Below are 72089 nucleotides of genomic sequence, written 5' to 3'. Positions count from 1 at the left end.
ACCAACTCCTTATTTCCTTGAGTTGTTTACTTGGTTATTTTACATTATTAATTAGGGAAATTCCTCAATTGGAATTATGCAATCCTCATAGGCCTTCCTCTGACTGGAAGCACCACCTGTATGATTTTGATGATTAGAAAATTGATAGTACATTTCCCTTGAATGCCAATCTCAACCGGTAGCTCTCAAATCTGACATGCATGAGTTATTTATGAGTTAATCATCAATTAACTAGTTCAACACATGAAGCAACACCCCAATGTCTAACCTCCTACTATTTCCTCCATCAGTTGGAACTAGTTTAACTTACTTTAACTCAGTTAAACTGAATTAATTAATTGCAACTCAAAATAAACTCAACCAGGGCTCATATAAATGAGGAGACACTCTACATGACTCTAGTTAGACCCTAAACTCGAATTAACTGAAACAACTATGTCAAATTAACCAATTTAACTCATACAAGTTGTCTTGCGATGTGGAATTACAATTTTATTCCTAATTTAATTCAAGGGAAAATTAAATTGGGATTTTCCTTGTTGCATTTTCAACATTTTATGTGTTTTTGGGTCGTCAAGTGGGTTGAATATTCCGGGTGACATGTGGCAACACATAGAGGACACCATGTGGCACAATGATGTCATAATGATGATAATATGATATTAACAAGATATGGCAGAACAAGTGTGACTTTGATCAAGAGGCAACGTGGATGCCATATAGCAGGTGGAAAGGCATGATTGGCTGATGATGATGCCTTGGGAGCTAAGCTATCCAATTGACATGACAAGATATTAGGCCAATTAATTAAGGATTATGTTACCATAATTAGGTTTTATCTTCAATATCCAGCCTAGCAACCCAAATGTATGTGAACATTTATTATAGAAATGGCCCGGGGACCCCACAACCATGGGGATGTGATGATAAAATGACATGCATATATACAAAGTTCTTACATGGAGATAATGAATGAGGTACTTAGGGTACATGCAACATTACAGGATGCACTGGCATGTTGTTGAATTACTTGTGATTTCTTTAATTGAGGATTATATAACCTAATCAAGGATTAGCCTTATTCCTCATCATCAAGCTCCTAGATGGTTTTAAAGGTTGGTTAAATGAGCCTTATCGGGACGTAGGGCCAAGGATGGGAGAGTTATAAGTAGACGATGGGAAAATCCATAGCAACATGAAAGGGATTTCAACTGCGAAGATGTCTGGATAGCATGGGTTTCAAATATATCTAAGTTTTTAGGAAATATGAGAGAAAGAAATATTGAAACATTTGCTTTGGGATATATTTGGATTTAGACAAGTGTCACAACAAAGTTCCAGTAAGTCATAGTTCTGTATGTTTCTCCATCTAAATATTTGGTGATCCAAGAGTATAGAAGGTTACCAATGGATCCAGATATTTCATACGGTATCGAGGTATTTTAGCCTGTGGTCCTAGATACTAGTTATATGGTGTAAATTATAATGAATTTTGGTGCTAAAGTTTATAATCTAGATTGAAAAGAATCTAGGTGTATTATAATTTGCAATGCTCACAAGTACCTGAATTTAGATTTCTAGAATATGGTTAGATCATATGGTTTTTTATCCCAACCCTAAAGAGTCAAGCAATCAAGTTATATCTTGGTCATCAGGACCATATTTCTAGCAAGAAAAAAATAAAATAATAATAGATTTATATCGACCCTACCATATTTTATTTCTTTGGTAGAGTATAAATAATAAAAATATATTGACAGTTTGATGGATAAGAAATATTTGATCATCTCTGAAATTTGTGAAAATGATTATTTGCAATATTCCATGGCACAAAGGAATAAAATAGAGTGAAATGAAGTCTATTGGAGACATGTGATTTTATAATATTATCAAGAGAGTGTATACAAAGCTAAGTAGAGGACTTTGAATGGGAATTGAATCATAGAAAATGGAAACTATAGAAAACAAAGTTTTACAAAGAATGCCTATGGATATGAGTTTGAAAATTTGATGAAAGAAGGATCTATTGGAGCTTGTAAAACATCATGGGTTGGTGCTTCCTTTAAGTTGGAGTTTGTAAAACATTAGGGAGTCAGTGCTTCCTTCAGGTTGGATCCTATAAATATCAGGGATTTGTTGCTTCCTTTAATTAGGTGTCCATAAATTTAGGGGATGGGTTTCTCCTTCTATTTGGAGCTAGAAAATTTTATGTAACAATAACATTCAAATACATTTTTTGTGTTTTTGTCCCTTTATGGGTTTCCATGTACATATAGTGTCTCTATGAGTTTCTATGCGTTGCTTATATGATTGAATAGATTGAAATACTTGTTATTGTTTATAATTGTTAAAATTGGCTTTAATATTGATTTAATCCCCTCTTAGTATTATATTTTTTTTTCTAATAATTGGTATTAGAACAGGTTCCTTCAGGAATAGTCTAACAACTGGGAGATATAATGAGATAATGGCTAACCAAAATGGGTATTCCATCAACAAGCCCCCATTTTTTCTAGATAGAGTTATGCATTCTGGAAGGTACAAATGAGAACTTAAATAATGTCTCTTGGTTCAGATGTTTAATACATAATAATAAAAAGGATTTTAAAATTGAGATGTATTCACTTGTAAGGATGAGAAGCTTTAATTCACTAATAATTCTAAAGCAATGAATTCAACCCTAAGTGGTTTTATTGAACCCGAGTTGGTTAAAGCCATGCATTGCAAAAAAACTAAGATATATGGATAAGACGATAAGTTTATATGAAGGTGAAAACAAAGTAAATAAATCCAAACTCCAAGTCTTCATAATGCAATTTGAAGCATTACAAATTAAAGAAGACCAAGATATAGACAAATTCTTTCTTTGATTTGATAAGATATTAAGCACCATGAGAGGATTTGATTAAACCATGGATGATTTTTTTATTGCTCAAAAGGTGTTTATATCTATTATAGCCATATTTGATTCAGAATTATTAGCCATTGAGGATTTTCACAATCTCAAAACATTGACATTGGATTGGATGCATGGAATAATAATAGGCTATCAAATGTGAAATTCAAAAGGAAAGTCTACATCAAAAGAGGCTTCCTTCAGATATGACAAAAAGAGAAAATAAGATCTAGAATATTGGAGCTATGAATTTGATAAAGAAGAGGAAAAGTTCATTAGAAGATTAAAAAGAGGATCCAAGAAGTACAAAGGTAAGTTACCTTTCAATTTTTTTAATTATGGAAAAGTAGGTCATTATGCATTTAAATTTCCATATAAGGAAGGAATGAATGGCTATGAACATAAAGAGATGAATAAATATGGGAAGGAAAGAAGGAAAATAAGTTCAAGAAGAGGAGCTTCTATACACTAGAAGAAAATAGTTCCTCAAAAAATGAAGATGAAGAATCCTCTGGCGAAGAAAGAATGAAAGTAAAACAAAGGGCTTTATTCTCATGGAGCTAGAAACTCTAGTTAATGGTCAAAATGAGGATGATGATGAAGAAGAAGATGAAGTTGACTTGGAAGGTGAATTGATGAGTGCCCTAGAAAAATTTCAAAGGCTTAAGAAAAAGAATAAGAAGCTGAAGAAGATGCTAGTTAAATTTGAGAAAGATAAGTCGTAAAATTAATCATTTCTTCCTATGAAGGTTAATATGGAAGAATTAAAATAAATTCAAGACACTTTGTCACAATAGTCGAATAAGAAGGGAAAGGAATGTGAAAATATCGAAGAATAAATAGTCCTCCTTAGAAAATAATTAGAAAAGAAAACTACTTAGTTGAACCAAAACATGAATTTTATTAAAGTATATAAGAAGTTATACGATATTATGATTATTCAAAGATCCCCTCTCATCAAAATTGGAATTGGTTTTTAAGGAGAATCAAGCACCAAGAAAGCTAAATACAAGGAATGAATCAACTATGTTGAAGTAGTTAAAGGATCTAACAACACTACAACCAATGGAAACTAACAAAGCAAGAGAAAGTTCATAACAACCATTCAAATAATGACACTGGCCAAGTGAATAATCCACAACAATAAAGAAAAGAAAAGGAAAACAATCCTACCCAATAAAGAAAAGAGAAGGAAAATAATGATACTCCTTTGAGTGTCATCTCTTTTGATCTTTGGAATTTTCATGAAATTCTAGTTTGAGTTCTCTATTAATGAAATCTCATATTACATTTGATTTCATTTGGGTTGCATAATTTTTGTGAAATTTCCTTTACTTACACTTGATTGGTTCTTACATTTCATTAGTGAAAGAAGGTATTGTTGTGCATAAGTGGTATTTTTATATTGTTCTTTCCTTGATCCAAAATCATCTTATGTTTGTTTTGAAGAATTCTCTTGCATAGATTACATTTGCATGGTCTTGTCCATAGATTACAATTGCATGATTTTGCATTAAATTGTGCATAGTTTACATTGCATGGTTCGGAATATTTTCAGATTTGTATTAAAGGTGTGTTTTTTGAATCATTTTATGTGTTTGGTGAAATGAAACTTAATGAAGATAGGATATTTGTATTTTTCAAAAGTGAATGAAATTTCCTCCTTCTCATAAATAGGAGTTCATCAAATTAAAGAAGTGATAATTTCATATTTGCTACATTAGTTTGAAGTTGAAACCATTATACCATTCGATAATCATATATTTGAAGTCAACTTTAATGAAACGTGAAACAATAAAATCAATTAAGATTTACAAGGAATTAATTAATCACATCATATTCAATGTATCTAAGTTAGAATACGTCTTGCGACATCTATAAACATAGGACCTATCATTAATTTTCTACAATACATTTTGCGGGTAGTCGGTATTCCATATATGTAAGTATATCAGATTGTTCTCCATGTACCCTCGGGTATATTGGATTACACTCCACATATGAAAAGTATATCGAAATGATTCCTATCTGATAGGACACACTTGACAAAGCTAATACAGACTGAGATTCCATGTACTCTCAAGTATATCAGAAGACCCCCTTTAGGTTGCATACCATCCATAGGTAACCGAGTCAACCTCCTTTTTGTTTGTGATATATCGAATGTAGCATTCAGGGAGATTTCCTGCATGTATTAGAAACAATGTTCCATAGTTCACAACGGCTTTCTAACCTTTTATACATAGCATCCCATTTTTACTAATTTTCTTTATTTTGATTGATAACAATTCGAAAATTAACCATCATAAATTGTTAAAATTTTTAACTAAAATTCACTTTTCAATAGACCTACAATAATATGATGGCAACAATTCTAAAATTTACCAACCAAGGCACCCATCTTAATTGGGATTCTAGTCCTTTTCCTTACTTTGGAAATGTTGGCCTTCCCTACATGGCTACATTGTCACTTCCCTCATTCATGACTGGTTTACCAGTATGGTTGTTTTTAACCTTGTTGATTTCAAATACCCAAATTGTTTGACCTCAACTGTATGCTTATCCTCAAACTCAACTAGATTTTTTACCTCATGTTGATACTTTACCTTCTCCAACCATCATGTCCTCTTGCATTTCTTCTTATACACTTGGTGAAAGTTTTGACTCGAGTAACCAGTTGGCTAAGAAGATGGAAAAAAGGGAAGAAGAAGAAGAAGCAAGATAAAAATGGAGTAAATAAACCAGCCATGGTTGTGACGGTTAATAATGTTGAGGAGCCCTCCAACATGCATCGTAAGCCCAAATACCCTTTTAATATTTGTAAGGGTGACCACTTCCTTATCAATTGTCCTCCTACTCTTAAGGTATTGGAAGTCTGGTCTGAAAATTCTAATCAAATTACTGTTGATTCATCAACCAGTGATTCTAAGGTTCCAAGGGAAAATGGTAAAGTTATATTTCCCTGTAGGTTATGTAAAGGGTGTCATGAAGCTCACCTTTTCCCTCATATGGATTAAGCCTCTAAATTGTTGGAAAACCTTACTATTTCTCAACAAAAACTTGCAATTAGTTACTGTAATATTTCCTTCAACCTACCGCTAGTTGATGAAGTGATCGATCCCATTTCAAGTTTTGTAAATCCCATTCTTCCCTTAGAGATTGAAACCCATGCTATTCAGGTTGATGAACCATTAGTTGATGAAGTGGTCGACTCAATTCCACATTCAGACCACCCCACTCTCCCTTTAGAGAGTGAAATTAATACTTCTTATCTTCTTCTTCTTACTTCACATTTTACCACACAAGGGGGCATTTCCCTTGGTTCCACGGAACCCCCTCCAAGTACTAAGATTATTTTCTTGGATTGGAGTAGACTAACATAGCCTCATCTCCCTTCTTTCACCCCTTTCCAAATCATTGTGAAGGAATATGATAAAAATGTGTGTTGTACAAATGTAGTTGAAGGTACTTTTGTTCGTATTTTATCCTCAACCATGTGGAAATCTTTGGTCTCCCCTCAACTTGTATCTATTACACAAAATATTTTGGCTTTAAAAAAATCAGTAAACATTTAGGGATCCATCCTAAGTTACCCATTACTCTCGAAGAAAAAAATATCTGTCTTGAACTTATGGTACTCCAAGGACCCTTGGATTTCAATTTTCACCTTGTGTGACTCTATGTCTATGCCATTAAGGTTGTCATTTCCACACTCTTTCGAGTAATGTCTTTCCCTCACAATGGAAACATTCTGAGTGTTGAATAAATTTCATTCATTGGTCTTGATTCAACTACCAACCATCTGAAATCCATGAATGTTCCTTATATGGAAGTTGTATCTACCCCACCACAGGTCAATTATGTGGCAACTAATCCCATGCATTCACCTACCTATAGAAATTAGCCTCTCATTGTATTATTATCTTCTTTTGATGTAGATTCAGTAGGTTACATGGTGAACCCTTCAATGGGGAAATTTTAACCTTATTTTGTTATCCCTATTGACTACCTTGACAAGTGTTCCTTCCAAAGAACTATTCTTCTTTCTGATGAAGACCTCTTGGAAGCCATGATTAAGGTGTGTCCCTTCACATGTATTCCCTCAAGAGAAATGTCATCTCAGAATCCATGACGAGGCCCTATGAGCATAGTTCATTTTCTTTTGTCAAGATCATTAAAAAACGAAACAAGGTTTGATGAGCATAGTTCCTTTTCTTGTGTCAAGCTTGTTAAAAAATGAAACAAGGTGCCATGAGCATAGTTCATTTTCTTATGTCAAGCTCATTAAAAAAAGAAACAAGGTGCATTGGGCATAATTCCTTTTCTTGCATCAAACTCATTAAAAAATGAAACAAAGGATTTATGAGCATACTTCTCTCATGTGTCAAGCTCGTGAAAAAATAAAATAGTTCCCATGGGCAGAGTTCCTTTTCTGGTGTCAAGCTCATTAAAAAATGAAACAAAGTTCACTGAGGATGGTTATTTTATTGTGTTAAGCTCGTTAAAATATGAAACAACCCTTCCTCCAATTCCAGTAGATCTCCTAAATGAATGTTCGTTCCATCCACCTATTAGTAACTAGTACTCTACTTAGGTGAATGGAATGAAGCTTGGGGGGCATGTGCCAAGAATTATGTTAGGGGCATGAAACCACTCTCAAGCATAGTTTTCCCATGTTTCAATCTTGTGTGAAAATGAAACCACTCTCAAGCATAGTTTATACATGTTTCAATCTTGTGTAAAAATGAAACCATTCTCAAGAATAATTTTCCCATGTTTCGAGCTTTTGTAAAAATGAAAGCAATCTCAAGCATAGATTTCCTCTATTTCAATCTTGTGCAAACGTGAAACCACTCATACTTTATCCCTCATGATTGCCACTTTTTATTAGCCTATTTCTACCAAATTAGCATTGGTTTTTTAATTTCATCTTCACCATCTACTTGGTCGATCATTCGCTTTCACTCTATGTTTTTCCCTTTCTTGAGTAACTAATGTGATAAGTGGTGTTATCAGCTAGCCTATTGACGTTTATGTATTTTGAGCAGTTCCATCTTGACTAGAACTAGTTTCTACCCTTTATAGCACTTGTTCCTCTAGTAGGAGTCTTATTTAAGCTCTTTTCAGACTCTAAAAACTTGAAAATATTGTCGAGCACTTGTCTTTTTGAACTCGTTAAAAGAAATGAAAAGATGTCTTCCTAGTATAAGTTTAACCCTTTTCCATACTGGATAGACTAATTACAAAAATGGTATACTTTAGTTGATCATGGATAAAAGAGTTTTCTCCTACATTATCTTACCCTTTTTCGGGCTTGAGAGACTAAATTTACAGAAAAGGTCATTTTGAAGTTTACTTAAGTATTTCTCTTGACTCCCTAAACATGAAAAACACCGAGCTTTATATTCTCTGAGCTCGTTAAAACCTTACGTTGAAAGAATTGCATGAGATTTCTTGTTGTGTATTTTCAAACTATTTAAATATGAAAATAACATCGAGTTACCCCTTCAATAGACTTGTAAAATGTAAACAGTGTAGCACTTGTTAATCATGATGATACAGAAAACTCCTTCCTAGTATTTGTTAAAATACTCCCCTGGGCTCATCCCAAGGATGAGGTTACAAGACATGAATATGTTATCCTTGTCAAGCTTGCATAAAAATAAAGAGATACTTTCCAATAATGGTGGGGAGAAATGGGAAAGAAACATTTATTTTTGTATAGTGAAAAGGAATTTTGTCACTCTTGAACATGACACTCTGTCACTTTTTGTGTTTTGTTTGGGAAATCCATTTGCCTTTTAGTTGATCATACCTCATTGAAAGTCTTCAAACTAATTTTTGGTCTTATTTTTTTATTCAAATGTCACCAAGTCGAAATTTCGTGTCACCGATATGTTCAAGAGAAGTCCAACCTCAATCAAAATTACCTTGTAAATCATATCATTCAATCGTGTCGGTCATCCCTTAGTCAATCTTGAATCACTCCAAAAAAAAATTTCAAAACTTGAATGAGTTTCATGTCGTAGACCCTCTTGCGACGAATTGCTTCATATCAATTTCAGGTCATCATATAGGAAGTTGATCTAAAAATCTCCTTTAGTACCTTGGAGCCAGCATTCCTCAATGGCAGGGTTCTCCCTTTCAATGACAGATTCTCATCATTGGCCTTCCATCAGATGATATTATGATTTTTTGACTTCAAGATATCTATTCACACTTCATATATTGTACTTGAGTACCTTGAGAACCATTATCATTATTGGTGGTTTCTCTCGTAGCTGTTAAGGTTTCACATCATTTACCAGTAATCAGGTGGTTTCTACAATGTTCGACTTCGACACATTCAATCACATAGTTAGATTCATATTATGGATTGATAGAGAGGAACACCAAGACTCTGGATCTAGTTTCATCCATACAGACTACATGGACTTTCTAAATGTTCATGATTGTAAATAATATTTGTATTTGATGGGTCCATCCATAACGTGTCTATTATTAACATGAATCTTCGTACATTTCCATACTTGTTCTTTAAGACATGTGTACTTTGAGTATGGGAATGACTACCTCAGTGATGATTATATGAAGATATTGTATTTTAATCCTTAACTGTTTTTTCAGTTCTCCAGCCAATTGGTCTCTAATCCAAACTTTTGCATGATAAAGTGCTTCAGTCCTCAAACACCTTTTCTGAATTTGTACTTTAGGGGGCAATTTTTTACATGTCATTTTGTCACAATTATGAAAATTATCTCCAATATGGAACTCACGCTATCCAATGAAGTGTTTCAAAGTATTTGTTGTTATGAAACCAGCTCACAAAAAGATAGAAAAGATATATCAACGCCTTAGAATTCAGCCTCTTTGAGGGGGAACCTCCTTTACATTACACAAATGAATGATTATTTGATGATTCAAATGATAAAACCTACTTTCTATATATAGGAGTCTAAGGAGTCACAATATAACCCAGCCGACCTAACAATAATAATATAAAGGCACAAAAATAACAATAAAGGGATTCTATGGGGCACAGTAATAACAATATAGGGACAATAGGGGCACAACAATATTAATAAGGGATATAACTACAATAGTAATGGGGTAATAACTAGTATTATAGGGACCTAACATGCCCCTCTCCTTCAAAAAAGTGTTGTCCTCAATGCTTGAGTAGTTCTGGATGCTTCTGTATAAAATTCTCATCCTCCCATGTGGAATCTTTAGCAGATAAGTTCTTCCACTTGATGAGATACTCCGAAATTGATCGATTTCGTAGCTATCGAGTTCTTATTTCTGTGACTACTTCCGGTTCCAATATAATTTTTCCTTCCTCATCAAGTTCTAGCAATATTGTTTGAACTGGGAGCTTGTCGCCTATAACCTTCTTTAAACATGAAACATGGAAAACTGGGTGCACTCGAGAAGTCACGGGAAGCTCCAATTTGTATGCCATAGTACCAATCTTTTGCAACACCTTGTATGGACCATAATACTTTGGTGATAATTTATTATCCTTCTTAGCTTGCTTGAGGGACATTTGTTTATATGGTTGTAGCCATAGGAATACCCAATCACCTACATCAAAACTTCTTTCACTGCGATGTTGATCTGCCTGTTGTTTCATTCTATTCTGCACCAACACGAGGTTATCCTTTAAGAGTTGGAGGACTTGTTGTTGATGCTCGATGTGATGTTCCACTACTTGAACCTTAGAATTTTCTCTTAAATATGATGTGATGGATGGTGGCTGATATCCATAAAGTGCCATAAATGGGGTCATTTTTGTTGCTGTATGGAAGGAAGTGTTATACCACCATTTAGCCAGAGGCAACCATTTGACCCATTGTGTCTGTTTATCAGATACAAAGCAACGAAGATATCCTTCCAAACATTTGTTTACTATCTCAGTTTGCCCATCAGATTGAGGATGATAAGATGAGCTATGAGCTAACTGAGTACCAAGACAAGAAAATAATTCTGTCCAAAAATTTCCAGTGAAAATGGGATCTCTGTCACTTACAATAATCTTTGGGTTTCCATGTAGCTTTTGAATTGTTTCCATAAATGCAGTAGAAACTGTACTGGCTTTAAATGGATGTGATAATGCACAAAAGTGTGCATACTTGGTAAGTTTTTCAACTACCACCATGATGACACTCTTTCCCTCAGACTTGGGTAAACCTGTGATAAAATCCATTGAAACCTCCTCCCAACGTTGGCTTGGAATGGATAAAGGTTGTAATAGACTGGGGTCTTAATTGTTTCAACTTTATTTTGTTGGCAAACCAAACATTCTGCCACAAAATTTTGAATATCCGATTTAAGGCCATCCCAAAAAAGTTCCTTCTTAACCCTGTGGTAAGTTTTTAAAAATCCTGAGTGCCCTCCTAAGGGAGAAGTGTGCAATTCCATAAGAATATTTTGTTTGAGTTGGGAATTCTTACAGAGGTATAAGCGATCTTTGTACCATAACGAATCATTTTACCAGCTAAATGTATCAGATGTACTGGAATCTTGTTGTAACTTTTGAATAAGTGCCCAAACTTCTTCATCATTCTTCCATTCCTCCCTTGCTTCATTTATCCAATCTGGTTGGATAATAGAAATGGCGCACAACAATGCTTCCACATCCTCATCCTTTCTTGAGAGTGCATCTGCCACCACATTTTGCTTCCCTTTTTTGTAGATGATTTCAAAGTCATAACCCAACATCTTTGTGACCCACTTTTGTTTCTCTTCAAAGGATAATCTTTGTTCTAAAAAGTATTTAAGGCTATCATGATCCGTTTTTACCTTGAAGTGTCTTCCCATTAGGTAGGGTCGCCATTTCTTAAGTGCATGTAGTATTGCCAACATTTCCTTCTCATAAATAGCTTTGCGTAAAAACTTTCCCTTGATTGGACGACTTTCAAAAGCAATGGGTCTTTCATCTTGCATTAAAACAGCACCAATTCCATTTCCTGAAGCATCACATTCCACAATAAAGGTTTTTGTGAAGTCCGGTGTAGCTAAGACCGGTGCTTGGCACATTGCCTCTTTAAGATGTTTGAAGGCCTTTGTTGCTTCTAGAGTCCATGAAAATGCATCTTTCTTCAATAATGTTGTTAGAGGTGCTTTTATTCTCCCATAATTTTTAACAAACTTGCGATAATACCCTGTCAACCCGAGAAATCCTCGCAGATGCTTTATGGATGTGGGGATTTTCCATTCCTTAATGGCTTTAATTTTGCTAGGGTCTACCTTAACTCCTTCATGAGATACAATATGACCCAGATATTCCACCTCTTGTACTCCAAAGAAACATTTGGATCTTTTTGCATATAATTGTTTCTCCTCCAATAGTTGTAGCACCCTGTCAACATGTTCAACATGATCCTTCCAAGACTTGTTGTAGATTAGTATATCATCAAAAAATACTAACAAAAATTTTCTAAGGAAGGGTTTGAAAATGGAATTCATCAAACCTTGAAATGTAGAAGGTGCATTGGTAAGGCCAAAAGGCATGACCAAAAATTCATAATGACCCTCATGAGTTCTAAATGTTGTTTTCGGAATGTCTTCAGTCTTCATTCTGATTTGATGATATCCTGAATGAAGATCCAACTTGGTGAAGTAAATTGATCCATGCAATTCATCCAATAATTCATCAATGACAGGAATGGGAAACTTATCTTTAATAGTGAGCTTGTTGAGCTCCCTATAATCCGGACACATGCGCCATGATCCATCCTTCTTGTGCACCAATACTACTGGAGCAGAGAAAGAACTTTGACTAGGTTGAATTATACCAGCCTCTAGCATTTCTGCAACCATACGTTCAATTTCACTCTTTTGGGTATAGGGATATCTGTACGACCTGATGTTTGGAGGAACACTTCCTGGAATCAGATGAATAGCATGATCATGATCACGAATAGGTGGGAGACCTTTGGGAGTCTCAAATACCTTGGAATGATTGTCCAAGACTTTTTGGAGATCTGGAGAAATAGATGATTTCCATGTGGAAACATCTAGCGAACATAATTGTGCAATTACACCTCTTTGTTCCTTTTTTAGAAGCTTTGTCATACCGTTAGAGCTTATTATCTTTCCGGTTTCCCTGCAATACCCCTTAATTCAACTTCCTTTCCTTCCATAGAAAATTTCATGAAAAGTTCTTGAAAATTAAAAGCTATTGTACCCAAGGATTGTAGCCATTGGACTCCTAGTACAACATCAGAACCTCCCATTGGAATGGAAAGCATTGGGCTAGTCAATACATATTCTCCAATGGATAGCTTGATATTATGGCACTTTCCAGAGAAATTTATTGTTCCTCCATTTGCAACCATCACTTGACACTTTGGTGCTGGATATAGGAAGCAATTCAATTCTTTTTCTACCTTACAATGAATAAAATTGTGGGTACTTCCTGAATCAATCAACACTATTACCTTTTTCTTTTTGATTTGTCCTTCTATCTTGATGGTTTGAGGAGTGGTAATTCCCGCCAATGCATTACAAGATATGGTCGGATTTATTTCTTCTTTATCTAGGCTTTTTTCCTGGAGTATATCCTCTTCTTTTGACCTTTCTTGCTCCTTTTCTTCTTCCTCTTCACAATCTATGTAGAATAATTTCTTCTCAGCACACTTATGACCTTTAGTGTATTTGCTATCACAACTGTAACAAATCCCTTTTGCTCTTTTTTCTTCCAATTGTTGTGGTGTCAACCTTATAGGTTGTGGAATACTAGGGGCAACAACACTTCCATCTTTATAGTTGTGAGTGGTATGCTTCCTTGTTGCCATAATTTTTCTTTCCATTTTTCTTGCTAACTTGAATGCCTTCTCTAATGAATCAGGTTCCCAAAGGTGAACATCATGTTGGATATTATCCTTTAAAGTCCCTATGAACACATCAATCCTATGCTCCTTTGGAATATTTTTTACCCTTATGTTCAATTTTTGGAACTCTTCAATGTTCTCCATTATTGAACCCTTTTGATTGAGACTTATCAATTGGCTAAAAAAGTTCCGCCTTTTGTATCCTCATAATGTGCCGTCAATTCTTCCATAAATATTGCCCAAATGATAATTTGTTTGCGAGAGCAAAGCCATTGATACGATACAAACTAATTTGGTTCCAAATATAATGTTGCAATATGTACCTTTTGTGTGTTTTGCACATTATTGAGATCAAAAAAATGCTCCATCTGTAATATCCATGTTGCGCGATCCTTGCCATCAAACTTCCTCATATCAATTTTTGGAATATGGTGGGTCTTCAATCCAACATTAGAATCTATGAAATCATGATTAACATTTCTTTTGTTCGCATCATGAGTTTCCTTTACTACCCTTTCACCATTTGTGAGTATTTCTTGTAGAAAATATGTTAAATTTGTCTTCAAATCTGCCATGTCTCTCTTTAAATCTATCTTCAAATATATCTTCAATCATCCATCTTATCTTCCATGCCATTTATCTTAGATTCCATGCCATTTATCTTAGCCTCTGTTAGCTTTTGTGAGAGTGACATTTGTTGCACTTGGTCTTGTAATTTTGATATATCATGTAGCATTTCTTTCTCTTCTTCATGAGTCATGCTAGAGCTTTCAAGTTGCTTACTAGGTGTTTGCATTTTCTTTCCTCGGGGCATCAGTTACCGATAATAATGCTAAACTATGCCCTTTTAATTCCTTCAAAATAATTTTTCAAACCAAGCTTAAGAAAAAATTTAAAAAAATCTAGACACCCTTTTTCACTTTGTAGGAGATCAATATTGCCTCTGATGTATCTCTGTAATTTTGGATCATCCAATTCTGAAATTGCGAACTATAGTAGCCCTCTATGTCCTCTTTCCAATGCCACCAGTCTAATCCAAATTGGATTCTCCAAGGAAGAGTTATGCCAAATCTCCTACAGTGACCTGATTATAGACTAGTTTAGTAGAGCAAACTTGTATGACATGCCACATATCCCTATTTCAACCTTTGGCTCTGAAAAATATATACAAGAAACTATAGTCTGTCCTCTTTTTGTACATTCTTACGAAATTTCAATCCAATGCTCAGAGAGAAGGTTATGACGATTTTCCCCATGTCACCTGTTTGGAATGTAAGTCAGGAGTTTGCAAAAAGACCAACTTCCTCAAATAATATCTTTGTAAATATAGCGCGAAAAGATCTGAAATTTGGACCGAAGGTTCAGTGTGATTGCGTCTTAATTGGGTTTTTTTTTGGCTTCTGAAACATCACAGAAAAAAGTTATAGTGAAAATGCCACGATGACCTATTTGGAGCAATGAAACACTAGAATCCAAAGCTCTGATACCGAATTTTATGAAACCAGCTCACAGAAAGATAGAAAGGATAAATCAAGACCTTAGAATTCAACCTCTTCGAGGGGGCAACCTCCTTTACATTACACAAATGAATGATTCTTTGATGATTCAAATGACAAAACCTCCTTTCTATATATAGGAGTCTAAGGAGTCACAATATAACCCAACTGACCTAACAATAATAATATAAAGGCACACAAATAACAATAGAGGGATTCTATGGGGCATAGTAATAACAATATGGGGACAGTAGGGGCACAACAATATTAATAAGCGATATAACTACAATAGTAATGGGGTAATCACTAGTATTATAGGGACCTAACATTCGCCTACAATGTTGGAAGAAAAACAATAAAAAAGATAATAAGAATCCTGAGTATATTGTTTAAAAACATATTTTCAAGCATTGTCACACTTTTCCTAGCCACTACATGCGCAAACGCAATTATGATCATTATGGCCCATGCAATCCTGCCCTCTGTTGTCCATTAAAATTTGTGACAACCTCTTAACGTAAGTAAAAATAAAAAGAAATTTTTAGAAGCCTTTTTGGGGGAATACTTCACAACTAGAGGGCCTCGAACTTCTACCTACTTGGGCCTCATCCCTTGGTTCATGGATCAAACTCCCTCTCTTTGTGGAACTCTAATCCCTCTCTTTATAAATCTCATCCCTTGAGAATAGGTCCTATAAATTCAACATATACCAAAGGGAGAGGTGAAAATTTTGAATGTAAACTTTAGCTATCAAATTGGGGTTGGAAGCTTGTCACTTAAGGGATTATTGGAGACTATTGGAAGGATGTTTGCAACATCAAGGCTAAGGTTGTATTTCTCCTTTCCATTCAGTTATAATACAAAAGAGTAATTATTTCTCACTATATTGTTCAATGTAATCGATGTATTCTGTATTTAATTCCATTTTTCCATTCATAATGGTATTAGGTACTAGTCTCCTTGATCACTAGTATGGGTTTTATTGAGTCATTTATCCATTATACCTCTTTGATCCTTTGTTGCTATTGTGTTTGCAAGTTTGGATTCTGAGTATTGAGAAGCTGCATCAAACTATAGTAAGGATCTTCATCAAGCATCTCGTTTGAAAGGTATGGATTTCATCTTCCAATACTCTTGCATTATGAAACCAACTCACAAAAAAATAAAAATTAAACATCAACCTCTTCGAGGTGGCAACTCCTTAATTACATTACACGAATGGACAATTTTTGGATGATACAAATGACTAAACCTCCTTTCTATATATAGGATTCTAACGGGTCACTATATAATCAAAGACGACATAATAATAATAATAATAATATCAGGGCACAATAATAACAATAATGTGAATTTATGGGGCACACTAATAACAATATGGGGACAATAGGGGCACAATAATAACAATAAGGGCTACACTGACAATAGTAATAGTGAAATCACTAGTATTATAGGGACCTAACACGCCCCTCTCCTTCAAAAAAGTGTTTCCTCAATGCTTGAGTAGTTTTGGATACTTCTGCGTAAAATTCTCATTCTCCCATGTGGAATCTTTAGCGGGTAAGTTCATCCACTTGATGAGATACTCTGAAATTGATTGATTTTGTAGCTGTCAAGTTCTTGTTTCTGTGACTACTTTAGGTTCCAATATGATTTTTCCTTCCTCGTCAAGTTCTGGCAATATTGTTTGAACTGGGAGATTGTCACCTATAACCTTGTTTAAACATGAAACATGGAAAATGTGGTGCACTCGTGAAGCTACATGAACCTCCAATTTGTATGCCATAGTACTAATATTTTTCAACACCTTTTATGGACCATAATACTTTTGGTGATAATTTATTATCCTTCTTAGCTTGCTTAAGGGACATTTTTTTATATGGTTGTAGTTGTAGGAATACCCGGTCATCTACATCAAAACTTCTTTCACTGCGATGTTGTTCTGCCTAGTGTTTCATTCTATTCTGCACCAAAGTGAGGTTATCATTTAAGAGCTCGAGAACTTGTTGTTGATGCTTGATGTGATCTTCCACTGCTTGAACCTTAGAATTTTCTCTTAAATATGATGTGATGGATGGTGGATGATATCCATAAAGTGCCATAAATGAGGTCATTTTTGCTGCAGTATGGAAGGAAGTGTTATACCACCATTCAACCAGAGGCAACCATTTCACCCATTGTGTCTATTTATCAGAGACCAAGCAACAATGATATCCTTCCAAACATTTATTTAATATCTCAAGCTGCCCATCAAATTGAGGATGATAAGATGAGCTATGAGTTAATTGAGTACCAAGACAAGAAAATAATTATGTCCAAAAATTTCTAGTGAAAATGGGATCTCTGTTGCTTACAATAATTTTTTGTTACCATGTAGCTTTTTAATTGTTTCCATAAATGCATTAGAAACTGTACTGGCTTTAAATGGATGAGATAATGCACAAAAGTGTGCATAATTGGTAAGTCTGTCAGCTACCACCATGATGACACTCTTTCCTTCGGACTTGGGTAAACCTGTGATAAAATCCATTGAAACCTCCTCCCAATGTTGGCTTGGAATGGATAAAGGTTGTAATAGACACGAGGTCTTAATTGTTTCAACTTTATTTTGTTGGAAAATGAAACATTCTGCCACAAACTTTTGAATATCCGATTTAAGGCCATCCCAAAAAAAAACTTTCTTAACCCTCTCATAAGTTTTTGAAAATCCTGAGTGCCCTCCTAAGGGAGAAGTGTGCAACTCCATAACAATCTTTTGTTTGAGTTGGGAATTCTTACCTAGGTATAAGATATCTGTGTACCATAATGAATCATTTTTCCAGCTAAATGTATCAGATGTACAGGGATCTTATTGTATCTTTTGAATGAGTGCCCACACTTCTTCGTCATTCTTATATTCATCCCTTGCGTTTGTTATCCAATCTGGTTGGATAATAGAAATGGCGCAAATAAATGCTTCCACATCCACATCCTTTCTTGAGAGTGCATTAGCCACAACATTTTTCTTCCCTTTTTTGTAGATGATGTCAAAGTCATAACCCAACATCTGTGTGACCCATTTTCACTTCTCCTCTGAAGGTAATCTTTGTTCTAAAAATTATTTAAGACTATCATGATCATTTTTACATTGAAGTGTCTTTCCATTAGGTAGGGTCGCCATTCCTTAAGTGCATGTAGTATTGCCAACTTTTCCTTCTCATAAATAGCTTTGTGTAAATACTTTCCTTTGATTGGATGACTTTTGAAATCAATTGGTCTTTCTTCTTGCATTAAAATAACACCAATTCCATTTGATGAGGCATCAAATTCCACAATAAAGGTTTTTGTGAAGTTCAACGTAGCTAAGACCAGTGCTTGGCACATTTCCTATTTATGATGTTCAAAGGCCTTCGTTGCTTCTGGAGTCCATGAAAATGCATCTTTCTTCAGTAATTTTGTTAGAGGTGTTTCTATTCTCCCATAATTCTTAACAAACTTGCGATAATATCCAGTCAATCCGAGAAATCCTCGAAGATGATTTATGTATGTGGGGATTTTCCATTCCTTAATGGCTTTAATTTTGCTGGGGTCTACCTTAACACCTTCATGAGATACAATATGACCTGAATATTCCACCTCTTGTACTGCAAAGAAATATTTGAGGCTTTTTGCATATAATTTTTTCTCCTCGAATAGTTTGAGCACCCAGTGAACATGTTGAACATGATCCTTCCAAGAGTTGCTATAGATTAGTATATCACCAAAAAATACTAACACAAATTTTCTAAGGAAGGGTTTGAAAATGGAATTCATCAAACCTTGAAATGTAGAAGGTGCATTAGTAAGGCCAAAAGGCATGACCAAAAAATTCATAATGACCCTCATGAGTTCTAAATGTTGTTTTCAGAATGTCTTCAGTCTTCATTTTGATTTTATGATATCTTGAACGAAGATCCAACTTGGTGAAGTAAATTGATCCATGCAATTCATCAATGACACGAATGGGAATGCCATCTTTAATAGTGAGCTTGTCGAGCTCCCTATAATCTGAACACATGTGCCATGACCCATACTTCTTGTTCACCAATACTACTAGAGCAGAGAAAGAACTTTGACTAGGTTGAATTATACTAGCCTTCAACATTTCTGCAACCATACATTCAATTTCACCCTTTTGGGCATAGGGATATCTGTAAGGCCTAATGTTTGGAGGAACACTTCCTAGAATCAAATGAATAGCGTGATCACAATCATGAATAGATGGGAGGTATTTGGGAGTCTCAAATACCTTGGAATGATTATCCAAGACATTTTGGAGATCTGAAAAAATAGATGATTTCGATGTGGGAACCTCTAGTGAACATAATTGTGCAATTACACGTCATTTTCTTTATTTAGAATCTTTTTCATTCCGTTAGAGCTTATTATCTTTCACAGTTTCCTTGTGATTCCCCTTAATTCAACTTCCTTTCCTTCTGAAGAAAATTTCATGAAAAGTTCTTGAAAATTAAAAGCTATTGTACCCAAGGATTGTAGCCATTGGACTCTTAGTACAACATCAACACTACCCATTGGAATGGAAATCATTGGGCTATTCAATACATATTCTCCCATGGATAGCTTTATATTATGGAACTTTCCAGAGCAATTTATGGTTCCTCCACTTGCCACCCTCACTTGACACTCTAGTGCTAGATATAGGAAGCAATTCAATTCCTTAGCTATCTTACAATGAACAAAATCATGTGTACTTCCAAAATAAATCAACACTATTACATTCTTCTTCTTCATATGCCCTTCTATCTTGATACTTTGAGGAGTGGTAATTCTGGCCAATGCATTACAATATATGGTCAGATTCATTTCTTATTTCTCTAGGGTTTGTTCCTAGTGTATATCCTCTTCTTTTGACATCTTTTGTTCACTTTCTTGCTCCTCTTCACAATCTATGTAAAATAATTTATTCTCAGCACATTTATGACCTTTAGTATATTTGCTATCACAATTATAACAAAGCCCTTTTTCTCTTTTTTCTTCTAATTGTCATGGTGTCAACCTTGTAAGTTGTGGTAGGCTAGGGGTAACAACTCTTCCATCTTTATGGTTGTGGTGGTAGGCTTCCTTGTTGCCATAATTTTGCTTTCCATTTTTCTTGCCAACTTGAATGGCTTCTCCAATGAATCAGGTTCCCAAAGGCAAACCTCATGTTGGATATTATCCTTTACAATCCCTATGAACACATCAATCCTATGCTCCTCTGGAATATCTTTTACCCTTATACTAAATTTTTGAAAGAACTCAATGTGCTCCATCATTGAACCCTTTTGTTTGAGATTTATCAATTGGCTAAAAAAAATGTTTCTTTTTGTATCCTCATAATGTGCTATTAATTCTTTTGTAAAATTGTGCAAGTGACAATTTGTTTACTAGAGAAAAGCCATCGATACCATACAAATGGTTTTGGTTCCAAATATAAAGTTGCAATACGTACCATTTTGTATGTTTTGCACATTATGGAGATTGGAATATTGCTCCATTTGTAGTGTCCATGTTATAGAATCCTTGCCATCAAACTTCCTCATATCGATATTTGGAACAGGGTGGGTCTTCAATCCACCATTAGAGTCTATGAGATCATGATTAACATTGATTTTGTTCTCATCATGAGTTTTCTCTATTACCTTTTCGCCATTAGGAAGCCTCTCTTGTAGCAACTTTGTCAAACCTTTCATGTCCTTCTTCAAAGCTTCAATGTTGTCTTTCACGCCATTCATCTTAGCTTCCACGCCATTCATCTTAACTTCCATGCCTTTATTTAAACCATCAATATTAGCTTCTATTACTTTTTGTGAGAGTGAAATTTGTTGCACTTGGTCTCATAATTTCGATATAACATGTTTCATTTCTTCCTCTTCTTCATGAGTCATGATAGAGCTTTTAGGTTTCTTACTAGGTGTTTCCATTTTCCTTCTTTGGGGCATCAATTAATGATAATTATGCTTCACTATTCCCTTTGAACTTCAAACTAATTTTTCAACCCAAAATTATGCAAAATTTTAAAAATACTACACCTTTTTTCGCTTTTTAGATGCTCAATATTGAATATATTGTATCTCGGTAATTGCGGATCTCCAAAGTCTAAAATCGCTTCCTGTGGTATGCCTCTGAGTCCTCTTTCCAATGCCACCAGTCTGATCAAAATGGGATTCTCCAAAAAAGCGTTATGCCCAATCTCCCAAGATGGCCTAATTATATAATTTTTTAGTAGCCCAAACTTGTACGACGTGCCACGTGTCACTGTTTTGAACTTCGAGTCTGAAAACGATACACAAAAAACTATAATATGTCCTATTTCCATAACTTCTTACGAAATTTCAATCTAATGCTCAGAGATAAAGTTATGACGATTTTCCCAAGGTCACCTATTTGGAATGTAATTTGGGAGTCTGCAAAAACCCTAACTTCCTTAGATCATATATCCGCAAATTTAGCGATACAAGATCTGAAATTCGGACCCGAGGTTCAGAGTGATCTCAACTCAAATGGATTTTTTTTTAAACTTCTGAAACATCGCGGAAAAAAAGTTCTAGCAAAACCCTAGAATCCAATGCTCTTATACCAAATGTTATCAAACCAACTCACAAAAAGATAGAAAAGAAAGATCAACTCCTTAGAAATCAGCCTCTTTAAGGGGGCAACCTCCTTTACATTAAACAAATGAAAAATTCTTGGATGATACAAATGACTAAACCTCCTCTTTATATATAGGAGTCTAAGGGGTTACAATATAATCAAAGTCGACATAACAATAATATTATAACGGCGCAACAATAACAATAGTGGGCTTCTATGGGGCACACTAATAACAATATGGGGACAATAATAACAATAAAGGCTACACTGACAATAGTAATGGGGGAATCACTAGTATTATAGGGACCTAACATCTTGCTTATGATTCAATAGAAATAAACCTCGAGAAAGATTTACCAGTTTGTTTGCTTGTTACTAGATTCAGTCATTGGGAGATCCATGGTTAAGAAACTTGTTATATAGTAATTTTATTATAAGCATTAAGTTTTATGTGGCTATTAATTAAATTTAAATATAGTTATGGAAATTTAACAATCGATTTGTTTGTCGATAACTATTAGTTTAGCATTGGCCAATACAAATTATAATGCTTCACTTTGAAAATAATATTTATTTTTCAATATTATACCATAATTGTGTTATTGGAGTCTTTCCACATATTTGCACCCCACAAAATTACAATATAACAAATTGAATTTTGTTCTTTTTATTACTTTTAACATTTTGTTCTTAACTAAACCATGATTTAACTACAACAACTTCTCATGCCAAGATATAACTACAACAACTCCTCATATTTAATTCTATAGTACCTTTAACCTTTTATTATTTTCCAATCTAACCCGCATATAAATTTTATAAATTTTAAATCTTTAAGTTAAATATTAAACATTTACACATACCATCTACTCTATTAATGTTAATACACTATATTCATGATTTTTTTTTAAATAAATGTATATATTCTTTGTTATTTTATATTCTAGGTCAATAATATATATCTATTATTTTAAATTTCAATTTGATGTTTATTATTATAATGATTAAGAAATCAATACATGGAAAATTAACTAACACTTTCTTATGTTATTTTTATTTTATAAATGATTAAATATACTCTTCCTATTATGATAATAATACACAAATTTTAATTAAAGATAAAAATAAAAATAAAAGTAATCGAAGCTTGACGCTCGACAAATATTCAAATTAGCATGGGCGGAGAACCCGCTCCGGTCATCTTGGAATGTTCCGTACGTTATCATGCAGGCTTGACCACCCTTGTTCCAAGGAAGAAAATCGAGCAAACCCATGTTTTGCGAGTTCCAAAAACCTTGTGGAACCTGTAATTTAAATTTGGAACTCAACTTTAAAAAAAGTCAAAGTCAAAATCTATAACTATATTGTCACGGTTCCCACCAGGAATCATGAACAACTTCAATTTTGTCCATAATTCTTCCTAAATTCTTCTATAATTTAGGCTGTAAAGTTTTGATTCATTTTACAAAACATTGGAATGAGTGAAGGGATCCCTATAAGACAACTCGCTTAATTCAAAAAGGCTGAATCTCACTCCTTTAAATAACAGCCGTCCGAGATCGTCCGTTCCATCTCCACTTCACTCCAAATTATATCTCAATTCTGCCATCGAGCCCTCTGTCTCCAGGCCTTGCTTTGCTTGCTGACAGTAAGCGAGAAAGGAAAAACAAAATATGGGCAATTGTGCGTGCTGCATACCGGTGGGCATGAAGGAGGACGAGGAAACCATCGAGCTTGTTAGCGCAGGCGGCACTGTCCGAATAATTGAGAAGCCTCTCACCGCCGGCGAAATAATGCAGGAATCCCCTCACCATTTAGTCTGCCACTCCCGCTCCTTGTACATCGGGAAGAAGACACCCGCGCTTTCTCCAGATGAGAACTTGGAGGTGGGAAACATGTATTTCCTTCTGCCACAACAATTTTTCCAGTCTAAGTTAACGCTCGTATTACTGGCTTCCTTAATATCGCCTGCATTGTCCCTAAAACATCCAACTACTCCCGCTGCTCGCATGTCAGCTTCTCTTCGCTCTATCGAACGCGCGTCTGCTGTGTGCCAACCATTTGAGTTAGAGAAGAGCCACGCGAGCGGAGGCCTTGGGATCAGAGTGTCGGAGGAGTTTATTACAAAGCTTTTGGGAGATGGGACCCCTAGCGTTGATAAACGCACGGATGCAGTGGGCAGCGATTCCGCAGATGAGAAGCCTAGACTGTGCAATACTCCGCAATTGCAGAGAGATTATGACCGGTTGGTCACGCCCAGAAGCAAACGGTGGAGACCTAAGCTTGACAGTATAAAGGAAAAAGAGGAGGAGGGCAATTACCAGAAGCTGATCTTGAAGATTAAGGAATTATGTCATAAAATATCCTGAGTCATTGTGTTGGCGAGTTGGCCTGCTATAATGATGATGATATTTGAACACGACAGGGGAGGCGGCATTCATTATGTGAAATTTTGGTTACAAGGTAGTTGTACATAATCACATATTTATTTCCACTGCGGTGAATTTAGGTTTATCTTAGATTTTCAGAATATCTCAGAATTTGATGGTGGGATATATTTGAATTAACTTTGTTATGTTTTATTTTCCACTGACAGTTCTTCTGATTAGCTTCACCATTGGTCGGCCAAGATCTGCGGGGCAAGTTCATATCGAATTCAACTGGATACAAGTTCCGGGCAAACTGCAGTTGCCGCAACAGTAAATGGATAATTCAATTACCAGGCTAACCGTCCACTATGTACCCTATTATATAAGGGAACGAAGTATGAAAATGTAGTTAGAAAATAGATAACGTCTAATTGAATTTTGCTTCATTTTATTCAGTGTAAGAGTTATTATTCAAAAAAAATAGTACGTTAGTTTTAGTGAATAGAAATTTTAGAATTGATAAATTAATTCAGTTTTCCTTTGATTTCGGTAATTAAGTCATTCTGAATATCTAAGAAGAAAAATAAGCTGTCTTTTATATTATATGTTAAAATAGTTCTTTGTCCTTTTTCCTCATCCTGAATTTGATAAAAAATAGATAGGTATTTCAACATATTTCTTACGTTAATCAAAATAAACTACAGCTCTACTTACATTAACATATGATTCGAATTCAAAAACAAACTACAGCTATACTTATATTAACATATGATTCGAATTAAAAAAAAATAGATTGAGTTATTATTAATTTTTCAATTGAGGTTATTATTAATTCTTCATGACAACCAATTTATTGTATTTTATATTTTTAAAGTTAAAAGCATACACTACTTTCTTCTGGTTTTGAATTTGTGATTTTTTAGAAAGAAAGAGATGCTCTTAACTATTAGGTATTAGGTCTATTTAAGTTGTATATACTTTTAAGAATTTAAAATAGAAAAATTTGTGAAAAAATGAGGATTATGCTTTGTCTTTTCTTTTAGGGTTATAAAATATAAATAAAAAGGAATGTCAATTTACTATCTAAAGAGAGTTAAAACATTAGTATATACTTTTAAGAATTTAAAATAGAAAAGTTTGTGAGAAGGTGAGGATTATGCTTTGTCTTTTCTTTTAGGGATATAAAATATAAATAGAAAGAAATGTGACTTTACCATGTAATAGTTATTGATAATATGGTCTTATGGATATTATAGAGTCTTATAAGGTCTACTACATTCTCTATGTTGTTTTAATACCTTATTTGTTTGCTTTGCTCAAACATGGAACAATAAATCAACATAATAAGTATGGAACACTTTCCTTTCGTAGTGACCTAGTATTTATTATTTTGAGTAGGTGTCTAAGGTTAATATTATGGTTTTCACATTCATTCACTCTTGAGTGGGGTTAGGGTTTTCGATCCCTCGAATGTCCACATATGTGATTGATAATAGATGAGATGGCATCTACTTCATACCTTTGTGGTCCGTAACAAAGGTCAACTTGTGAGAGGCATAATGTGTAATAACGCTACCCTATGTTGGAAATATTAGTATCTTTTATTGTCTGTTAAAATGAAACTATAATGACATAAAAGTCATGAAGGATGATGACATAGTTTTGTATATAAATGTTTTATAACTAAATAACTAATAAATTAGAAAGACTTGGAAATTGAACACTTGTAGATGAGACTATATACATGATAACTTTTCCATGATAAAAATTCTGGAAAAACTTAATGGATGAGATAGAAAGACTCATTACATGCTTAGTTGGAGATAAATACTAAGATGGGATTTGTATAAAGCATCACTGAGGATAAAAGAGAACTTTTGGATTGGAAAAATCCCACGTGGAAAACGCATAAAATGCCTATTGCAAGGATCAACAGGTTGTTGATATCTTGGCAAAGGAAATCTCTTCTCGGGGGTGTGCTCGGGGGTGAACTTAGGAGAAGCAGTTCTACGGTTGGGAGGAGAACAATGTTCTATTTTCAAGTGAATCCTATCGGAATATTTCTGGTTAGATTGTGATGCTTTGATTTAACATTTAAGGTTGGTACATATTACTTTGTATTGTGAATCTAGAGTTGAGATGGCATGTAGGATAGGATGTAGTAACATAATGGGTAATTTTAATCTGATTTGTACTAGAAGAAGAAAATAAAAGGTTTGGAATTACTTGCAATTCTAAATGAAGAAGATATCATTGTAACTTTAATGATAGGATATTTTTAATGTTATGAGTACTCTAGATTTATAGAACAAAACATCATGGTATTATTATAATAGGCTCTGTTTTACTGCTAATGATTTGAGATCTTAGAGTAACACTCTTTTATTATGAGAGATGATATAAATTCATTATTCAGAACTGTTAGTAGATTAGGTGCTAAAAGCTTAAGAAATAGAAGACTAACTTAAGTAAATATACGACATAGGGAGCTGATATACATATATAATACAATTATTGGTAAACTAAGCTTTATCAACATAAAACAAAATACACAAGCTATTTCTCTGCAACATATCTGCATAGAGAGAATTACACCTATGTAACAAAGTATATCTAGACTGCTAAACACTAGTAGAAACTCTGCATTCGTTTATAGATAAATAATATTTTATGTTCATTGTGATCACATCTTAAATAGAAAAGAGAAATACATATGTAGCAAGCATATACATCTGTAGCAAACAAATATGTGAAATCTTAAACTGTGGATTTTGACTATTGATGGGGCCAGCCCACGTGGTCCCGTCGTTCCAAAACTGATGTGTAATGCACTTATGATCTGGACAGTAATGTAATTGATTTGGTAATAAATGTTGTTTGATTTTCAATCTCCTTGGGTTTCGGCATGGGTACCTTGATGGTCTGCTGGGTGGACAACTGTCCCTCCTCGGGATTTTGGAAACCCGCCTTGGTTTGGGTTTTACTCCGTTCGCGCTCCTTTGGTGGTCATTGTTACGCTGGTATTTAGCTCTACGAGCTCCCGACGATTCTTTGTAACTATTGTAATTTCTATGGTGAAATGTATGAACTCTGCCTGCCCGGTCGACGGTGTGGTGTGCGTTTGGTTGCGGTCGTGGTCTCTATTGTTCCAAATCTTGGCCTCTGTGCTATCGATTGTTTGGTGAAGCATTGGTAAGGTTTGAACTACGGTTCCGTTTGCATGTGTTTTTGCTGTCGTTGTAGTGTATCTCTGGCTTTGATATTCACCTCTGTGTATTCTAGTCACTCTCTGCTCGTATCTCACAAGGGTTTATATCTATGCGAGAGCTGTAAGGTTAATGAGGACATCCACTTCAGTGCGGGTTCGTCGGCTTCCAATTTCAACACGTCATGTGGCATGCTCTGCTCATCCCTCTGCCAACTTAACTGGTAAGCTTCCGTTCCTTGCTAGATTTTATTTCTGCTATTTGTTTTGAGACTAATGGCCCGACTCCTCTGTGAGCAGGGGCTCGTCCGGGTGCGGAATTTACAGCTACGGCTCGCCTATCAGGTAATGGCCCTTATTAAACTTCCTCAATAGCTTCTTCCCAATTCTCCGTTCTTGTTTTCGTTTGCTGTGGTTGGTGACTGACCCTTCCTCCATTTGCCCTTATGCAGGTGGAGTTGTTCGTTGGTCCGAACACTTCGACTCTCTGTCGCCCTCGACAGTATACGGGTAGATTCGCATTGTTGTTTTAACTGTGCTTTTTTGGGTTCTTGTATGGTCTGCTTGGTTTTCGTTGGCTCCGTGCCGCTATCTGCTGTTGGTTTCTTAGGTGCTAGGTTTTGTGGTAACCTCAGGAGATGGGCTCGAACTCTTTATTGAGGGCTTTTGTTTGCAACCATGTCAGTTCCCATGTCTGCGAACTCGGTTGGTTTTGTAGTTATTTTGAACAGAGAATGTGAATGCTGATACAAACTTTTAATGACTATGTTCTATCCTGTGAATTTTATATGGAAATAAATCTGGAACCGCTCGTATGGTTTTGTTTGCATACCTGTTAAATGTGTATATGCCTGAACGCTATGTCCGCGTGACCTGTGCTGGTCGTTGTGGCTCTTCGTTTGATTATTGGGCTTCTGTTCTGGTTCGGAGTCTGTAGTGAAACTTTTAACAATGTTTTTATACCATAAAGGAAAACAAAAGAACGCACAACATTGAATTTTTTTTACAATATTTGAGGACACTCGTGGAATTGTATGTGCACTAAAATAATGAATGTATTTCCTTCTGCTAATTCCCTTCTTCACTGGCCAACCCCTATTGGGCTTATTTTCCCTCCTTTTGTATCACTGTTCTCGAACAGTTGGATAACTGTTGTTAGTTGTTTTTGTTGTCAGTTACAATAGTTATTTCGTATTTGAAACTTATCCTTAACTAGCATGTTTTCCTTTGCTTGTACTTACAATAATAATATAATTGTTCGGTAACGAATGATTCTAACTAATTACTACTGTTCCTAATTAGAGCTCATTACATTATTCTTGGCATTTTAACAGAAAAGTAAAATAAAAACAATAAATAAAAATAAAGACAGACACGCTGTCCATTCAGTGAGCCGTGTTCTCTGTCCTTCTCAGAAACCACATCAACCTTCTTTCCGTCTTCGCCCTGTTAACCAGATGCTCCTGCATCAGGCTCCCGGGGTAAAAGAAATTCATGGCTCCGTTCCATGAGTTCCTCCACCGAATAACCAGCCTTCTGTATCTGCGCCGCGTTGAGCCATGAGCTGTCCTCCATTGGACGGTCTCTCCACTTGACGAGGTAATGCAGATATTCCTTCCTGCGTGTCTTCTTGGCTACCTGGGTGCTGAGGATCCCTTCAATCTCATGGGACTTTACTGAAGGCAATTGTTTCTTCCAAGAACTGTCTTCAAATTGGGTGTCCCGTTTTGGCTGTACCACACTATCATCCTCTGCTTGGGCATTATATGAGAACAGATCCGCCACATTAAAAATAGGTGATATTCCTATGTCAAGTGGCAGCTGAATCTCGTAAGCATTGGCTGAAAATTTATGTAGGATTTTGCAGGGACCAATTTTCTTATATTTTAGCTTATTATATGTGCCCTTAGGAAACCGTTCCTGGCGCAAATGCGCAAGGACCTCATCCCCAACTTTAAAATGCACCTCTCGTCGCTTTGAGTCTGCTAGCTGCTTGTATTTTTGTACGCTGTCCTGCAACCTTAGTTTGACTTTTTCATGTAGTTCGCTCATTGCTTCTGCAAAGTCTTCCCCATCCGCGCTTCGCCGTTCCAGCTTTCCCAAATCTCGTAGTTCATGTATTCCCCGAGGATGCATGCCATACAAAATCTGAAATGGGCTAAGTCCGGTGCTACGATTGGGCGAATCGTTATAAGCGAATTCTGCCTGGGCGAGAGCTCGATCCCATAATCGTGAATTTTCTCCAGTCAAACTCCGTAATAAATTTCCCAAGCTCCTGTTCACCACTTCCGTTTGTCCATCAGTCTGCGGATGATACGCAGAGCTGAAGTTTAGTTGCGTGCCCAACTTTTTCCACAGGGTGCGCCAAAAGTGCCCTGTGAACTTTACATCCCTATCTGAAATGATAGTTCTGGGTAGGCCATGTAATCTAACAACCTCCGTGAAAAACAGGTGTGCCACGTACGTGGCGTCACTAGTTTTCCAGCAAGGGATAAAATGAGCCATTTTTAAAAATCTATCTACCACCACCATTACTGAATCATAGCCCCGCTGTGTCCTAGGCAGTCCAAGAACAAAGTCAATGCTGACCGAGTCCCATGGCCTGCTTGGAACAGGTAGTGGTGTGTAAAGTCCAGTATTCTGACTGTGTCCTTTTGATAGTTGGCAGACTTTACACCTGTTTACATATCTCTATAGATCCCTACTCATTTTAGGCCAATAATAGAAATTTCCGAGTTGCTCCAAAGTTTTGTTAATGCCAAAATGTCCCGCTAATCCGCCGCTATGCTTTTCCCGTACAATATTCTCCCTCATTGAACAGTCCGGGATACATAACTGCCCACCTCTGAATAATAATCCTTCCTGTAAATTATAGTCTAACCACGGGCTTGCATTCCTTAATACGGGATTTTGGCAGGCTTCAAAAGCTTCCTTAAAATCCATGTCGGTTTGGTACAAGTCTTTCAAATGTTCGAATCCCAATACCTGTATGCTACTCTCCTGTAAGAGCAAGGCTCTTCTGCTCAAAGCATCTGCCACTTTGTTGGCTTGCCCACTTATGTTTTTTAACACGAAAGTGAAACTCTGCAAGTACTCTACCCAATTGGCGTGCTTATAGTTTAACTTGTGCTGCTGCATTACATATTGCAATGTCGAATTATCAGAAAACAGAATGAATTCATTGCCCAGTAGGTAGTGCCTCCAATGCTTTAAAGCTTGGACCACTGCATAAAATTCCTTGTCGTATGAGGAATATTTCTGCCGGCTTTCATTCAGTTTTTCACTGAAAAATGCCACTGGTCTGTCGCCCTGACTGAGCACAGCACCAATAGCTGTTCCACTTGCGTCACACCGAACTTGAAAAAGTTTATTGAAATTGGGCAGCCTCAAGATTGACCTCTCCGTGATCTTCCGCTTTAAAAGCTGAAAACTGTCTTCTGCCCTCTTGGTCCAACAAAAAGGCTGACTGGCCTTTTTTATGGTCTCTAACATTGGTGCGCAGATTTCACTGAAATTTCTAATAAACTTCCGATAAAAACTTGCCAATCCGTGGAAACTACGTACCTCAAATAAGCTCTTCGGTGACGACCAATTTATAATTGCTGCAATCTTCTCGGGGTCCATTTTCAATTCATTTTCTACAACTACAAACCCCAAATAGACCAGCTCCTTCTGCAGGAAAGTGCATTTCTTTAAGTTTATCAACAGTTTGTTCTGCTGTAATTTCTCTAACACTTTTCGAACATGTTGAAGATGCTCTCTTTTTGTTCTGCTGAAAATTAAAATGTCATCAAGGTAAACTATCATGAACTTGCCAATAAATTCCTTTAGAATCTCATTCATTAGTCTCATAAAGGTACTAGGAGGGTTGCTCAATCCAAATGGCATGACCAGCCATTCGTACAACCCTTCATTAGTTTTGAAAGCTGTTTTCCACTCATCTCCTTCCCTAATTCTCATCTGATGATAACCACTCTTCAGGTCAATCTTTGTAAAATAAGCTGCTCCACTAAGACAGTCCATCATGTCGTCCATCATGGGTAAGGGAAATCTATATCGAATCGTAATTTTATTAATGGCCCACGAATCTGTACACATTCGCCATTCTCCACCCTTCTTAGGTGCAAGTACTGTTGGTACTAAACAAGGGCTCAAACTTTCTCTGATCAGTCCCTTATCCAACATCTCCTGCACTTGTTTACGAATTTCTTCATTGTCTTTCGGACTCATCCTATACGCTGCCTTGTTTGGCAAGCTTACTTCCGGTATAAAGTCAATGTGATGGCTAATACTCCTCTTGGGAGGCAACTTATCTGGTAAATCATCAACCACAATGTCTTGAAACTCTTTCAACAACTCCTGAATTTCTACAGGCAGTTCTGCTTTTTCTGTGTTCAGCAGCATCGGTCTTGTCCTTCTTACAATTGCGTAATTAACCTCATTTTCCTCAATCTGCTTCACAAACTGTTTCCCTCCAATTAACAATGTTTTTGTTCCACTTGGTTCTGCTGCATCCTCTTCCTTGATGGGTACAAGCGTATGTTTGATCCCATCTTTCACAAATTTATAACAATTTGTCTTTCCATCGTGTGTCACCCTCCGGTCATACTGCCACGGTCTCCCAAGCAGTATATGGCACACGTCCATTGGCATAATATCGCAGACCACCGTGTCGTGATATTTGCCAATGTGAAATTCTACCTCGCACTGTTCATCAACTAATAACTGGTGGCCTTTCTGTAGCCACGACACCTTGTAAGGCGTGGGGTGTTTAAGCCGCTTCAAGCCCAGCTTCTCCACCATTTCGGTGGCAACCAAATTGTCTGTACTTCTGCTGTCTATAATCAATTTACAACACTTCCCCTGTGATTTGCAAACTGTTCGAAACAACACTTTTCGTTGGGTCTGTCCAGCCATCTCTTTGGCTAGTTTCAACAACACCTTGTTCAAAATTAGAGCTTCCCCCGTTTCTGCCACGTTTTCTATCTCCCGGGGTTGTGCTTCAGCTTCCTCAGGCTACGCAACAAATGCTCCCCTCTGGCCAACGTGTTCAGCTTCCGGGCATTCGAAGGATCTGTGCCCCCACTTGTGGCACCTGTAGCACTGGACATTAGCCCCTCTCCTGCGACCATTTCCTCTTCCGCGCTGATATGGCCGACCTCCTCTGGTGCTTTCTCCCTTCTCTGTTGTCCCTGAAGCTCTGGAACTGCTACCTTCTTCGTTGTTTGTGGCAGCTCTCCCTCTGCCATAGGACTGTCCTCGTCCTCTGCCATTCCCTCTCCCTCTCCTGTTGTTCTACTTCCTGTTGATTTTCTCCTCAGCCTTTACAGCACTCTGAAAGGCTTCTTCAATATTTCGGGGAGAGAGAATACTGATCTCATCCAATATTTCCAATCTCAAGCCATTTACATACCTTGTTGTTTTCTCTGGAGTATCGTCCATATAACCAGCACGTAAATTTACACGGTAAAACTCTTCCGTATACTCCTTTACAGTCATACCCTTCTGCCTTAAATTTTGCACTCGTCGGTAAAGCTCAACCTGGTAGTCCTTCGGTAAAAATCTGCCCTTCAGTTTTGCCACCATCCGTGGCCACCTTCTTATTGGCAACTTGTTCATTCGTCTCCTGTCCGCTTGGACACTATCCCACCATAAGGCGGCGTGCCCTTTTAGTTTAGTTGCAGCAAATCTAACTCTTTTATCCTCACTGATCTCCTCATTTTCAAAATACTTATCTAATTCGCTTATCCAATCCAACAAGACATCTGCGGACAGACTGCCATCATAGTTAGGGATCTCTGGTTTGGGTTTGCTGCTGGCTAACAGGACTGATCGCAACAGCCTTAACTCTGGGGCTTCTTCCTCTGACCCATCTGTAACAGTTGCTACCTCATCTTCACTGTCATCCCCAAGTTCTCAGTCTCTTCGCCTACCTCCCTCTACTGCTTCCAAGCGAGCTGTAAGGATTCTCAACTATTCTCTCAATCCTTCGTCTGCTACTCTGCGTGCACCTCTCCCACGTCCTCATCTTTGTACTTCCATCGTCCTCTACTCTCCTCAAAATGCTGCTCTGATACCACTTGATGGGGCCAGCCCACGTGGTCCCGCCGTTCGAAAACTGATGTGTAATGCACTTACGATCTGGATAGTAATGTAATTGATTTGGTAATAAATGTTGTTTGATTTTCAATCTCCTTGGGTTACGGCATGGGTACCTTGATGGTCTGCTGGGCGGACAACTGTCCCTCCTCGGGATTTTGGAAACCTGCCTCGGTTTGGGTTTTACTTCGTTCGCGCTCCTTTGGTGGTCATTGTTACGCTGGTCTTTAGCTCTACGAGCTCCTGGCGATTCTTTGTAACTACTGTAATTTTTATGGTGAAATGTATGAACTCTGCCTGCCCAGTCGATGGTGTGGTGTGCGTTTGGTTGCGGTCATGGTCTCTGTTGTTCCAAATCTTGGCCTGTGTGCTATCGATTGTTTGGTGAAGCACTGGTAAGGTTTGAACTACAGTTCCATTTGCATGTGTTTTCACTGTCGTTGTAGTGTATCTTCGGCTTTGGTATTCGCCTCTGTGTATTTTGGTCATTGCCTGCTCGTATCTCACAAGGGTTTATATCTATTCGAGAGCTGTAAGGTTAATGAGGACATCCACTTCAGCGCGGGTTCATCAGCTTCCAATTTCGACAGGTCATGTGGCATGCTCTGCTCATCCCTCTGCCAACTTAATCGGTAAGCTTCCGTTCCTTGCTAGATTTTATTTCTGCTACTTGTTTTGAGACTAATGGCCTGGCTCCTCTCTGAGCAGGGGCTTGTCCGGGTGTGGAATTTACAGCTACGGCTCGCCTATCAGGTAATGGCCCTTATTAAACTTCCTCAATAGCTTCTTCCCAATTCTTCGTTCTTGTTTTCGTTTGCTGTGGTTGGTGACTGACCCTTCCTCCGTTTGCCCTTATGCAGGTGGAGCTGTTCGTTGGTCCGAACACTTGGACTCCCGGCCGCCCTGGACAGTATACGGGTAGATTCGCCTTGTTGTTTTAACTGTGCTTGTTTGGGTTCTTATATGGTCTGCTTGGTTTTCGTTGGCTCTGTGCCACTATCTGCTGTTGGTTTCTTAGGTGCTAGGTTTTGTGGTAACCTCAGGAGATGGGCTCAAACTCTTTATTGAGGGCTTTTGTTTGCAACCGTGTCAGTTCCCATGTCTACAAACTCGGTTGGTTTTGTAGTTATTTTGAACAGAGAATGTGAATGCTGATACAGACTTTTAATGACTATGTTCTATCCTGTGAATTTTATATGGAAATAAATCTGGAACTGCTCGTATGGTTTTGTTTGCATACTTGCTAAATGTGTATACGCCTGAACGCTATGTCCGCGCGACTTGTGCTGGTCGTTGTGGCTCTTCGTTTGATTATTGGGCTTCTGTTCTGGTTCGGCGTCTGTAGTGAAACTTTTAACAATGTTTTTATACCTTAAAGGAAAACAAAAGAACGCATAGCATTGAATTTTTTTTACAATATTTGAGGACACTCGTGGAATTGTATGTGCACTAAAATAATGAATGTATTTCCTTCTGCCAATTCCCTTCTTCACTGGCCAACCCCTATTGGGCTTATTTTCCCTCCTTTTGTATCACTGTTCTCGAACAGTTGGATAACTGCTGTTAGTTGTTTTTGTTATCAGTTACAATAGTTATTTCGTATTTGAAACTTATCCTTAACTAGCATGTTTTCCTTTGCTTGTACTTACAATAATAATATAACTATTCGGTAACGAATGATTCTAACCAATTACTACTGTTCCTAATTAGAGCTCATTACATTATTCTTGGAATTTTAACAGAAAAGTAAAATAAAAACAATAAATAATAATAAAGACAGACACGCTATCCGTTCAATGAGCCGTGTTCTCTGTCCTTCTCAGAAACCACATCAACCTTCTTTCCGTCTTCGCCTTGTTAACCAGATGCTCCTGCATCAACTATGGAGATCACTTTCTTTATGAAAACACTTATAACATAGAGTTAGGAAAGATGCGAAGTGCATTACTCATGGTTGTGTTTAGGGACCACGTGTTGGCATTAGCTATGAGATAGAGGAATGACTTAGGAAAGAAATATTAGAACGGCTATAGATGACTAACAATAAGAATTTGAGGAAACTTTTCATCCTCCACATCTATATACATTTTATCATGGACATTAGGAAGAGTAAGAACATGCATAGGAAACAACAATAAAGTATTAACTAAAGAACCCATAAATACATAGTGTTAAACAAATAAACACAGAAAATTCCTAACTTTCAAGTAATAGAAAATCATGGGAATTTTAGCTTGTTCAATAACGTTAGAGAGAGTCTCATTTGCTTAACAATCACAATAAAGAAACCGAAACCAGTCATTCATACATGGTCACTAGGAACTAGAAATATATAAAAATATAGAAAAATAAGTCCAACAAAACTTAGAGAGGACCTATATCAAAATAGAAAAACAAAGAACCATGTATATAATTGTTCATAATTTGCATATAACACCTACGAAGGCCCCGTACATGCACTTCAAAATAACTATTCATCACTATTTAATAAATTACAGAGTAGGCATCAAAGTTAAAAATTATAGTGCCATTAGTATAAAAGGTTGGCTATAATCCACCAGCTATATGCAAGATGAAGAGAAACAAGGTGTGGGGTATTTCTGTGAAGAAAGAGATGGATTGCACCTGGTCACAATGGATATCAATAAGAAAATCAAGCACAGGTATAGGTAGATAACATCAAGAAATACATATTCATAACATGCCTAGCATCGAGGTCCCTGCAAGATGAAGATATAACTCACCTAGCAAAAGACAAAAGGAAAACCAATTAATGAAATGAAACACAAACCCTGTGAGTAGTCACACGAACCATAAAGTAATGGAATTTTGGGGTACCTATGAACAACACCAAAAGGGAGACGAAGTAAGAAACAATTCCAACAATTAGAAATAATAACCTACATTGGATAGACAATTTCCAAAGCAAATATCTAGAACATGGCAATTCAGTACCTATTGAGATAAGGAGGTTCTTCTTGGGGCTGGTGGGAGGCACAAAGAAAGCAAGGAAATAAGAAGAAGGTCAGTGTAAACCCTTGCACCAAAAAGAAATAAATTAACTTAATAAATCCTTAGGGTTTTAGAAAAGGAAGCAAAACCATTACCTGTTGACACCTTATGACAGAGCCCTACCTTAAGTCGAGAAGCCTGTGAACTGACCATAAGGGGGGTGTCTTGAATCAACACACCAGTCAAATCACTGCCATGGCTGATTACATGATTTCAAAAGTCTTTTTTATGTAACAAGAAAATTAGAAAAGTATTGTTACACAAGAACCAATACTAATAAAATTTGGTTGCCATACAAGAACCAACCAAAGAAATATGTTGTAATCAAATTTTTTCAAAAGAACACTTTGCAAAAGGAACAAAGTTATCAAAATATTATGCAAAGTAGAAAGAAGAATCAATGTCCGCCAAATTTCATATCAAAGGAAGATAATTCAAAAGATCAAATCATGATCAATGCAATAGTCCGCATGAGGACATGCAATAACTTCAGTTGGGGGGTATGTTGGGGCTCCAAAACGTCTTCACAATGTCATACACTTTCACCTTAATTCCCACTTTATTGCCTCATTTCAACACCTTGTCATTACATTAGCCTCCATTTTCATTACCATATGGGTTCATATTTTATTTTCCAAAGTTATTAGTTTCAAGTTTTAAACTGAATTTATGATTAAAAGTTGGAAGAAAGAGATGCATTTACTTATACGTAAAGGTGGAATGAGTTTGGTGACATGTGTAGGTGATTTAGAATCTTCCAAGACACTCTTATGTGGCCTCCAAGGTTCAATTTAGAATTCTCTTCAAGGTTGGAAGGAAGGCTGGAATAGGAGTAAAACATATCTCATCGAGAAAAATCATGGATATGTGTCTAATTGGTTGATACTTTTATGGATTTAAGGAGAGAATGGTGGATCACCATTAATGAGGTAGTTGTTTAATTTTTGTATAAATAGGAGATCATTCTCCTTTCACCAGGGGGGAAAAAGGAGGAATAATTTGTAATGTGAAACTTGTAATATTGGAGAGGCTTGGAATCATGGAAGGAGATGTAAAATAAGGATGTAATAAGACAAGTTAATAGTAAGTTTGTAGCATAGATTTTGAATTTATAATTGTAGATCCATTTTTATGTAATTTGTGAATTTATCATGTTCCTTTCATTTTCAATAGAGTCTAATTTTCCATTTTGCAAGTTTGTTTTACCATAGCATTTTAATTCATGCAAATACGTGCTTTCAATTCTCACAAAATGATTTTTAGTTTCGGAAGTATGTGGTGTGATATATTTATCTCTAGAATAGATTTATTTTTATGTCAATTGTCATTTTTCATTTAGTAGATTAATATTTCTCTTTTGAAATTGGAAACCGATCTCTAGCACATATGGTGCATGTGTGCCTCGCAAGTCCACGGATGCTCAGATTCATAATTTATGTTAAGGAATTTAAGCAATTAAATTACCTCTGCAAGGTGTTTATATCTCTTCTAGCCATATTTAATGCAAAATTATTAGCCATTGAGGAGTTGCACAATCTCAGCACATTGACATTGGATTGGCTACATGGAATAATAATAGGATATGAAATATGAACTTCAAAAGGAAATTATACATCAAAGGAGGCTTCCTTCAGATATGAAAAAAAGAAACATAAGATCTAGAATATTGGAGTTGTGAATTTGATAAAGAAGAGGAAAATTTCATTAGAATACTGAAAAGAGGATCCAAGCAGAACAAAGGTAAGTTATCTTTCAAATGTTTTAATTATGGAAAAGTAGGCCATTATGCATTTAAATGCCCATATAAGGAAGAAATGAATGACTATGGCCATAAATAGATGAATAAATAAGGGAAGGAAAGAAGGAAAATAAGTTTAAGAAGATGAGCTTCTATACACCAGAAGACAATAGTTCCTCGAAAGATGAAGATGAAGAGTCCTCTAATGAAGAAAGAATGAAAGTAAAAACAAAGGGATTTATTCTCATGGATATAGAAACTCTAGATAAGGTTCAAAATGAGGATGATGATGAAGAAGAAGATAGAGTAGACCTGGAAGGTGAATTGATCATTGCCCTACAAAAATTTCAAAGGCTTACGAAAAATAATAAGAAGCTAAAGGAGATGCTAGTTAAATTTGAGAAAGACATGTCTAAAAAATTCATCATTTCTTCCTTTGAAGGTTAAGATGGAAGAATCAAAAGAGATTAGAGGCACCTTGTCACAATAGTTGAATACGAATGGAAAGGAATGTGAAAATATCGAAGAAGAAATAGTCCTCCTTAGAAACAAAATTAGAAAAGGAAAAGACTTAGTTGAACCAAAACATGAATTTTGTTAAAGGATGTAAGAAGTTATATGAGATTATGAGTATTCAAATATCCCCTCTCATCAAAATTGGAATCGGTTGTTAAGGAGAATCAATCACGAAGAAAGATAAATACAAGGAATGAATCAACTATGTTGAAGTAGTTAAAGGATCTAACAACACTACAACCAATGGAAATTAGTAGAGCAAGAGAAAGTTCATAACAACCATTTGAATAATGACACTGATCAAGTGAACAATAGACAACAATAAAGAAAATAAAATTACAACAATGCTACACAATAAAGAAAAGATAAGGATAATAATGCTACTCCTTTGAGTGTCATGTCTTTTGATATTTTGAATTTTCATGAAATTTTAGTTTGATTTCTCTGTTAATGTAATCTCATATTACATTTGATTTCATTTGGGTTGCATATTTTTTGTGAAATTCCCTTTACTTACACTTGATGTTGAAAAGTGTGCAACAAGAAATGCCTGTTGAGAATGCAACAAGATGATGGAGCTTAGTGAAAAGAGTCGCCTTCACTAAGTGGGCCCGCAGGCAAATTATGGCGCAAGTTCTATTTTTGATCCCAACAGGGATGATCACAGTGTGGGTGACCACAGTGTGGGTGACCATAGTATGAGTGATCACAGTGTGAGTGATCACAGTGTGGGTGACCACAGTGTGAGTGATCACAGTGTGAGTGATCAAAGTCTATTTTTAGATTGGCTGTCAAAAATAGAAACATCAAATATTATTGTCTCATAATAATATTTGGACTATAAACTTGATCTTATTCTCTTGGAGCACTTGAGGATGAGCTATAGATGTGGCACATGCAGATCCCAGAGGGAAATACGTGGTTACCTATGGGATGACTAATATTTGCATGCAGGACTTCAGTTAGAACTCAAGTGAGTTGAGTTTAGTGGACTGGAGGTGCAGTTGATGGAGTTGTGTTCAGTTTAACTTTGTTAAACTAGTTGTATTTAGTCTAACTGATCAATAGACTAGAGATGAGTTGGGTGAATTAGTTATTAATTAATTCACAAGTTATTAACTCATAATGCAACTATAGAATACATCAGTTAACTAAGTTGCATGTCAATGCATGTTCAGTTCAGCAAGGACAGGTGTTAGAGGATCAGATTGCTATCAGTTGTGACTATAGTTGTGCATGATGATTTGCACAATCAGAGGGATTGAGTATGCCAATGAATTGGCCAATATCAAGAATTGTAGCCTATGCTCACGTCCAACAGAGTGTGAGTGATTATTTGCAGGTCAAATACGGGTTTGGTAAGCCATTCTCATCATTTCTTGAGCAGGTATTGAGCTGTGGAGGCAGGCAAGCACTGGAATAGATTTGGAGATTAGATCTGAGTTGTATTGTGTGTAACAGGTGGAGCTGGTAATGGATTGCTTGTGAAAAGAATTTTACTTTGTAATGTTACATGATTCAATCAATATAATATACAAATAGTGTGGGGTTTTTAGCGAGATGCTTTCCCCGAGATACATACTGTGTTAATGAGTGTGATTGATGCTTCTATGTACGCCTGTGAATGTTTCTGCTTTTGTAAATTGATTATCAACGTAGAGGAGGTTATGTATTATGCATGTTCCGCTTATAAGTGTATAATCAGGATAATCTCTGTGAATATGTGTCATATTATTCAAAATTTCTACATGGTATCGGAGCTAGATAATTGTAGAAAAAGTTTCTACATGGTATCGGAGCTAGATAATTGTAGAAAAAGTTTCTACATGGTATCGGCTGCTTGATTTGTAGAAGAGATTTTTACAGGATATCAAGCGAGGATTGATCATCAGATCTATTATTCATAAAGTGTTTACATTTTATTTCTTCAGGCAGAGTCTGTAATCGGGCGAGGTAGCCTCTGGATTCATCCTTCTTTTGGAAGGTGAGATATCTGGTAAAATCCTATACAGTCGATCTCTGTATGAGAAATACTTTGTTCTCACGAATTTTAGATCAAAAGTGGTTGAGTTTTTCTGCTGGTGGAATTCGAATATAATTCCAAAGCAAGAGCGAAACTCAGAAACATTCAGTGTGAGAATGGAGACAGTATTCCCAGGTATCTCACGAAGTTCACCCAATGCTGGGATGAGCTTGGAAGTGTGGGGGTGACTGTCGGATGAGGATGGTGAGTCTAGGACTCCTTGACCTTCCTAAGAGTTGGCTTAGCTACCAGGACTCGATGAATGGAAGGGAGAAACTGCCAAGATGAGAGAGACTTTGGTCGGATCTTGTGCAGGAGGAGATTAGACGGAGCACCAGAGACAGTTCTTCATCCATGCAAGATGAGGAGAACTGTGCATTAGCGAGTAAGGCAAAGAAGGGGAAGGAGAAGGTTTCTCTTTCCGAATCCATTTCTTCTAGTGATGGGAAGAAGGTTGACAAGTCAAAGGTGAGATGCTTTCGTTGTCATGAGACTGGTTCACGGGTCAGGAACCTGTATGCTATTGAGGTTCAAGATGCATGCAAAGCCTTGAGCAGTGAGGCAACTGATGGAGACTTGGTGGTTGAGAGGGAGCGTATATTACCTCTCAACATGCAGAGCCAGAAGAAGTCTCAGACGATTGTGGAGGAGCCACAATTGGTGCAGCAGCTTCAGGAGGTTGTGGAGGAGCCACAACAAGGCAAGCTGAGAGGAGATCGAGTAGAGACATCTACTCATCCAAAGACCTCCAGTAGGGGGAAATTTCAAGCCAGGTGGGCTAAGGGACCGCATGCAGCCATACCTCTAGGTAGGAGGTGGGGTGATGTGGATTGATTGTCCCAAGGAGGAGGGGCAGGATCTTTGAGGTACCCAACCTCTTGGATGAGACCTTGCTACGGGAGCCCCAGATGTGTAGTAGAAAGAACTGACTGATTGGGTAGAGACAGATGCGGATGGAGCAGCATAAAGAGCGACAGTGCAGGGAATCCCAGGTTAGCGCATAGCTAGCAGGCTACAGCAATGCGAGAGGCACAAGTGTTTTTCATAGTGCTAGGTGACACAGAGAGGTGTGCAATCGTGGAAGATGCATGGAGATGTTGCAGTAGCGTAGATGTCAGAGAGGGAGCACTTGTCAGCAGCAGGTAGAGCTTCAACATCAGAGGATGTTTCTAGCCCAACAGGGAGGTCAGTTGGGAGGTGCAGTGCGGATGCAATGCTGGGAGATAGAACCAGCAGCAGCACAGATCCAATCAGAGATCAAAGTGACAGAGCCTAGAGTAGTCAGATATTGAAGAGCACAGAGATGCAGAGTTTTCAGTCGATAGAGGCAATAGCAGTCAGAGACTTTGATGACAGAGCAAGTGGACCAGCCAAATGTGTTGCATGGAGAACATTCCGGAGTTTCAGGATCGGGTTTGAGAGGAAGCCTTTCTTGTTGAGAGGGAGTGTTGAAAAGTGTGCAACAAGAAATGCTTGTTGAGAATGCAACAAGATGATGGAGCTTAGTGAAAAGATTCGCCTTCACTAAGTGGGCCCGCAGGCAAATTATGGCGCAAGTTCTATTTTTGATCCCAACAGGGATGATCACAGTGTGGGTGACGGTGTGACCAAAGTGTGAGTGATCAAAGTCTATTTTTAGACTGGCTGTCAAAAATAGAAACGTCAAATATTATTGTCTCATAATAATATTTGGACTATAAACTTGATCTTATTCTCTTGGAGCACTTGAGGATGAGCTACAGATGTGGCACATGCAGATCCCAGAGGGAAATACGTGGTTACCTATGGGATGACTAATATTTGCATGCAGGACTTCAGTTAGAACTCAAGTGAGTTGAGTTTAGTGGACTGGAGGTGCAGTTGATGGAGTTGTGTTCAGTTTAACTTTGTTAAACTAGCTGTATTTAGTCTAACTGATCAATAGACTAGAGATGAGTTGGGTGAATTAGTTATTAATTAATTCACAAGTTATTAACCCATAATGCAACTATAGAATACATCAGTTAACTCAGTTGCATGTCAGTGCATGTTTAGTTCAGCAGGGACAGGTGTTAGAGGATCAGATTGCTATCAGTTGTGACTATAGTTGTGCATGATGATTTGCACAATCAGAGGGATTGAGTATGCCAATGAATTGGCCAATATCAAGAATTGTAGCCTGTGATCACATCCAACAAAGTGTGAGTGATTATTTGCAGGTCAAATACGAGTTTGGTAAGCCATTCTCGTCAGTCCTTGAGCAGGTATTGAGCTGTGGAGGCAGGAAAGCAGTGGAATAGATTTGGAGATCAGATCTGAGCTGTATTGTGTGTAATAGGTGGAGATGGTACTGGATTGCTTGTGATAAGCATTGTACTTTGTAATGTTACATGATTCAATCAATATAATATACAGATAGTGTGGGGTTTTTAGCGAGATGCTTTCCCCGGGATACATACTGTGTTAATGAGCGTGATTGATGCTTCTATGTACGCCTGTGAATGTTTCTGCTTCTGTAAATTGATTATCAACGTAGAGGAGGTTATGTATTATGCATGTTCCGCTTATAAGTGTATAATCAAGATAATCTCTGTGAATATGTGTCATATTATTCAAAATTTCTACATGGTATCGGAGCTAGATAATTGTAGAAAAAGTTTCTACATGGTATCAGAGCTAGATAATTGTTTCTACACTTGATTGGTTCTTTCATTGCATTAGCAAAAGAAGGTATTGTCATGCATAAGTGGTCTTGTTATATTGTTCTTTCCCTAGTATGGAATAATCTTGTGTTTGTTTTGAAGAATTATCTTGCATTGATTATGTTTGCATGGTCTTTTCCATAGATTACAATTGCATGATTTTGAATTAAATTGTGCATAGTTTACATTACATGGTTCAAAATATTTTCAGATTTGTGTTGAAGGTGTGTTTTCTAAATCATTTTGTGTGTTTCGTGAAATGAAACTTCATGAAGATAGGATATTTGTATTTTTTCAAAAGTGAATGAAATTTCCTCCTCATAAATAAGATTTCATTGAATTAAAGAAGTGATAGTTCCATATTTGCTACATTAGTTTGAGGTTGAAACCATTATACCATTTGATCATCATATATTTCAAGTCAACTTTAATGAAAAATGAAACAATAAAATCAATAAATATTTACCAAGGAATTAATTAATCACATCATATTCAGTGTATCTAGGTTAGAATACATCTTTCGATGTCTATGAGCATAGGACCTACCATTAATTGTTTGTGTTAGATTTTGCGGGTAGTCAGTATTCCATATACGTAAGTATATTAGATCGTTCTCCATGTACCCTCGGGTATTTAGAATGGTGCTCCATGTATCAAAAGTATATCAAAATGATTCCTATCTTATAGGACACACTTGAAAACATTAATACGGACTGAGCTTCCATGTACTCTCAAGTATACTGGAAGACCCCCTTTAGGTTGCATACCATCCATAGGTGACTAAGTCATCCTCCTTGTTGTTTATGATATACCGAACATATCATTTAGAGAGATCACCTACATTTATTGGAAACGATGTTCCATAGTGCACAACAAATTGGTAATGTTTTATACCTACTATCCCATTTTTACTACTTTTGTTTATTTTGATTGATACCAATTGTAAAATTAACCACCATTTATTGTTAAAACCTTTAACTAAAATTCACTTTTCAGTAGACATACAAGAATCTAATGGAAACAATTCCAAAATTTACCAACCAAGGAACCCATATTAATTGGGATCCTAGTATTTTTCTTTACATTAGAAATATTGGGCCTTCCTACATGGCTACATTATCACTTCCTTGATTCATGATAGGTTTACTAGTATGGTTGTTTTCAACCTCGTTGGTTTCAAATACCTAAGTTATTTCACCTCAACCGGATACTTATCCTCAACCTCAACCATATATTTTACCTCATGTTAATCCTTTACCTTTTCCGACTGTCATTTCCTCTTCCATTTCTTCTTATACACTTGGTGAAAGTTTTGATAATAGTAATCAGTTGGCTAAGAAGAAGAAGAAATGGAAGAAGAAGAAGAAGCAAGATAAAAAGGGAGTAAATCAACCAACCATGGTTTTGACAATTATAATGTTGAGAAACCCTCCAACATGCATCGTAATCCGAAATACCCTTGAAATATTTGTAAGGGTGACCAATTCCTTATCAATTTTCCTCATACTCTTAATTTCATGGAAGTATGGTCTGAAAATTGTTATCAACTTACCATTGATTCATCAAGTAGTGATTCTAAGGTTCCAGCGGAAAATAGTAAAGTTATATTTCCATGTAGGTTAAGTAAAGGGAGTCATGAAACTCACCTTTACCCTAATATGGGTGAAGCCTCTAAATTGTTTCAAAACCTTACTATTTCTCAGCAACAAATTGCAATTGGTTACTGTAATATTTCCTTCAACTGACCGCTAGTTGACGAAGTGATTGATCCCATTTCAAGTTTTGCCAATCCCACTCTTCCCATGAAGATTGAAACCCATACCACTCAAGTTGATCAACCATTGGTTGATGAAGTGGTCGACTCGATTCCACATTTAGTCAGTCCCACTCTCCCTTTAGAGAGTGAAATTCATACTTCTTAGGTTCTTCTTGTTACTTCACATTTTACCACACAAGGGGGCATTTCAATTGTTTCCACGGAACCCCCTCCAAGTTCTAAGATTATTTATTTTTATTGGAGTAGACTAATAGAGCCTCATCTCCCTTCTTTTTCCCCTTTCCAAATCATTGTGAAGGCATATGATAAAAATGTACGTCGTACAAATGTAGATGAAGCTACTTCTATTAGTATTTTATCCTCAACCATGTGGCAATGGGTTCCCTTAACTTGTATCTGTTACAAAAAATATTTTGGGTTTAAATAGAAAAATCAACAAACATGTAGGGATCCTTCCTAAGTTACCCATTACTCTGGAAGAAAAAAATATCTGTATTGATCTTATGGTAGTCCAAGGACCCTTAGATTTCAATTTTCACCTTGGGTGAGACTATGTCTATGCCATGAAAGTTGTCGTCCACATGATTTCATGTAATGTCTTTCCCTCAAAATGGAAACATTATGACTACTGAATAAATTTCATTCATTAGTCTTGATTCAACTACCAACCATCTAACATCCATGAGTGTTCCTTATATGGAAGTGGTATCTACCCCACCATGGGTTAATTATGTGGCAACTAGTCCCATGCATTCACTTACCTATAGAAATGAGCCTCTCATTGTATTATTATCTTATTTTGACTTAGATCCAATAGGTTACATGGTGAAACCTTCAATGGACATTTGAACCTAATTTTGTTATCCCTATTGAGTAACTTAACATGCATTCCTTCTAGAGAACTATTCTTCTTTTTGATGAAGAACTCTTGGAAGCCATGATTGAGTTGTGTACCTTGGCATGTATTCCCTCTAGAGAAATGTCCTCTTTGAATCCATGACAAGGCCTTATGAGCATAGTTTGTTTTCTTGTGTAAAGCTAGTTAGAAAAAGAAACAAGGTGCCATGAACATAGTTCATTTTCTTGTGTCAACTTTGTAAAAATTGAAAAAAAGTTCCATGAGCATAGTTCATTTTCTTGTGTCAAATTAAAAATTGAAACAAGGTGCATTGGGGATAGTTACTTTTCTTGTGTTAAACTCATTAAAAAATGAAACAAAGGTGCTATGTGCATAGTTCCCTATTGTGTCAAGCTCGTTAAAAAATAAAGTAGTTCCCATTGGCAGAGTTCATTTTCTTGTGTCAATCTCATTAAAAAATGAAACAAGGTTCCTTGAGGATAGTTCTTTTATTATGTCAAGCTTGTTAAAAAATGAAACAACCCCCTTCCAATTTGAGTAGATCTCGTAAATGAACCTTCGTTCCATCCACCTATTAGTAACTAGTAGTCTACTTAGGTGAATGGAATGAAGCTTGGTGGCATGTACCAATAATTATGTTAGGGGCATGAAAACCACTCTCAAGCATAGTTTTCCCATGTTTTGACCTTGTGTGAAAATGAAACCACTCTCAAGCATAGTTTTCGTATGTTTCAATCTTGTGTAAAAGTGAAACCATTCTCAAGAATATTTTTCCCATGTTTTGAGCTTGTGTAAAAATGAAACCACTCTCAAGCATACCTTTCCTCTGTTTCAATCTTGCACAAAAAAGAAACCACTCATACTTTGTCCCTCCTGATTTCCACTTTTTTATTAGCCTATTTCTACCAAATGAGCCTTGGTTTCTCATTCCATCTTCACCATCTACTTTGCCAATCATTCACTTTCACTGTGTTTTTTTCCCTTTCCTGAGGAACTAATGTGATGAGTGGTCTTATGAGCTATCCTATTGACTTTTATGTGTTTTGAGCAATTCCATCTTGACCAGAACTAGTTGCTACCCTTTATACCACTCGTTCCTTTAGGAGGAGTCCTATTTAAGATCTTTTTAGACTCCACAAACTTGAAAAGATTGTAGAGCACTTGTCTTTTTGAACTCGTTAAAAGAAATGAAAAAAGTCTTCCTAGTATAAGTTTAACACTTTTCAAGACTGGATAGACTAATTACAAAAATGGCATACTTTAGTTGATCATGGCTAAAAGAGTTTTCTCCTACATTAGCTTACCCTTTTCTATGCTTGACACGCTAAATTTATGGAAAAGGACATTTTGAAGTTTACTTGAGTTTTTCACTTGATTCCCTAAACATGAAAAACATCGAGGTTTACCTTCTTTGGGCTCGTTAAAGCTTTATGTTCAAAGAATTGCACGAGTTTTCTCTTGTGTATTTTCAAACCATTTAAATATGAAAATGACATTGAGTTACCCCTTCAATAGACTTGTAAAATGTAATCAATGTAGCACTCACCAATCATGATGATAAAAAACCACTCCATCCTAGTGTTTGTTAAAATACTCTGCCAGACTCGTCCAAAGGATGAGCTTACCAGAAAAGCATATGCTATCCTCTTCAAGCTTGCATAAAAATAAAGAGGTACTTGCCAGTAATGGTGGGGGAAAATGGGAAAGAAACATTTATTTTTGTATAGTGAAAAGGAAGTCTGTCATTCTTGAACATGACACTACGTCACTTTTTGTGTTTGGGTTGGGAAATCAATTTGCCTCTTAGTTGATCATACCTCATTGAAAGTCGTCAAACTAATTTTTGGTCTTATTTTTTAGTCAAATGTTGCCAAGTCAAAATGTCGTATCATTGATATGTTCAACAGAAGTCGAACATCAATCAAAATTACCTTGAAAATCATAGCCTTCAATGGCACCAACCATCCCTAAGTCAATATTGAATCACTCCAAATTTGTTTTTCAAAACGTGACATGAGTTTTGTGTCATAGGCCCTCTTGCAATGAATCGCTTCATATCAATTTCAGGTCATCATGTAGGATGTTTATATAGAAATCTCCTTTAGTAACTTGGATCCAACATTCCTCAATAGAAGGTTTCTCTCTTTCAGCAACAAGTTCTCATCATTGACCTTAGATCAAATGATTCTATGTTTTCCAACTTCAATACATCTAAATAGACTTCATAGATTGTACTCGAGTACCTTGAGAACCATTGTGATTCTTCGTGGTTTCTCTCGTACCTGTTTTGACATCATTGACGAATAATTAGGTGGTTTCTACCATGTTCGACTTCGAGACATTCACTCACAGGGTTCGATTTGTATTATGGATTGATAGAGATGAAGACCAAGAAACTGGATCTAGTTTCATCCATCGAGGCTATATGGATTTTTTTAAATTTTCATGATTGTAAATAAGATTTGTATTTGATGGTTGCATCCATACTTTGTCTATTATTGACATGGATCTTCGTACATTTCCATACATGTTCTTTAAGATAGTTTTACTCTGAGTAGGAGAATGGCTACCTCAGTGATGATTATATGAAGATATTGTATTTTAATCCTTAATTTTTTGTTTCAGTTCTCCAACTAATTGGTCTATAATCCACACTTTTTCATGATAAAGTGCTTTAGTCCTCAAACACCTTTTTTGAATTTGCACTTTAGTGGGCAATCTGTTACATGTCATCTTCTCACCATTAGGAAAATTATCGCTAATACGGAACTCACATTATCCAATGAAGTGTTCCAAATTAATCCCCTACAATGTTGGAAGCAAAACAATAAAAAAGGTAATAAGAATCTTGAGTATATTGCTTAAAAACTCATTTTCAATCATTGTCACACTTTTCCTAATTACTACATGTGCAAGCATAATTATGATCATTATGGCCCATGCAATCATGCCCCTTGTTCTCCATTAAAAGGTGTGATAACCTCTTAATGTAAGTAAAAATAAAAAGAAATTTTTAGAAGCCTTTTTTGGGGAATATTTCCCAACTAGAGGGCCTCGAACCTCTACCTACTTGGGCCTCATCCCTTGGTTCATGGAGCAAACTACCTCTCTTTGTGGAACTCTAATCCCTTTCTTTATAGATCTCATCATTTGAGAATAGGATCTCAAACCTCCTCCTCTTGTCCTATAAAGGTGAAACTTTTGAATGTAAACATTAGCTGTCAAATTGAGGTTGGAAGCTTGTCACTTAAGGGATGATTGGAGACTATTGGAAGGAGGTTCACAACATCAAGGCTAAGGTTGTATTTCTCCTTTTCATTAAGTTATAATACATAAGAGTGATTCTTTCTCACTATATTGTTCAATGTAATTGATGTATTGTGTATTTACTTCCATCTTTCCATTGATAATGATATTAGTTACTAGTCTCCTTGATCACTAGTATGGGTTTTATTGAGTCATTTATTTATCATACTTCTTTGATCCTTTGTTGTTATTGTGTTTGCAAGTTTGGATTCTAAGTATTGAGACGTTGCATCAAACTATAGCAAGGATCTTCATTAAGCATTTCATTTTAAAGGTATGGATTTCATCTTCAAGTACTCTTGCTTATGATTCAATAGAAATAAACCTCGTGAAATATTTACTAGTTTGTTTGATTGTTACTAGATTTAGTCATTCGGAGATCCGTGGTTAAGAAACTTGTTATATTGTAATTTTATTATAAGTATTAAGTTTTTATGTGGCTATTAATTAAATTTAAATATAGTTATGGAACTTTAACAATCAATTTGTTTGTTGATCACTATTAGTCTAGCAATGGCCAATGCAAATTATAATGTTTCACTTTGAAAAATAAATATTTATTTTTCAATATTATCAAAAAAAAATTCAAACATTTGATTGGACCATAAAGGTCTTATTCGAGTCTTTCCACATACTTTACGCCATAATTTATGGATATGGTGGCAATATACAATACTGACAAGAGTAACTTCCCACCATTATTATGTTTTATTTAGCACTTATGGAGTAAAACTATAAATGTGTAGACATACTAGTGTTTCTAATAGTGTTTCCACCATTATTATGTTTTATTTATCACTTATGGAGTAAAACTATAAATGTGTAGACATACTAGTGTTTTCTAATCGTTAGTTGGAAGTGCAGCCCTACAAAACAAAATTACAATATAACAAATTGAATTTTTTTCTTTTTATTACTTTTAACATTTGTTATTAATTGAGCCAAGATTCAACTACAACAACTCCCCATATTTAGCTCTATAAACAAGGGTGAGGCTACTGCAAATGATTCCAAAGCCGGAATTCGTGATGAGACTTACATTTATTTTGCTTGTATCCTCCTAACCTTTTATTAATTTTCAATCTAATGGGCATATAAATATTAAATCCTAAACATTTACCTTACCAATTTAACTGTTGATACACTATATTCACTTAAAAATAAAGTTATAATCTTCTATTCATTTAATAATAAAGTTGATTTTGATAAATTCTTTCGGATTAATCACATCATGAGTTTTTGGTCGACCTTTCAAACCATCTAATGTGGTTCATCATCACCTTTGTCTTCATAATGAACCGGATTAGATGGTTCGAAACATCCACCAAAAACTCCTGATGTGATTAATCCGAAAGAATTTATCAAAATCTGTATGGATCATAAAAATCTAAAGTCAAGAAATAAAATTGTTATCTTCTTTCATAGAATTTATTTAAAATAAATTTATATATTCTTTGTTATTTTAAGTGAACATAAATTCTATAGCAATGATAAGTATCTCTTAATTTAAATTGATATTTATTTAAATGATTAAGAAATAAATACACGGAAAATTAATTAACACTTTCTTATATTATTTTATATTTATAAATGATTAAATATACTCTTCATATTATACACAAATTTCAATTAAAAATAAAAATAAAAATAAAAGTAATCGAAGCTTAACGCTTCATAGGACAATGAAACGACAAATATTCAAACGATCATCTTGGAATGTTCTGTACGTTATCATGCCAGGCAGGGTTGACCACCGTTGTTCTAAGGAAGAAAATCGAGCCAACCCACGTTCTGCGAGTTCCTAAAACCTTGTGGAACCTGTAATTTAATTTTATCATGGTTTTTCTTGCTGAGTGACGTGTCACGGTTCCCACGAGGAATTAATTCTTCCTAAATTCTTCATATAATCTAGGCTGTAAAGTTTTGTTACAAAACATTGGAATGAGTGAATGGATCCCTATAAGACAACTCGCTCAATAAAAAAAAGGCTGAATCTCACTCCTTTCGATAACAGCCGTCCGAGATCGTCCGCTCCATCTCCACTTCACTCCAAATTATATCTCAATTCTGCCATCGAGCCCTCTGTCTCCAGGCCTTGCTTTCCTTGCTGACAGTAAGCGAGAAAGGAAAAACAAAATATGGGCAATTGTGTGTGCTGCATACCTGTGGGCATGAAGGAGGAGGAGGAAACCATCGAGCTCGTTAGCGCAGGCGGCACTGTCCGAATAATTGAGAAGCCTCTCACCGCCGGCGAAATAATGCAGGAATTCCCTCACCATTTAGTCTGCCACTCCCAGTCCTTGTACATCGGGAAGAAGACACCCGCGCTTTCTCCAGATGAGCACTTGGAGGTGGGAAACATGTATTTCCTTCTGCCACAACAATTTTTCCAGTCTAAGTTAACGCTCGTATTACTGGCTTCCTTAATATCGCCTGCATTGTCCCTAAAACATCCAACTACTCCCGCTGCTCGCATGTCAGCTTCTCTTCGCTGTATCGAACGCGCGTCTGCTGTGTGCCAACCATTTGAGTTAGAGAAGAGCGACGCGGGCGGAGGCCTTGGGATCAGAGTGTCGGAGGAGTTTATTACAAAGCTTTTGGAAGATGGGACGCCTAGCGTTGATAAACGCACGGATGCAGTGGGCAGCGATTCCGCAGATGTGAAGCCTAGACTGTGCAATACTCTGCAATTGCAGAGAGATTATGAGCGGTTGGTCACGCCCAGAAGCAAACGGTGGAGACCTAAGCTTGAGAGTATAAAGGAAAAAGAGGAGGAGGGCAATTACCAGAAGCTGATCTTGAAGATTAAGGAATTATGTCAAACATATCCTGAGTCATTGCGTTGGCGAGTTGGCGTGCTATAATGATGATGATATTTGAACACGACACGGGAGGCGGCTACTTCATACCTTTGTGGTCCATACTTCATGATGGCACCTACTTCATACCTTTGTGGTCCATAACAAAGGTCAACTTGTGAGAGGCATAATGTGTAATAACGGCTTCCCTATATTGGAAATATTAGTATTTTTTATTGTCTGCTAAAATGAAACTATAATGACATAAAAGTCATGAAGGATGATAACATAGTTTTGTATATAAAAGTTTTATAAATAAATAAGTAATAAATTGGAAACACTTGGAAATGAACACTTGCAGATGAGACTATATACATGATAACCTTTCCATGATCTAAGTTCTGGAAAAACTTAATGGATGAAAGAGAAAGACTCATTACATGCTTAGTTGGAGATAAATACTAAGATGGGATTTGTATAAAGCATCACTGAGGATAAGAGAGAGCTTTTGGATTGGAAAAATCCCATGTGGAAAAGGCATAAAATGCCTATTGGAAGGATCAACAGGTTGTTGATATCTTGGCAAAGGAAATCTCTGCTTGGGGGTGTGCTTGGAGGTGAACTTAGGGGAAGCAGTTCTAGAGTTGGGAGGAGAACAATGTTCTATTTTCAAGTGAATCCTATCGGAATATTTTTGGTTAGATTGTGATGCTTTGCTTTAACATTTAAGGTTGGTACATATTACTTTGTATTGTGAATCTAGACTTGAGATGGCATGTAGGATAGGATGTAGTAACATAATGGGTAATTTTAATCTGATTTGTACTAAAAGAAGAAAATAAAAGGTTTGGAATTACTTGCAATTCTAAATGAAGAAGATATCGTTGTAACTTTAATGATAGGATATTTTTAATGTTATGAGTACTCTAGATTTATAGAACAAAACATCGAGGTATTATTATAATAGGCTATGTTTTACTGCTAATGATTCGAGATCTTAGAGTAACACTCTTTTATTATGAGAGATGATATAAATTCATTTAGTAGATTAGGTGCTAAAAGCTTAAGAAATAGAAGACTAACTTAAGTAAATATATGACATAGGGAACGGATATACATCTATAATAAAATTATTGGTAAACTAAGCTTTATCAACATAAAATAAAATATCACAAGCTATTTCTCTACAACAGATCTCCATAGAGAGAATTACACCTATGTAATAGAGTATATCCAGGCCGCTAAACAATAGTAGAAACTCTGCATTTGTTTATAGACAAAGAATATTTTATGTTCACTGTGATCACATTTGAAATAGAAAAGAGAAATACATATGTAGCAAGCATATACATCTGTAGCAAACAAATATGTGAAATCTTAAACTGTGGATTTTGACTATGGAGATCACTTTATTTAGGACAACGCTTATAACATAGAGGTAGGAAAGGTGTGAAGTGCCTTACTCATGGTTGTGTTTAGGGACCACGTGTTGGCATTAGCTATGAGATAGAGGAACGACTTAGGAAAGAAATATTAGAATGGCTATAGATCACTAACAATAAGAATTTGAGGAACTTTTCATCCTCCACATCTATATATATTCTATCATGGACATTAGGAAGAGTAAGAACATGCATAGGAAACAACAATAACGTATTAACTAAAGAACCCATAAATACTTAGTGTTAAACAAATAAACACAGAAAATTCCTAACTTTCAAGTAATAGAAAATCATGGCAATTTTAGCTTGTTCAATAACGTTAGACAGAGTCTCATTTCCTTAACAATTGCAATAAAGAAACCGAAACTAGTCATTCATACATGGTCACTAGGAACTAGAAATATAGAAAAATATAGAAAAATAAGTCCAACAAAACTTAGAGAGGACCTATATCAAAATAGATAGAGTAACATACAAGTCCCCTATCACTGGAAAACTAGAGATGGAAAACGAGAGATGGAGATGTTATGCATTGTAAAATGACAAAAACATACGAAAACAAAGAACCATGTATATAATTGTTCATAAATTTCATATAACACCTACGAAGGGCCTGTACATGCACTTGAAAATAAATGTTCATCACTATTTAATAAATTACAGAGTAGGCATCAAAGTTAAAAATTACAGTGCCACTAGTATAAAAGGTTGGCTATAATCCACCAGTTATATGCAAGATGAACAGAAACAAGGTGTGGGGTATTTCTGCCAAGAAAGAGATGGATTGCACCCGGTCACAAGGGATATCAATAAGAAAATCAAGCACAGGTATAGGTAGATAACATCAAGAAATACATATTCATAACATTCCTAGCATCGAGGTCCCCACAAGATGAAGATATAACTCACCTAGTGAAAGACAAAAAGAAAACCAATTAATGAAATGAAACACAAACCCTGTGAGTAGTCGCACAAACCATAAAGTAATGGAATTTTGGGGTACCTGTGAACAACACCAAAAGGGAGATGAAGTAAGAAACAATTCCAATAGTTAGAAATAATAACCTGCATTGGATAGACAATTTCCAAAGCAAATATCTAGAACATGGAAATTCAGTACCTATTGAGATAAGGAGGTTGTTCTTCGGGCTGGTGGCAGGCACAAACAAAACAAGGAAATAAGAAGAAGGTCAGTGTAAACCCTTGCACCAAAAAGAAATAAATTATCTTAATAAATCCTTAGGGTTTTAGAAAAGGAAGCAAAACTATTACCTATTGACACCTTATGACAGAGCCCTATCTTAAGTCGAGAAGCCTGTGAACTGACCATAAGGGGGGTGTCATGAATCAACACACCAGTTGAATCACTGCCATGGCTGATTAAATGATTTCAAAAGTCTTTTTTATGCAACAGGAAAATGAGAAAAGTATTGTTTCACAAGAACCAATACTAATAAAATTTGGTTGCCATACAAGAACCAACCAAAGAAATATGTTGTAATCAAATGTTTTTCAAAAGAACACTTTGCAAAAGGAACAAAGTTATCAAAATATTATGCAAAGTAGAAAGAAGAATCAATGTCCACCAAATTTCATAGCAAAGCAAGATAATTCAAAAGATCAAATCATGATCAATGCAATAGTTTGCATGAGGACATGCAATAACTTCAGTTGGGGGCTATGTTGGGCCTCCAAAATGTCTTCACAATGTCATACACTTTCACCATAATTCCCACTTTATTGCGTCATTTCATCACCTTGTCATTACATTAACCTCCATTTTCATTACCATATGGTTTCATATTTTTGTTTTCCAAAGTTATTAGTTTCAAGTTTTAAATTGAATTTATGATTAAAAGTTAGAAGAAAAACATGCATTTAGTTATACGTAAAGGTGGAATGAGTTTGGTGACATGTGTAGGTGATTTAGAATCTTCCAAGACACTCTTATGTGGCCTCCAAGGTCCAATTTAGAATTCTCTTCAAGGTTGGAAGGAAGGCTGGAATAGGAGTAAAACATATCTCATGGAGAAAAATCATGGATATGTGTCTAATTGGTTGATACTTTTATGGATTTAAGGAGAGAATGGTGGATCACCATTAATGAGGTAGTTGTTTAATTTTTGTATAAATAGGAGAACATTCTCCTTTCACCAGGGAAAAAGGAGGAATAATTTGTAATGTGAAACTTGTAATATTGGAGAGGTTTGGAATCATGGAAGGAGATGTAAAATAAGGATGTAATAAGACAAGTTAATGGTAAGTTTGTAGCATAGATTTTGAATTTATAATTGTAGATCCTTTTTTATGTAATTTGTGAATTTATCATGTTCCTTTCATTTTCAATCGAGTCTACTTTTCCATTTTGAAAGTTTGTTTTACCATAACATTTTAATTCATGCAAATATGTGCTTTCATTTCTCACAAAATGATTTTTAGTTTTGGAAGTATGTGGTGTGATATATTTCTCTCTAGAATAGATTTATTTTTATGTCAATTGTCATTTTTCATTTAGTAGATTAATATTTCTCTTTCAAAATTGGAAACCGATCTCTAGCACATATGGTGCACATGTGCCTCGCATGTCCACAGATGCCCGGATTGATAATTTATGTTAAGGAATTTAAGCAATTAAATTACCTCTACAAGGTGTTTATATCTCTTCTAGCCATATTTAATGCAAAATTATTAGCCATTGAGGAGTTGCACAATCTCAGCACATTGACATTGGATTGGCTACATGGAATAAAAATAGGATATGAAATGTGAACTTCAAAAGGAAAGTATACATCAAAGGAGGCTTCCTTCAGATATGACAAAAAGAAAAATAAGATCTAGAATATTGGAGCTATGAATTTGATAAAGAAGAAGAAAAGTTCATTAGAATATTAAAAAGAGGATCCAAGCAGAACAAAGGTAAGTTATCTTTCAAATGTTTTAATTATGGAAAAGTAGGTCATTATGCATTTAAATGCCCATATAAGGAAGAAATGAATGACTATGGCCATAAAGAGATGAATAAATATGGGAAGGAGATAAGGAAAATAAGTTTAAGAAGATGAGCTTCTATACACCAGAAGACAATAGTTCCTCAAAGATGAAGATGAAGAGTCCTCTGATGAAGAAAGAATGAAAGTAAAAACAAAGGGATTTATTCTCATAGATATAGAAACTCTAGATAAGGGTCAAAATGAGGATGATGATGATGATGAAGATGGAGTAGACCTGGAAGGTGAATTGATCATTTCCCTAGAAAGATTTCAAAGGCTTAAGAAAAATAATAAGAAGCAAAAGGAGATGCTAGTTAAATTTGAGAAATACATGTCTAAAAAATTCATCATTTCTTCCTTTGAAGGTTAAGCTGGAAGAATCAAAAGAGATTAAAGACACCTTGTCACAATAGTTGAATAAGAATGGAAAGGAATGTGAAAATATCGAAGAAGAAATAGTCCTCCTTAGAAAAAAAAGTAGAAAAGGAAAAGACTTAGTTGAACCAAAACATGAATTTTATTAAAGGATCTAAGAAGTTATACGAGATTATGAGTATTCAAATATCCCCTCTCATCAAAATTGGAATCGGTTGTTAAGGAGAATCAATCACCAAGAAACCTAAATACAAGGAATGAGTCAACTATGTTGAAGTACTTAAAGGATCTAACAACACTATAACCAATGCAAATTAGCAGAGCAAGAGAAAGTTCATCACAACCATTCAAATAATGACACTAATCAAGTGAACAATAAACAACGATAAAGAAAATAAAATTACAACAATGCTACAAAATAAAGAAAAGATAAGGACAATAATGTTACTCCTTTGAGTGTCATCTCTTTTGATATTTTGAATTTTCATGAAATTTTAGTTTGATTTCTCTGTTAATGTAATCTCATATTACATTTGATTTCATTTGGGTTGCATATTTTTTGTGAAATTTCCTTACACTTGATTGGTTCTTTCATTGCATTAGTGAAAGAAGGTATTGTCATGCATAAGTGGTCTTGTTATATTGTTCTTTCCCTGGTATGGAATAATCTTGTGTTTGTTTTGAAGAATTATCTTGCATTGATTACATTTGCATGGTCTTTTCCATAGATTACAATTGCATGAATTTGCATTAAATTGTGCATAGTTTACATTGCATGGTTCAAAATATTTTCAGAATTGTGTTGAAGGTGTGTTTTCAAAATCATTTTGTGTGTTTGGTGAAATGAAACTTAATGAAGATAGGATATTTGTATTTTTTCAAAAGTGAATGAAATTTCCTCCTCATAAACAAGATTTCATTGAATTAAAGAAGTGATAGTTCCATATTTGCTACATTAGTTTGAAGTTGAAACCATTATACCATTTGATCATCATATATTTCAAGTCAACTTTAATGAAAAGTGAAACAATAAAATCAATAAACATTTACCAAGGAATTAATTAATCACATCATATTTAGTGTATCTAGGTTAGAATACATCTTTCGATGTCTATAAACATAGGACTTACCATTAATTTTTTGCATTAGATTTTGCAGGTAGTCAGTATTCCATATACATAAGTATATTACATCATTCTCCATGTACCCTTGGGTATATCAAATGGCGCTCCCTGTATCAAAAGTATATTGAAATGATTCCTATCTTATAGGACACACTTGAAAACACTAATACAGACTGAGCTTCCATGTACTCTCAAGTATACTGGAAGACCCCCTTTAGGTTGCATACCATCCATAGGTGACTAAGTCAGCCTCCTTGTTGGTTGTGATATATCGAACATATCATTTAGAGATATCACCTACATTTATTGGAAACGATGTTCCATAGTGCACAACAAATTGGTAACCTTTTATACCTGTTATCCCATTTTTACTACTTTTGTTTATTTTGATTGATACCAATTGTAAAATTAACCACCATACATTGTTAAAACCTTTAACTAAAATTCACTTTTCAGTAGACATACAAGAATCTAATGGAAACAATTCCAAAATTTACCAACCAAGGAACCCATATTAATTGGGATCCTAGTATTTTTCTTTACATTGGAAATATTGGGCCTTCCTACATGGCTACATTATCACTTCCTTGATTCATGATAGGTTTACTAGTATGGTTGTTTTCAACCTCGTTGGTTTCAAATACCTAAGTTGTTTCACCTCAACCGGATACTTATCCTCAACCTCAACCATATATTTTACCTCATGTTAATCCTTTACCTTTTCTGACTGTCATTTCCTCTTCCATTTCTTCTTATACACTTCGTGAAAGTTTTGATGCTAGTAATTAGTTGGCTAAGAAGAAGAATAAATGGAAGAAGAAGAAGAAGCAAGAAAAAAAGGGAGTAAATCAACCAACCATGGTTGTGACAATTAATAATGTTGAGGAAGCCTCCAACATGCATCGTAATCCAAAACACCCTTGAAATATTTGTAAGGGTGACCAATTCCTTATCAATTTTCCTCACACTCTTAATGTCTTGGAAGTATGGTCTGAAAATTGTTATCAACTTACCATTGATTCATCAAGTAGTGATTCTAAGGTTCCAGCGGAAAACGGTAAAGTTATATTTCCATGTAGGTTATGTAAAGGGAGTCATGAAACTCACCTTTGCCCTAATATGGGTGAAGCCTCTAAATTGTTTCAAAACCTTTGTTGAGGTTGCAACAAGATGATGGAGCTTAGTGAAAAGAGTCGCCTTCACTAAGTGGGCCCGCAGGCTATTTTTGGCGCAAGTCTATTTTTAGACTATGTCTATTTTTAGACATATGGATCATGTCTATGGATTGCAGGTTGCTGTTTATGGATGATTGGTCAAGTTGGGAAAAATAGATAGACTTCTATTTTTGATCAAAGTGTGAGTGATCAAAGTCTATTTTTAGACTGGCTGTCAAAAAATAGAAAAGTCAAATATTATTGTCTCATAATAATATTTGGACTATAAACTTGATCTTATTCTCTTGGAGCACTTCAGTTTGAGCTACAGAGGTGGCACATGCAGCTGTTAGAAGGAAATACGCTTTTCTTATGAGTCAGTTGAGTTGTTGCATGCATGACTTCAGTTAGAACTCAATCAGTTGAGTTTGGTGGAGTTGATTGTGGAGTTGATGGAGTTGTGTTCAGTTTGACTTAGTTAAACTAGTTGTAATTAGTCTAACTGCAAATAGACTAATGATGAGTTGTTAAACTAATTATTAACTCATGATGCAACTAATGAATACATCAGTTAACTCAGTTGCATGTCAGTGCATGTTCAGTTCAACAGGGACAGGTGGTAGAGAATCAGATTGTTATCAGTTGTGACTATAGTTGTGCACCAGATCTTGCACAATCAAGGGATTGAGTGTGCCAATGAGTTTGCTCACGTATTTGCCCAGTATTGTAGCCTTTTCTCACGTCCAACAAAGTGTGAGTGATTATTTTGAGGTGAAATACGAGTTTGGTAAGCCATTCTCATCAGTTCTTGAGCAGGTATTGAGCAGTGGAGGCAGGCAAGTAGTGGAACAGATTTGTAGATCAGATCTGAGCTGTATTGTGTGTAACAAGTGGAGCTGGTACTGGATTTCTTGTGATAATAATTGTACTTTGTAATGTTACATGTTCTCAATCATTAATATACAGATAGTGTGGGGTTTTTAGCAAGATGCTTTCCCCGGGTTACATACTGTGTTAATGTGTGAATGCTCTTGATGTTTTATTGTTATTGATGCTGCTATATTGATGATCAACGTAGAGGAGCTTATGTATTGTGTATGTATTCCGCAATAGTACATGATCAGGATAATCTCTGTTGAATATGTGTTAAATTATTCAAAATTTCTACAACCTTACTATTTCTCAGCAAAAAATTGCAATTGGTTACTATAATATTTCCTTCAACAGACTGCTAGTTGACAAAGTGATTGATCCCATTTCAAGTTTTGTCAATCCCACTCTTCCCATGAAGATTGAAACCCATACCACTCAAGTTGATCAACCATTGGTCGATGAAGTGGTCAACTCGATTCCACATTTAGTCAGTCCCACTCTCCCTTTAGAGAGTGAAATTCATACTTCTTAGGTTCTTCTTGTTACTTCACATTTTACCACACAATGGGGCATTTCAATTGTTTCCACAGAACCCCCTCCAAGTACTAAGATTATTTCCTTTGATTGGAGTAGACTAACAGAGCCTCATCTCCCTTCTTTTGCCCCTTTCCAAATCATTGTGAAGGCATATGATAAAAATGTACGTCATACAAATGTAGATGAAGCTACTTCTGTTAGTATTTTATCCTCAACCATGTGGCAATCATTGGGTTCCCCTCAACTTGTATCTGTTACAAAAAATATTTTGGGTTTAAATAGAAAAATCAACAAACATTTAGGGATCCTTCCTAATTTACCCATTACTCTTGAAGAAAAAAATATCTGTATTGATCTTATGGTAGTCCAAGGACCCTTAGATTTCAATTTTCACCTTGGGTGAGACTATGTCTATGCCATGAAAGTTGTCGTGTCCACACTCTTTCAAGTAATGTCTTTCCCTCACAATGGGAACATTATGACTACTGAATCAATTTCATTCATTGGTCTTGATTAGACTACCAACCATCTAACATCCATGAGTGTTCCTTATATGGAATTGGTATCTACCCCACCACGGGTTAATTATGTGGAAACTGGTCCCATGCATTCACTTACCTATAGAAATGAGCCTCTCACTGTATTATTATCTTATTTTGACTTAGATCTGGTAGGTGACATGGTGAAACCTTCAATGGGGACATTTGAAGCTAATTTTGTTATCCCTATTGAGTAACTTAACACGCATTCCTTCTAGAGAACTATTCTTCTTTCTGATGTAGAACTCTTGGAAGCCATGATTGAGGTGTGTACCTTGGCATGTATTCCCTCTAGAGAAATGTCCTCTTTGAATCCATGACAAGACCTTATGAGCATAGTTTTTTTTCTTGTGTAAAGCTAGTTAGAAAAAGAAACAAGGTGCCATGAACATAGTTCATTTTCGTGTGTCAACTTTGTCAAAACTGAAACAAAATTCCATGAGCATAGTTCATTTTCTTGTGTCAAATTAAAAAATGAAACAAGGTGCATTGGGGATAGTTACTTTTCTTATGGTAAAATCATTAAAAAATGAAACAAAGGTGCTATGTGCATAGTTCCCTGTTGTGTCAAGCTCGTTAAAAAATAAAGTAGTTCCCATTGGCAGAGTTCATTTTCTCGTGTCAAGCTCATTAAAAAATGAAACAAGGTTCCTTGAGGATAGTTCTTTTATTATGTCAAGCTTGTTAAAAAATGAAACACCCCCCCTCCAATTCGAGTATATCTCATAAATGAACCTTCGTTCCATCCACCTATTAGTAACTAGTAGTCTACTTAGGTGAATGGAATGAAGCTTGGTGGCATGTACCAATAATTATGTTAGGGGCACGAAAACCACTCTCAAGCATAGTTTTCCCATGTTTCAACCTTGTGTGAAAATGAAACCACTCTCAAGCATAGTTTTCGTATGTTTCGATCTTGTGTAAAAGTGAAACCATTCTCAAGCATATTTTTCCCATCTTTCGATCTTGTGTAAAAATGAAACCACTCTCAAGCATACCTTTCCTTTGTTTCAATCTTGCACAAAAATGAAACCACTCATACTTTGTCCCTCGTGATTTCCACTTTTTTATCAGCTTATTTCTACCAAATGAGCCTTGGTTTTTTCATTCCATCTTCACCATCTACTTTTCCAATCATTCGCTTTCACTCTATTTTTTTCCCTTTCCTGAGGAACTAATGTGATGAGTGGTCTTATTAGCTATCCTATTGACTTTTATGTGTTTGGAGCAATTCCATCTTGACCCAGAACTAGTTGCTACCCTTTATACCACTCGTTCCTTCAAGAGGAGTCTTAGTTAAGATCTTTCTAGACTCCACAAACTTGAAAACATTGTAGAGCACTTGTCTTTTTGAACTCGTTAAAAGAAATGAAAAGACATCTTCCTAGTATAAGTTTAACACTTTTCCAGACTCGATAGACTAATAGCAAAAATGCTATACTTTAGTTGATCATGGCTAAAAGAGTTTTCTCCTACATTAGCTTACCCTTTTCTATGCTTGAGAGGCTAAATTTATGGAAAAGGACATTTTGAAGTTTACTTGAGTTTTTCACTTGATTCCCTAAACATGAAAAACACCGAGGTTTACCTTCTTTAGGCTCAATAAAGATTTATGTTCAAAGAATTGCATGAGTTTTCTCTTGTGTATTTTCAAACCATTTAAATATGAAAATGACATCGAGTTACCCCTTCAATATACTCGTAAAATGTAATCAGTGTAGGACTCACCAATCATGATGATACAAAACCACTCCGTCCTAGTGTTTGTTAAAATACTCCGCCAGACTCATCCAAAGGATGAGCTTACAAGACAAGCATATGTTATCTTCTTCAACCTTGCATAAAAATAAAGAGGTACTTGCGAGTAATGGTGGGGGAAAATGGGAAAGAAACATTTATTTTTGTATAGTGAAAAGGAAGTCTGTCACTCTTGAACATGACACTCTATCATTTTTTGTGTTTGGGTTGGGAAATCAATTTGCCTCTTAGTTGATCATACCTCATTGAAAGTCTTCAAAATAATTTTTGGTCTTATTTTTTAGTCAAATGTTGCCAAGTCGAAATGTCGTGTCATTGATATGTTCAACAAAAGTCCAACCTCAATCAAAATTACCTTGCAAATCATAGCCTTCAATCGCACTGACCATCCCTAAGTCAATCTTGAGTCACTCCAAATTTGTTTTTCAAAACTTGACATGATTTTTGTGTCATAGGCCCTCTTGCGATGAATCGCTTCATATCAATTTCAGGTCATCATGTAGGAAGTTTATATAGAAATCTCCTTTAGTAACTTGGATCCAACGTTTCTCAATGGAAGGTTTCTCTCTTTCAACAACAGGTTCTCATCATTGACCTTAGATCAGATGATTCTATGTTTTTCAACTTCAATACATCTAAATAGACTTCATAGATTGTACTCGAGTACCTTGAGAACCATTGTGATTCTTCGTGGTTTCTCTCGTACCTGTTAAGGTTTGACATCATTGACGAGTAATCAGGTGGCTTCTACCATGTTCGACTTCGAGACATTCACTCACATGGTTCGATTCGTATTATGGATTGATAGAGATGAAGACCAAGACACTGGATCTAGTTTCATCCATCCAAGTTGTATGGATTTTTTTAAATGTTCGTGATTGTAAATAAGATTTGTATTTGATGGCTACATCCATACTTTGTCTATTATTGACATGGATATTCATACATTTCCATACATGTTTTTTAAGATATTTTTACTCTGAGTAGGAGAATGGCTACCTCAATGATGATTATATGAAGATATTGTATTTTAATCCTTAATTTTTTGTTTCATTTCTCCAACTAATTGGTCTATAATCCACACTTTTTCATGATAAAGTGCTTTAGTCCTCAAACACCTTTTTTGAATTTGCTCTTTAGTGGGCAATCTGTTACATGTCATCTTGTCACCATTAGGAAAATTATCACCAATACGAAACTCACGTTATCCAATGGAGTGTTCCAAAGTAATCCCCTATAATGTTGGAAGCAAAACAATAAAAAAGGTAATAAGAATCTTGAGTATCTTGCTTAAAAACTCATTTTCAAGCATTGTCACACATTTCCTAATCACGACATGTGCAAACACAATTATGATCATTATGGCCCATGCAATCATGCCCCTTGTTCTCCATTAGAAGGTGTGATAACCTCTTAATGTAAGTAAAAATAAAAAGAAATTTTTAGAAGCCTTTTTTGGGGAATATTTCCCAAGTAGAGGGCCTCAAACCTCTACGTACTTTGGCCTCATCCCTTGGTTCATGGATCAAACTACCTCTCTTTGTGGAACTCTAATCCCTCTCTTTATAGATCTCATCATTTGAGAATAGGATCTCAAAGCTCCTCCTCTTGTCCTATAAAGGTGAAACTTTTGAATGTAAACATTAGATGTCAAATTGAGGATGGAATCTTGTCACTTAAGGGATGATTGGAGACTATTGGAAAGAGGTTCACAACATCAAGGCTAAGGTTGTATTTCTCCTTTTCATTCAGTTATAATATAGAAGAGTGATTCTTTCTCACTATATTGTTCAATGTAATTGATGTATTGTATATTTACTTCCATCTTTCCACTGATAATGATATTAGTTACTAGTCTCCTTGATCACTAGTATGGGCTTTACTGAGTCATTTATTTATCATAATTCTTTGATCCTTTGTTGTTATTGTGTTTGCAAGTTTGGATTTCGAGTATTGAGAAGTTGCATCAAACTATAGCAAGGATCTTCATTAAGCATTTCATTTTAAAGCTATGGATTTCATCTTCAAGTACACTTGCTTATGATTCAATAGAAATAAGCCTCGTGAAATATTTACTAGTTTGTTTGATTGTTACTAGATTCAGTCATTTGGAGATCCGTGGTTAAGAAACTTGTTATATTGTAATTTTATTATAAGTATTAAGTTTTTATGTGGCTATTAATGAAATTTAAATATAGTTATGGAACTTTAGCAATCAATTTGTTTGTTGATCACTATTAGTTTAGCAATGGCCAATACAAATTATAATATTTCACTTTGAAAATAAATATTTATTTTTCAATATTATCAAAAACAATTCAAACATTTGATTGGACCATAAAGGTCTTATTCGAGTCTTTCCACATAATTTATGCCATAATTTATGGATATGGTGGCAATATACAATACTGACAAGAGTAACTTCCCACCATTATTATGTTTTATTTAGCACTTGTGGAGTAATGTTAAGCTCCATTAATTTTTTTACCAACTGCTGCCTACAATTATGGAAGCCAACTGCAGTTTTTCCTTAATTTATGGAAATCAACTGCAGTAATTTCCTTAAATTAAGGAAATCAACTGCAGTTAATAAATTTATTGTTGGGAGCTTCTGAAGTGGTCCATTACTCCATCTGGAGTTCTCTACCTTGATCTATGGAACACATGACACATAGCCATCAGAAGCTTGATGGAAGCTTTGCTATAAATTTATCTATTTGGTCCCCAAGCTTGCATCTCAATCCCTTCAGTTCTACACCATCAAGTTGAGAGAGCAGAGCTTGGAAGTACCTTCTAGATTATCTGTGTTCTTTTATTTTCTGCTTGCGTGAGGTTGTTATGTCCCCACTATGCACAGATTTGACGATTGTTATGTGAAGAAAATCTGTAAGCGAGTGGCATTGTGTGTACGTGGTCCCGTGAGCTTTTATACGCTACTCATTCCTAAATAGTGTATAGCGTACACTGTCATGTGCTCTTCCCGTGAGCCTTTATACGCTGTTACGTGCTCTTCCTTATAAGTTTTTGCTGGAGTAATTCAAGTTTAATGCATGCGTTCAGGAACTCTGTCTATATTGATTCAGTGGGAGTCTATAACTTGCTATAAATCGGCTTTCTGTTATATAATAGAAGCGCTGTTAACATCAATGAGTTTTGATATTGAAAATATCAAACAAGAGTATCCCTGCACATGCGCTTGGTGAATTGAATTTCTGAAGACTAGATTTACTTTACGACATTTCATTCTTTGAAGAGCTTTTGGCTGCAGTGGTTCTGAAATTATTTAAATCTTCTTCAAATTTCTGGTTTGATAGAGCAAACAACGCCTGCAAACTCAACACTGGTGAAGGTTTCCAGGATCCAAAATCATTACTGGTATTAACATCAATGGCTGGAGGTATTTATCCTGGGCATTACAGTTTCATTTTTAGATTCTTTAAAGTATTTAATTCAGCATTGTAGAATGGTTAATGTATTTTCATTTGGGCATTCAGTTTTTCATTCTATGTTAATTCCGCATTAAGTTCAGATTCAGTATTAAAGAATCGCTGTTATAAATTTTAACATTGGTATCAGAGCCTTGAGACTGAAGTCAAGTTTCTAGAAAAACTTGGAACATAAAAGGTCTTTTCTAATTCTAAAACAAGCCACTACTTAAAGTTAAATAACATGTTCCTATAGCTTCCACATGCGAGCCCATCTTGTTTCCTGATAAGATGCTTTGCTCACTTCCCACTGGTTTCCTTAGGTTTTGCAAACCCTGCAAGGAATTCGAAATGTGAATTGTTGATCCAGAATCAATCCACCATGTGTTAATACTGACGTTAACCATATTAGATTCATAACAAACAAACGAGATTAAATTACCTTTGTCCACAAGCCATTTCTGAAATTTGGCGCATTCCTTCTTCATGTGTCCCTTCTTTTCACAGAAGAAACACTTGGAATCCTTCTTGATATCGGCTTGGGGAGGTACTTTACCTTTCCCTTTCCGATTGGCTTGAAATTTTCCCTTTCCACGCGTTGCCAGCATTGCACTCTCTCCCAGTTCCATCACCAGTCTCTCTTCCTCTTGAACACACATGGTCATGAGTTCATTAATTGACCATTTATCGTTATGTGTGTTGTATGAGATTTTGAAAGGTCCATATTGGTGCGGAAGGGTGTTCAGGATGTAGTGCACTAGGAAAGACTCTGATATATCAACCTCAAGTTTCTTCAATTGAGCCACAGTATCCCTCATCTGCATGACGTGCTCTCGCACACCTTTCACACTGGTGAGCCTTAGGGATGAGACCTTCATGATTAGGGTGCTTGCTAGTGCCTTGTCTGATGTGACGAATTGATCATCAATGGCCTTCAACAAGTCTCAGACCTTTTCATGCTGATCAACGGAACCACGAATACTAGCTGAAATTTTAGTCTTAATGAACATCATGCTTAGACGATTGGATCGCTCCCATCGTTCATAAAGCGTGATGTCCGCTGCAGTGCTGGTATTAGTGAGTGCCGGTGGTTCATCTTTCCTAATAGCATAATCTATGTCCATCCACCCCAAATGAAGGAGAATCCTCTCCTTCCAAACCTTATAGTTATCTCCCTTAAGTTCGGGAATGTCACAACGAATTTCAGAGAAATTTGCAGGTTGTACAACTGCATCAAAATTAAAAATCACATGCTTATGTTAAAATTGAGGCTTAGATAAAATTTCATGTTTTACCAATGTAAGTCATGCTCAAAATTGAATCTAATGACATAAAAATTTCCTGTGGGCTAAATTTTCAATTCAAACAGATTGAATTATTCATAATTCTGAACTTTATGATAAAACTTATTAATTCATAACTCCTGTGGGTAGGTTATGAAATTTTATCCTAATTAATTTCATAAATATAATAAAATTTCCTGCGGGATAAAATTTATTATATTTAGTCTAATTAATTACAATTTAATTTCTAAATAATCTTTATGTGATCTAACCAATCATAATATATAATTTTATTTAATTAAAGATGCTATGGCTATTCTTTAATTAATTAAAATTATATGGATCACTAGACATTATCCATTATAAATTGCATAAACAAATATATATATATATATATATATATATATATATATATATATATGGAAGGCGGAAACAATTACCGCACTAATCAAACTCTCAAAAAAAAATTTCTTATAAAATTATAAACATTTCTTTAACCAGAGTAAAAAATAAATTGTTTAGTAAAATGAATATGTCAAAATGACATTTTAAATAAACTTCATACAAGAAAACTATATAAGTAAAAACTGTGATAAATATCAGTATTACTCCAAATGACAACAAAAATTCCTCTCAAAATAAGTAAACCTTAAATGCCTTTTAATGAAAACCCTATAAAACATTTTTTTTTTTAATTGTTGTTGGGCTTTTGGTTTAAAACCCCACTTGGGCACACAACACCCGCGTTCGATTTTGACTTCGGCACAATTATCTTTTAACGGGTTTGGAAACCATAATATAGCATTAAGCTTAATGCGTTGGTTTGTTACATACCAAACTTAATAGTTGGTATAACGACTTTGAACCAAATTATGTAACCATAAAAAAAAATAAAAAAAACATCACGGAAAAATCTAAGACTGTAATTTCCGTTATCATAACAACATAATTTTGGTGAGCAGAATACACCAAGGCAGAGATAAATGTTACGCTCCGATACCAATGTTGAAATTTATAACAACGATTCTCTAATGCTGAATCTGAACTTAATGCGGAATTAACATAGAATGAAAAACTGAATGCCCAAATGAAAATACGTTAACCATTCTACAATGTTGAATTAAATACTTTAAAGAATCTAAAAATGAAACTGTAATGCCTAGGATAAATACCTCCAGCCATTGATGTTAATACCAGTAATGATTTTGGATCCTCGAAACCTTCACCAGTGCTAAGTTTGCAGGCGTTGTTTGCTCTATCAAACCAGAAATTTGAAGAAGATTTAAATAATTTCAGAACCGCTGGAGCCAAAAGCTCTTCCAAGAATGAAATGCCGTAAAGTAAATCTAGTCTTCAGAAATTCAATTCACCAAGCGCATGTGCAGGGATACTCTTGTTTGATATTTTCAATATCAAAACTCATTGATGTTAACAGTGCTTCTATTATATAACAGAAATCTGATTTATAGCAAGGTATAGACTCCCACTGAATCAATATAGACAGAGTTCCTGAATGCATGCATTAAACTTGAATTACTCCAGCAAAAACTTATAAGGAAGAGCACGTAACAGCGTATAAAGGCTCACGGGAAGAGCACATGACAGCGTACGGTGTACACTATTTAGGAATGAGTAGTGTATAAAAGCTCACGGGACCGCGTACGCACAATGCCACTCGCGTACAGATTTTCTTCAAGAGCATGGGATTGTTGCCCAATACACCATGCCTAGTTCACCCGACTAGAATGGTGTAGCAGAAAGAAGAAACCGAACTTTATTGGACATGGTGTGGAGTATGCTTAGCAGCTCCAATCTTCCTAAATCCTTGTGGACTGAAGCACTTAAGACGACAGTGTATATATTAAACCGAGTTCCAACCAAGGCGGTTCCTAAAACACCATTTGAATTATGGAAAGGTTGGAAACCGAGTTTGCGACATATGCGCGTTTGGGGATGCCCGTCTGAAGTGAGAATTTATAATCCACAAGAGAAGAAGTTGGACCCACGGACCATTAGTGGGTATTTCATTGGATATGCTGAAAGGTCTAAAGGTTACAGATTTTATTGTCCATCTCACAGCACTAGGATTGTGGAATCAAGAAATGCAAAGTTTCTTGAAAATGACTTGATGAGTGGGAGCGATCAAACCAGAAACATAGTTTCTGAGAAGGATCATTCAGAATCTCAACCTTCCACTTCAAGTGATAGATTGGTTATTGTTCATATCACCCCTCAAGTAGAAACTGGTGTTGAACAACCAATTGTTGAAGTTCCACAAGCTGCTGACGATATTCCAGTCGATCAAGGAGTTCAAGAGTTGCCAAGAAATTTTTAACAACAAGTTGAACCACATATTTCTCAAGAAGATGATGGTACAACATTAAGAATATCCACTAGACCAAAGAGATCAGCAATTCCTAATGATTATGTTGTGTATCTACAAGAATCTGACTACAACATTGGAGCCGAAAATGGTCCCGAGTCATTTTCACAAGCCATGAGTTGCAAAGAATCAGAACTATCGTACAATTCCATGAAGGAAGAGATGAATTCCATAAAGAGTAACGAAGTATGGGATATTTTTGAGTTGCCTAATGGTGCAAAAGCCATTGGATGTAAATGGGTCTTTAAGACAAAGAAAGACTCATTCGGCAACATTGAGAGATACAAGGCAAGACTTGTTTCTAAGGGATTCACTCAGAAAGAAGGAATCGACTACACGGAGACTTTTTCTCCTGTATCTAATAAAGATTCCTTGCGCGTTATTATGGCATTAGTAGCCCATTTTGACTTGGAGTTGCAACAAATGGATGTGAAAACGGATTTTCTCAATGGATATCTGGAGGAGGAGGTTTACATGAAACAACCTGAAGGATTCCCCTCTAGTGATGGTGAGCAATTGGTTTGCAAGCTCAAGAAGTCATTATATGGTTTAAAACAAGCATCTCGCCAATGGTATTTGAAATTCCATAATGTATTTTCTTCTTTTGGTTTTGTAGAAAACATTATGGATCAATGTATATACCTGAAAGTTAGTGGGAGTAAAATTTGTTTTCTTGTTTTATATGTGGATGACATTTTGCTAGCAACCAATGATAAGGGTTTGCTACATGAGGTGAAACAATTCCTCTCTAAAATTTTTGATATGAAGGATATGGGTGAGGCATCTTATGTCATTGGCATAAAGATCCATAGAGACATATTTCGAGGCATCTTGGGTCTATCACAAGAAACCTATATTAATAAAATTTTAGAGAGATTTCGGATGAAGGATTGTTCACCAAGTGTAGCTCCCATTGTGAAGGGTGATAGGTTAAATTTGAACCAATGCCCGAAGAACGACTTTGAAAGGGAACAAATGAAGAACATTCCATATGCTTCTGCTGTCGGAAGCCTAATGTATGCTCAAGTCTGCACAAGACTTGACATTGCGTTTGTTGTGGGAATGTTGGGACGATATCAGAGTGATCGAGGTTTAGACCACTGGAGAGCTGCAAAGAAAGTAATGAGGTACCTTCAAGGAACCAAAGACTACATGCTTATGTATAGATGGACGAACAACCTGGAAGTAATTGGCTACTCAGATTCTGACTTTGCTGGATGTGTTGATTCACACAAATCAACATCAGGTTACATTTTTATGATGGCCGATGGAGCTGCATCATGGAGGAGTGCCAAGTAGACCTTGATTGCCACTTCCACTATGGAAGCCGAGTTCGTCTCTTGTTTTGAGGCTACTTTACATGGTGTATGGCTTAAGAGTTTCATTTCTGGGCTTAGAATTATGGATTCTATCTCTAAGCCATTGAGAATATATTGTGATAATTCAGCTGCTGTTTTTATGGCTAAAAACAACAAAAGTGGGAGTCGAAATAAACACATTGACATTAAGTATTTAGCTATAAGGAAACGTGTTAAATTCAAGGATCATGTAATGAATACTTGGTTCCATTATGTAGTTTCTCATTTTATGGACAATGTTATTTTAATGAAATTCTTAATTATTGTGATGTTTTTTCTCATATTTATGTGCACCTTAAGTTGATTTGAGAAAATTCATTTAAGAAGGACCAAGAATAAACATAAGGTTTATTCATTAAGAAATTGTTGCCACATAAATTATAATAAGAATAAATACATAGTAATACATGGAAGATAATACTCGTCATTAGAGGACTTATGGCCATGATTCATGTATCTATTACTTTATATAGATTATCAATGGGTTTTAAGTTGAGACATTAAGTTAGGAAGTATGGACCAAGTGGGAAAATGTTAAGCTCCATTAATTTTTTTACCAACTGCTGCCTACAATTATGGAAGCCAACTGCAGTTTTTCCTTAATTTCTGGAAACCAACTGCAGTAA

At 35.8% G+C, this 72089-nt stretch overlaps 2 protein-coding genes across 2 annotated transcripts; both read left to right on the top strand.

The window, feature by feature from the left end:
- Positions 1 to 23512: 23512 nt before the first annotated feature.
- On the top strand, positions 23513 to 24208 carry LOC149199715 (uncharacterized). Its single transcript, XM_089400666.1, has one exon. The coding sequence runs from the start codon at positions 23513 to 23515 to the stop codon at positions 24206 to 24208; it is 696 nt and encodes a 231-aa protein (XP_089256792.1).
- Positions 24209 to 51562: 27354 nt separating this feature from the next.
- On the top strand, positions 51563 to 52288 carry LOC149199714 (uncharacterized). Its single transcript, XM_089400665.1, has one exon. It carries the CDS (start codon positions 51563 to 51565, stop codon positions 52286 to 52288), a length of 726 nt encoding a protein of 241 aa, XP_089256791.1.
- Positions 52289 to 72089: the final 19801 nt, after the last annotated feature.

This window comes from Pinus tabuliformis, chromosome 2_1 (assembly GCF_031772625.1).
Source record: "Pinus tabuliformis cultivar Carrire ecotype Pingquan chromosome 2_1, CPIR1, whole genome shotgun sequence".
Taxonomy (NCBI): domain Eukaryota; kingdom Viridiplantae; phylum Streptophyta; class Pinopsida; order Pinales; family Pinaceae; genus Pinus; species Pinus tabuliformis.
Note: the sequence above shows the minus strand (reverse complement) of the source record. Positions and strands in the feature narration are given on the sequence as shown.

Excerpts from the sequence above, each read along its gene's own strand:
- LOC149199715 (XM_089400666.1), top strand. The coding sequence starts at position 23,513 with ATGGGCAATTGTGCGTGCTGCATACCGGTGGGCATGAAGGAGGACGAG.
- LOC149199714 (XM_089400665.1), top strand. The coding sequence starts at position 51,563 with ATGGGCAATTGTGTGTGCTGCATACCTGTGGGCATGAAGGAGGAGGAG.